General features: G+C 41.4%; 1 protein-coding gene and 1 long non-coding RNA gene across 3 annotated transcripts; both read right to left on the minus strand.

The window, feature by feature from the left end:
• Positions 1–15,407: 15,407 nt before the first annotated feature.
• Positions 15,408–19,269, minus strand: LOC122457279. The gene is made up of 3 exons (XR_006276749.1): positions 19,234–19,269; positions 18,394–18,425; positions 15,408–15,518 (listed from the first exon to the last, which is right to left on the minus strand). It is a non-coding gene; the product is annotated as an uncharacterized LOC122457279 (long non-coding RNA).
• Positions 19,270–37,859: 18,590 nt separating this feature from the next.
• On the minus strand, positions 37,860–53,990 carry LOC122457266. Of its 2 annotated transcripts, none has more exons than XM_043501295.1 (10): positions 53,899–53,990; positions 52,079–52,129; positions 50,418–50,708; positions 49,391–49,435; positions 48,097–48,198; positions 46,981–47,005; positions 44,842–44,894; positions 44,114–44,145; positions 41,565–41,676; positions 37,860–38,510 (listed from the first exon to the last, which is right to left on the minus strand). In XM_043501295.1, the coding sequence occupies exons 1-10, from the start codon at positions 53,942–53,944 to the stop codon at positions 38,494–38,496; spliced, it is 774 nt and encodes a 257-aa protein (XP_043357230.1). In that variant the 5' UTR covers positions 53,945–53,990; the 3' UTR covers positions 37,860–38,493. The 2 variants fall into 2 exon arrangements, with proteins under 2 accessions (XP_043357230.1, XP_043357231.1); XM_043501296.1 differs by having other exon boundaries at positions 53,839–53,983.
• Between the last annotated feature and the right edge of the window lie 12,451 nt (positions 53,991–66,441).

The following is a 66,441-nucleotide window of genomic DNA, read 5'->3' on the forward strand; positions in this document are numbered from 1 at the left end:
AGGAGTATCAGCATGTGGGCCAAGGCCACTTTAAACAGTGGAGAACCTAAAAAAAGTCCTTTACGCATTGAGCAGTGCTGCATGGTGCAACTGACACTGCAAAGGGGCCCAGCTGCATGGCTAACTTTAAAACATTGCTAGCTCAGTCACTTGGGGTTCTTTTTAGAACTTTATTGGATTAAAAACAAAGGCCTGTAAATATTGTTTGAAAGGTCAGAGCCATTAAAATGTGGATTGCAGGATAAGGGCCCTAGGGCCAGATGTTCACAAGAGCTCAGAGCCAGATTTTCAAGGGCTCAGCACCCAACATGCCCTCAGGGTGCTGAGTCCTCTGGCCATTCATGTGGGAACTGAGCTACTTTGAACAGTCTGGCTGCCACGTCTTTTTAGACTCAAGCTACTGTGACCCAGGCCTGCTTGTGCGGTGCTCTGTCCCCATCTAGTGGCACCTAGACTATCTAAATTGACGAGTCTGACGCAGCCTTAGCTCAGAGCCACGTGGCTTTTTATCTCACGCAGTAGAGGCTCATAAACTAAACTTCAGAGGTCCCAGGTTCAATCCCGCCCACCAACGACCAGGGTCTGTCAGCGTAACACCATAATTACTCCAGTGGCTGTCCCAGCCCTACGAGCCATTGACCTCTTCCTGGTAATTGCTAAGTGCCTCCCAGGCCCACTCGTCATCCATAGGAGCTGAGGATGCTCATGAGATGTTCAGCCTCCTGCATATTTAGGGCTAATCTCTATTTAAGATAAGAGCAAAGGGCCTGAATCTGCTGCCTTGCCTCAGGCAAAGCTCCCACTGAATCAAGCGTCAATCCCAGAATTTTTTCTTTTGGTTCTAAAAGTGATCCTTTCTATGTATACGAAGGCATTCTTGCCCACTAAGAGCAATTCAGCTGGGCCTGACCCAAGACCCACTGCAGCACTGGGTTTTGGATCAAGCCCTTGGCGCATTGCTGTTTGGTGAATGGAGTCAGATAAGCCCATTAGTGGATGTGCTACCGGACAAATAAATTATTGGCCAGATACTCGTCTATGGTGTTCAGCCAGCTCTAGATGGCAAATAAATCCATCTCCCAGTTTAGCAAAATTCATCTCATAATCCATGAAGTCCTTTCTCTGCTCTTCCAGCCCCTCTGCAAAGCACCATATTTATTTCTATTCCCAACACTCAGAACTCAAATTCTCCTGCTGTATCTCTGTATTTCTGCTCTAGGTACATGGGGTAAATACTTACCTGGAGAACTGCAGTGTTGTTGGCTTGTGAAACCAATACCTTCAAAATAAACACACGATAGATTTTAGTGCCAGTTACAGGCAGAGGCCCAGATTCTGATCCCAGTTACCCCTCGCTAAATGCAGAGTCACCCATTGACTGCATTGACCCTAGGATAAATCCATGGTCACTAATTGACTGCAGTGGAGTTCAGGTTGGATTCAGATCAAAGTTACATTGATGTAAATCCAAAATAACTCTAGTAGAATTTGGTTGAGCTTGCTTAAAAATTAAATTAATTTAAAAATGGTTATGTTTCTAATTAAATACATATAAAATACATGATTGCATTGTCAGAACAATAGCTTAATATCCACGGCAAGCTGTGGATTTCTTTTTCTAAAAAGAAATATCATGAAATGAAAAGAGCATTGATTGGCATCTTACAGCTTTTGTTTGAAGCAAATTCATCTCCAATTATTTACGTGGTGAATTTTTGATCATTTTTATTCAAATTATTTTAAACCAATAACTATTCAACCTGCTCTGTTCATCTCTCACACACTCAACTAGTCATATGAATTTTATGTGCTCTGATTAGATTTGTCTAAGCCAGATTTCACTTGTATCTTCCCAATGGAATTCTGCCATCAGTTCCAGAATTAAGAAAATATTAAATGACAAAACGGATATAAATATATGCATTAAAGGTTCAATAATGTTGGATTCCAGCTCTGTTTATTTAATATCATTTTGATGGATAATATCAATTTTTAAAGCATTTAATTTTTAAATTGATTTGAATTTTCACAGTTGTGGGAATTCTGGCTGGTGGATCAGACAATGGGAGGGATTAGACAATAATTACTAAATGACAGTAGATGTTGAGATTCAAAGGAAGCTTTATAGCTGTTATAACATAAATTGTCAACATCACATTCCAAAATATGCAAAATAGATATCCTTAAATCAAACTCTAATTAAAGTTCACAAGCAGTTCTTACAAGTGTCTGCAAATTTCAATTATTATTGATGGAAATATTTTTTTCATTAGTTTGTGAGTGTACAGTGAAATTGAGGTTTAACAATAAAATTTCAATCCCTCCAAGCCTAAATATACTGCACAATTGTATTTTGTTTTCTAAACAAAGGGTGGGGTTTTCAGAAGTGCCCATAGGCCAGATTATCAGGGGCATTTATGCATATGAAGATACAGATATGTGAATGGGATTGTCAAATGTACCCTGGTACCTAGCTAGGTGCTTTTGTGAATCCCACTTTCACTTATCTACATCTTTAGGCACCTAAATACCTTCAAAACATGGCCCTGGGGGATTTAGGAGCACAATATCTACCAACTTTCCATGGGGTTTGTGCTCTTAAATCAGTTAGTTACTTTTGGAAATCCCTCTCCTAATGTCTAATCTTGACCCTTCCTTAAAGCCTTGCTGATTAGTTAAGGGAACAATTTTCTAGTCTTTTGTCCTCAGTCTCTTCTTAGAAATAAAGAACGTTCTTCACATACTCACAGCAAAGCCAGAGTCCTAGTGGAAGGATCATTGGGAGAATTGCTGGCAACTAACCAGTCAGGAAATTTCTTCAGTGGCTTCTGCCATTTGGGGTGCAGATTAAGAGACAAGTCCAGAGTCTCGTTTCTGAGCCTCCTTCTGCCCCAGGGGATTCACAGAAGATCAGATACAGTCCCTCTGATGTGGTTTGCCTTGCAATCTTTGGGCTGCAGGTACAAGGCAAGCAACTTATACTTGGCTGTGAGTCTTCTGCTCCTCAGGGTTGCAGACTGGTGTCACACTCTCCTCTTGGGCGGCTGGTCCCCTGATATCTGTCACCACTTACCATGTTCAAGCATTCATACTATTCTGCACTATCTCACCCCTGAGCCCAAACTTGATGCACGAAAAGCTAAGAAGATATCCCTATCGGTGAACCTTGCTCTGTGCTGCAAGCGATGGAGGAGGATGGCCCAGCTTTAATTGTTTCCGCTAAACAGCCATAAAAAGAACACTGTGCCCCCAGCCAAAAGACGTGTTTAGAGCAGAGAGCATGTGGTCATTTTATGTTTATCCCAAGACAAAAGAGAAGCCACCAGAAAAATATCAAGTCTCTTGTGTTAGATAGGAAAGTATCGCAGCTGCTTGAAAAGCACCAATTATGTTTTCATGGGATATTTAGAAAAAGTGACATTTTTTCCTAAATGTCCTCCAAAATTTTGTTGGCCTTTGAATGAAAAGCCAAAGCCAAAGCTGCTTATTTATTTATTTGTTTGTTTATTCATTGGCTTTTGAAAAACATTTTCAGTTTTTGGTTAAAACAATAGTTTGTTTTTAGAAAATTGAAAATAATAATTAAAAAATCTTGAAACCTGAAAACTTACTGAAAATCAATCAAGCGATCAATCAATCAATAACCAAATATTATTTGGTTTCTGTTTTTTTGTCAAAAAAGGGAAATTTTTGATCAAAATGAAAATTTTCCATTTATATTTTGGTTTCAAAGGTATTTTTCCTCAAAAAATATGTTTCAATAAAAATATCTGAACAGACTAGAAAATAGGTTTGCAGGATTTCTCACCACAGCTGTAAGAAGGAGTTGGGAAGGAAACATGAGTAGCTGGGAAATACGGCTGGGATATTGGATAACCGATCTATATAAGACAAGTCCAGGATTGTCAATCTGTCTGGGTGTTGCTCTGAACATCTGTTGTGTCAGTGTGACGCAATGGGAACAGCTACAAGCATGGCGGTGGGCTCCTTCTGTTCCGAATATCACCAGGTTCAATCATCACAGGAATTCGCATCTGTTCCTGTCTGGTTTTTTTAAGTTGTCAGCCATTTTTGATTTTACAAGTTACAGCCATGTAACAGTACAGGTTTTCACCCAGTAGATGAATGAACAGGCTAACACCCAGAGCTTCTCTGAAAACCAAAGTGTTAGGAAATGCAATATTCCCTACAAACTATTGCATCCATATGACTCCCCCCCCACCACTGTTGTCACATCTGTGTGACCATGTACATTGGTCAAACTGGACAGTCTCTACGTAAAAGAATAAATGGACACAAATCAGATGTCAAGAATAATAACATTCAAAAACTAGTCGGAGAACACTTCAATCTCTCCGATCAATCGATTACAGACCTGAGAGTGGCTATCCTTCAACAAAAAAAACTTCAAAAACAGACTCCAGCGAGAGACTGCTGAATTGGAATTAATTTGCAAACTGGATATAATTAACTTAGGCTTGAATAGAGACTGGGAGTGGATGGGTCATTACACAGAGTAAAATTATTTCCACATGTTATTTCTCCCCCCCACACCACCCCTCACTGTTCCTCAGATGTTCTTGTTAACTGCTGGAAATGGCCCACCTTGATTATCACCATAAAAGGTTTTCCTCCCCCCTCTTTCTGCTGGTAATAGCTCATCTTAAGTGATCACTCTCCTTACAGTAAAAAGAAAAGGAGTACTTGTGGCACCTTAGAGACTAACAAATTTATTTGAGCATAAGCTTACGTGAGCTACAGCTCACTTCATCGGATGCACATCCGATGAAGTGAGATGTAGCTCACGAAAGCTTATGCTCAAATAAATTTGTTAGTCTCTAAGGTGCCACAAGTCCTCCTTTTCTTTTTGCGAATACAGACTAACACGGCTGCTACTCTGAAACCTCTCCTTACAGTGTATATGATAAAACCCATTTTTTCATGTTCTCTGTGTGTGTGTGTATATATAAATCTCCCCACTGTATTTTCCACCGAATGCATCCGATGAAGTGAGCTGTAGCTCACGAAAGCTTATGCTCAAATAAATTTGTTAGTCTCTAAGGTGCCACAAGTACTCCTTTTCTTTTTGCGAATGTTTAAAAAGCTAGTTTTAGCAAGATAGTCAGAGCCCCACAAACCGCAGTCTGTCAGCCCAGTTTGGAGGCTCACAGGCTGCCACTTCCTCTGTGGATGTACCCTAAGTGACATGCTCAAGGTCATACAGGGAGCCTATGGTGGGGCATGAACCCAGGACTCCCAAGTACTTGGCTATTCCCCTAAGCACCGGGTTGTCCTTCCGACACATATTTCTAGCAATTGGGCAGATGCTCCAAGCTCCAGGATGAAAATGTCCAGGCTGCAATGATTATTAGTAGCTGTGAGTGCTCAATCAGTCTGAGGATCAGGCCCCTAGGGGTCCTACTGTAGCTGACCTCCTCTTCAGATACTTAGTTAAGGGGCTGGATGTTTGCCTGTCTATCTGATGTCTCCTGTCTGATGGTTAGGTTGTAAACTCTTTGGGGCAGGGATCGTCTTTTTGTTCTGTGTTTGTACAATGCTGGGTGCAGTGGGCTCCTGGGCCATGACTGGGGCTCCTAGGCATTACCGTAATACATCTAATAAATAATGTACAGCACCTAGCACAATGATGCACTCAGCCATGACTGTGGCTCCTAATGCAACCATAGATTCATAGATACTAAGGTCAGAAGGGACCATTCTGATCATCTAGTCCGACCTGCACAGCACAGGCCACAGAATCTCACCCACCCACTCCTACAAAAAAACCTCATCTATGTCTGAGCTATTGAAGTCCTTAAATCATGGTTTAAAGACTTCAAGGAGCAGAGAAGCCTCCCTCAAGTCACCCATGCCCCATGCTACAGAGGAAGGCGAAAAACCTCCAGGGCCTCTCCAATCTGCCCTGGAGGAAAATTCCTTCCCGACCCCAAATACGGCAATCAGCTAAACCCTGAGCATATGGGCAAGATTCACCAGCCAGATACGCAGGAAAAAAATTTCTGTAGTAACTCAGATCCCATCCATCTAATATCCCATCTCAGGGGATTAGGCCTATTTACCCTGAATATTTAAAGATCAATTACTTACCAAAATCCCATTATCCCATCATACCATCTCCTCCATAAACTTATCGAGTAGAATCTTAAAACCAGATAGATCTTTTGCCCTCACTGCTTCCCTTGGAAGGCTATTCCAAAACTTCACTCCTCTGATGGTTAGAAACCTTCGTCTAATTTCAAGTCTAAACTTCCTGGTGGCCAGTTTATACCCATTTGTTCTTGTGTCCACATTGGTGCTGAGCTGAAATAATTCCTCTCCCTCTCCTGTATTTATCCCTCTGATATATTTATAGAGAGCAATCATATCTCCCCTCAACCTTCTTTTAGTTAGGCTAAACAAGTCAAGCTCCTTAAGTCTCCTTTCATAAGACAAGTTTTCCATTCCTCGGATCATCCTAGTAGCCCTTCTCTGTACCTGCTCCAGTTTGAATTCATCCTTTTTAAACATGGGAGACCAGAACTGCACACAGTATTCTAGGTGCGGTCTCACCAGTGCCTTGTATAATGGTACTAAAACCTCCTTATCCCTACTGGAAATGCCTCTCCTGATGCATCCCAAAACCACATTAGCTTTTTTCACAGCCATATCACATTGGCAGCTCATAGTCATCCTATGATCAACCAATACTCCAAGGTCCTTCTCCTCTTCCGTTACTTCTAATTGATGCGTCCCCAACTTATAACTAAAATTCTTGTTATTAATCCCTAAATGCATAACCTTACACTTCTCACTATTAAATTTTATCCTATTACTATTACTCCAGTTTTCAAGGTCATCCAGATCCTCCTGTATAATATCCCGATCCTTCTCTGAATTGGCAATACCTCCCAGCTTTGTATTTTCTGCAAACTTTATTAGCACACTCCCACTTTTTGTGCCAAGGTCAGTAATACTAATAAATAACTTTCAGCACCTAGCACAATGGGGTCCTGGGCCATGACTGGGGATCCTAGGCCGTACTGTAATACACGTAATAAATAATGTACAGTGCCTGGGCCCTGTAGTAGTAGAAATCATAATAATGAGTACAGAACATTTCTGAAAATCTGAGCCTGATTTAGGTGCTTAAATGGGTGCTGAGTATGTGAAAATCTAGACATGCACATGATGAAAATCTGTCCTCATGTTCCAGAAGTTGGGTGCCCAAAATCAATGGACCCTTGTGAAAGTGCTGAGCTGATCGGTCTCTGTGCTTCCGTTCCCCCTCTCTACAGTGGGGGTAACAGTACTTCCTCACAGGGGAGCTGGGAAGGTAAATACACGAGTGTGTGCCTCTGTTTTGCATGTCTCTGCAATGTGCCCAGACAGGATGGTTTTGATGGTCACATAAACAGTTTGTGCCTTACCCCAAAGATGCCCAGGGAGTTTGGGGCAGGGCCAGAAACAGAATCCAGAACTCATGACTCCCGGCCACAAGCAAACCTGTCCTCCCTTATGAGCCTACCAAGTTCCATCAAACTCTTTCATTCAGTATCTTCAGCCATCAACAACAACAACAAATATTTGTACTGAAAATAGGGGTTTTTTTTAAAGAAACCCAAACATTTTTGCCTACAAATTTTCAGTCTCAATCATTTTGCTGTAAAACCAGAAAATTTAGACAAGAATGAAAATTTTCTCGAAAAAGGATTGTTATTCTGGTCAAAATGCATTTTTCAATTTTAAAAAAAAGCCTTGGCAAAATAATTTAATCATCCTACTGATTATGCTGCTTATACCTCACTGAAAAACACAGGGCTGCACTGGAATTTTCCATGATTGGGTTCAAGCCAAAAGATGCTTTTTCTTTATCCTTTGTTTTGTTAGGACGTTCCTAGCAAAATCTCTTCAGCTGTTTTTATGTTCCACAATGCGGAAAAAAATAAATTTCCTAATTGTGAACAATGATGGCCCCTCTTTTTGGTTTTTATATAGAGGAGTAAAAAATGTCCGTGATCAAGTTTGAAACAAAAATGTGGTGGAAATAACAGGAACCCCAGAACAGATCTGAGCTGAGCGGTGGTTTTGAAGAGTTGATGTAACTGTACAGAAGACATAAGCTAATTGCACAATAACTCATGCTCAGAAACCGAGCCACAGGATATGGTTAGAGGAAAATAAAAGTAGACGAGAGTCAGCGAAGGAACTTATTGCCTCTGGAAATAGCTGCGCTCTCCCCAAGATACGACTCTCATCAAATTCCCCTCCCCCCACAGACAGATTTGTCCGTATTGAACAGTACTTTATGCTCATGGACATTGTCTAAGGTTTCTCTACACATGAAAGTGATTCCGGAATAAGGTAAAGTGTGAATTTACAGTGGATTTGCTATTTTGGAAAAAACGGCACGTGTAGACCCTTTTCTTCCAAAAGAAGATTTCCTTTTTCTGTACTAGCTTAATCCAGACATTTTGCTAATTTGGAAAAAGGCATTCATTCTAGAATAAGAGTGTCCACACATGGAGTTATTCTGCAACAGTTACAGTCCCTGTGTGGACAAGCCCTTTCTTCCATACTATAGAGAAGCCACTTTTTCTTCAAATCCCTCCTTAAACACACCTCTGCCAGAACCCTTTAAAATGTTGACTCCTATCAAGAGCAGGTTGAATTAAATAGCCACTAGAGGATATATACAGAACCACTCCTCCCCCAGACAAGCAAACTTCACTTCCCCATCACTCTGGTATTTGTGCCAATCACCCATCCCTGACCCTTCGCCTCTCCACAGGAGTCCAGATCCTTAGCTAGTGCAAATGGCTGTAGCTCCACTGAAGTCCACAGAGCTAACCTGGATTTACACCAACTAAATCTCCTCTCTGCTTAGTCTCCAATCTGGCAAACGTGCTTCATTTGATTTCAGTGGAAATATTTGCAGTGGTAAATCTAAGCATGAACTGGTTAGGTGGTGTGTTTGCAGGATCAGGGCCTTACATCTTAACTGCAAACCTTTTTCTTTTATTTACTTTTGAATTGAAAGTTTGTTTTTGTTTCAGTTTTGGAAAGCAGAACAATTTTTGAAATTTCAGAGTTTAGAATTTTTTTCCTTCTCCCTTTTTAGCAACGGAATAAAAAACCAAATGATGTCTTGTTCCTCCCCCGCTCCCCACAGTTTCCCCTTTTTTTCACCATTCCAACTTTTCAATATTTCTCTAACTTTGGAAAAGTTAAGAAGTGGTAGAGTCAGAGTTTCATTTCCTCCTTTGCTTCTGTAACTTTTCAAAAGTTGGAGATATTCTGAAAACCTAAGAGTGGAAGAAGGAAAAAAAGGGAGAAAAGATAACTGTGGAAAGATTTCATTTTATTGCATTTTGTTGGGGTAAAATGGAGAGAGAGGAAAAAATAAAAATTTAAAAATTTGAAAACTTTCCAGGGTTTGGAGACCGAAATGAAATTTTTGATTTAAAACAAATTTTAAAAATATTCAAAATGAATTGAAACAAGTATTTCTGTTTGACTTGAAATGAAAATTTTATTTTGTTTAATTTTGAAAATTTCCCATGAAATATTTCAAATTAAAAATTTCAGATGATAATTTTTTGTTTGAATTTTTTTTGTGGTGGAAAAAAACAGGTTTTTCTACCATTTCTGACCCCTGGTCTGATATGGTCTGGCAATTCCTTTTAGTCTCTGAAGCAAAGACATTTGTAACATTAACATGTAGATTACATATGTTTTACATATTGGATTAACATATTATTTCAAATGAACTGAGAGCGTCCTTCATGTATGCTACAGTCCTTATATACATACCATAGATTTTTTTTTGGAACTTACATTATCTATGCATATGAACCAACATGTCCTTTCCACATGGGTCTGGAATCTCACTGCCATTTAAGAAATCAGACAGGTTAAATCTGTGTCACTCTTTATTTCTCCATTCAATCAACAAATGGACAAAGTCTGTTGTTCTGTATTTTTCAAGTTTCTGAAACATTTCTCCATTATCTCTGTGTCTTCTTTCCTATGGTTCAGGGGCCCACATACTTACCTCAATCTCTAAAACACTTTTTCTCCAAACTCTTCATTTAAGCACAGGTTGATCTGTGGGAAAATGAGAGGGAATCAGCCAACCCAATGCCAGTTGCCTTTAGCATCTCATAATGAAGCCTATACAGATATCTCAGGCAATTTATTATTAAAAATGGGGCATGAATTTGAGGGACACTGGCTAGACTTTCAGATCCCAGGCTTAGTTTGCTAGGTTGGAAGAGAAATTAAAACAAAGGAATGACCTGCTCACAGACTTCAGATACTTGACATGTCAGCTGGGTTGGTTCATGTTGATTGGACACATAGTATACGAGTAATCCCATTCACTTTAATGGGACTATCCATGTGCTTTAATCCAAGCACATGCTTAAGAGTTTTGCTAATCCAAGGCCTAAATAAATGGTATTTTTTAAATCAAGTTTCTGGTTCAAATACTTGCATTGATTCCAAAATTTGTTTTCTTTGCCATTCCCTGATAGTAGCTGAAAATTCTCCAGTTTTGCAAACAGGAAGGTTGGGATTTTCAAAAGAGTTTAAAGAAGTTAAGTGCCCAAATCCCACTGAATTTCACTGCAGATCTCCCCTAAAGTCCTTTGAATGTCTCACCCTAAATGCATTCTCTCTAATGTTAGCGAAAGGGCACTCAGGCACTGGCACTGTGACGAAGTGGGAATTTTCTGTTATATTTTTTAAGAATTCTATTTATGCCTCAGTTTCCTTTGTATTTTACATTGTTATCCAGTGTGGAATAAAGGATTAAGTCTGCCCTTGGGGCAATGCAGGAGACATGAGATGTGTTTGTCACCCTGCTGTGTGGGGCAGAATGAATGGATAGTGAAGGAACTGGTTGGAACCTGCTTTAACCCGACCCATATCTGTGAAGAATCTGAAAAGGACAATGGGAACCCCGCAATGACCAGAACATTCACACCTAGTGATCCAGAGGAAGGCAGTTTTCTCCCCATCTCTTGGCAGGGAAACAAAGCAATGACCCAGGCTTGGAAACAAAGAGAAAAGTGTCCAGCCACGAGTTAAGTGCTGCTCATGGGAGAGAGACAGGGCTCTCACCTTGGATTCAAAAAGGAAAAGAGACAGAGCCTGAAATGGAGTCCATAGCAGCTTGACCGGCGGATGGCACTTGTTTGGCCAGGTGGACTATATCTTAACTTGGGTTGCTGTGTGCTAACCTAAAGACTTCCAATGTGATGATCCAGCTGAGTAATAAACACTGCTCTGCAAACACTGCTGAGGTGCATTAGTCCCCAGGAGAGTATATAAGGGCCAGGAATCTATCTCAGTTGGACTCACTGGGCAGAGCTCATGGTGTGAAACAGAAGTACTACAGCCCAAGGGCTCAGGCTCACAGGCAATGAGGCTGTGTGGCCTATCCTGAAGGAAAAGTGGGACCGTTTGAGGGTCTGGAACACTGAAGGGATTCCTCCAAGGAACTGTTTAAAAGCAGGGGTGTAACACAGAGCCTGTGGATCTGTAAACAGGCATAAATTAGAGTAGCCTTAGGGCTGCTCTAACTTACACTTGACTGTCACATAGTGCTGGCTGGGAAATGTTTCTTTTTCTTCTCTGCAGAACAATGTTGGTTATAACCGAAAACCAGAAAACTGAAAAATGACTCGATTTTGAACAATATCCCCAAAATTTGTCATAAAAAAGAAGAAAATTTCCATGAGTTTTTTCCCTCCGTTTTTTGACACAAACATTTTGTAGCAAAACAGTATTGAGTGGCTGCAGTATCCTGCACCCAGAAGATGCCCTGGCCCACATCCCCTTTTCACTGGGAATGTTTCTCTACAACTTACGTCCACTTTGCACTGGCTGTAAGTGATTAGACAAGGTGCCAGGCAGGGACTAGTATGGTTACAACCAGGTATACTCAGGAATGTTAGACACTAACCCGAATGTGCAGCTGCTCTCTGGAAGGAGACTTTCTGGAGAGTAGGAGAATTGGTCAGGGAGTGCAACAGAGTTGAATGCAACTGAAATGATCCCCATTCCTCAAATGCCCACCTTGCTCCTGCCTACCATCCCTGCCCTGACCCCTGACTCAGTTACTGAAGCCTTGGCTAGGAGGGGGAAATTCAGCCCAGAGAAAGCTCTAGCATCAGTAGGATTTGCTGAGAAAGCTTCTTTCCAGAGGGGAGTGACTCACTTACCAAGCTCAGAAGGGGATAAGATAGCAGCATCTCACTGTTTGCGATGAAATGTAGAATAAAGCACATTCTGCACTGACTCAGGGTTTAACATTTCGTACCCCTCACCTGCTACTTCTTTGTCTGCTGGTTCCTTTAAACAGAACAGGTACGTGTTAACAGAAAGCAACTGGGGCTGATCTCCTTCTGAGAACCGATTTGAAAGCTGATGGTTAGAGACACAGCCAAGCAGCCCTCTGGAAATTGACAAGTAATACAAGCCGTAGGTGAATGCCATACATTGGAATAACACTTGCAGCCTATGTATAGCTAAGGATCCCAGAGCACTATGCACATTATAGTTCATGCAGCTTCCACAGACTTGTCATTAATAGAGACACTTTAACACCAGTGGTACGTCCCAGGCTATGCAGCAAGTTAATCCCCAAGATCTTAATTTCTGTTCTAACAATATCACTTTCCTGAGCTGAGATTAGAACCAGGAATCCTGACCCCCATTCACCTTTTGCTAACCCCAAGATCACAGCCACCAATCAGAGCAAGAGAGAGAATTCAGAAGTCCTGATTCTGAGACCACCTTGTTTAAGCCCCTGGTCTGCACTCCCCTCCCTGAGCCAGGAACAGACCCCTGGAGTCCTGACTCCCAGTCCCCTGTGACTCCGGATAGTAAGTGTAGGAAAGTCCCTATTCCAAAGAGCTCACACTGCAAAGTCACACATTGTGTCATGTAGTGCTAGGCGCTGTATAAACACAGAACAGAAAAGACAGTCTCTGTCTCCAAAGACATTCTAAACAAAGTACAATCAGGGGCTATTTTTTTACAATAATATTTTATGACTAAGCTGTCATAGGTAGGGGTGAAGTGGGTGCTGGAGCTATGTTAGGTTTGAAACTTCTCAAAGTTCTACGATATGGGGAGAGCTATTGGTGGAGGACTATTAATAAACTGGATTTTAATCTTTACATAAACACAAATATTCCCAGTAATATCCTCCCAAAATTAGAAATGCTCTAAATTAGGGATGAGACAGACAACACATGGAGGGAGGGACTTTAACAGGCACTGAAAGGGTTAAGGCCCAGGTCATCAAAAGTATTTTCAAAGATTCATAGATTCCAAGGCCCAAGACCATTGTGCTCAGTCTGGCCTCCGATATAACGCAGGCCAGAGAACTGCCCCAAACTAATTCCCAGAGCAGATCTTCCCACTGATCTGAGTGGAAATTAGGAACCTAAATACCTTTGAGGATTAGGATAAGGGCCGTAGCCAGTCCACTCCCCTTGAAATTGACTCCTGAAGGGAGCAGTGTGTCTAATTCATACAGCCAAGGGCCTGACTGTGTTGTGTAGAAGCACAGCCTTCTTTTGCAGTAATTAAGGGCCAGTTTCTCTGATACCCTCACCCACGCTGAGTTGTTCTTTACACCACGAATCATCTCTTTGAAATCAAGGGGCTAGCTGCGGATCACAGTACTGCTCAGTATGAGCAAGGGGACGGGAATCTGTTCCTAAGATTCTGGCAGCTGCCTTCAGGGTTGTGATGTTCGCATTTGTGTGGTATTGTCAACCCTTTCTCCATCCTTTTCCTTGCAGACTTGCATTTCCCGGAGCAGCTTGGGAGAGTGATGTATTATTAACGTCACTTATTGGAACTGGCAAAGGGACAGAGAAGGGCAATGAAAATGATGAAGGGTCTGGAACAGGAGAAATTTAAAAAATTGGTACTGTTCAGCTTAGGATGGGATCTATAAAATCATGAATGGCACAGAGACAGTGAATGGGGATATGTTATTTACCTTTCACATAACACAAGAACTAGGGATCATATGCTGAAATTAATGGGCAGCAGGTTTAAAACAAACAAAAGGAAGTATTTCCTCACACAGCACACAGTCAACCTGTGGAACTCTTTGCCAGAGGATGTTGTGAAGGCCAAACATGTAAATGGGTTCAGAAAAGAATTAGATAAGTTCCTGGAGGATAGGTCCATAAATGGCTATTAGCCGAGATGGTTATGGATGTAACCCCATATTCCAGATATTTCTAAACCTCCAACTGTCCTGTTCTGTTCATTTCCTCTGAAGCATCTGGCATTGGCCACTGTCAGAAGACATAACTTTGGGCTAGATGGACAATTAGTTTGACCTAACGTTGCCATTCTTATATACTTACCATCTCATGGAAACATCCAATAGTTGAAGCATCTGGAAAATGAATACTGTATTTGTAAACAATTTTAGTAGCTATGACACCTATAATTTAAAACTTGTCACAGCTTTACAAGTTTATTTAGTCCCAACTGTTGGGTATGGGCCACATCCACCATGACTAAATTGGCCTCATTAGCACTACAAAAAGTAATTTTCCCTCTGTTGATATTCATCCCTTCTTGTCAACTGTTGGGAATGGGCCACACCCACCCTAATTGAATTGGCCTTGTTAGCACTGACCACCCCCCCTTGGTAAGGCAACTCCCATCTTTTCACGTGCTGTAATATAAATACTGTTTACTGTATTTTTCACTCCATGCATCTGATGAATAGGGTTATAGCCCACAAAAGCTTATGCCCAAATAAATTTGTTAGTCTCTAAGGTGCCACAAGGACTCCTCATTGTTTTTGCTGATACAGACTAACATGGCTACCACTCTGAAAGGGCCCAATCCCCAGCTAGTATAAATCGGTGTCAGTCCATTTGAATCAATGGGCCAGATCCCTAGATGTTGTAAATCGGAGTCACTCAATTGGAATCAATGGGACAGATCCCCAGCTGGTGTAAATCAGCCCCACTGCCCTGGAATCAATGGCGCTATGCTGATTCACCCTCTCTGACAATCTGTACCACGGTGTCCATTTGACAGGAAGAAATAGATATGCTCCAGTGTCACCAATGACTGGACAAGGTTAGTGATGCTGGGAGATGAGACTATTCTGAGTGTAAGTGACATGCCTGGAATTTGTAAAGAATCTTTGGGAGTTAGATCCCCTGTCAATGGAATTTAGACTCTTCAGGGTCTGAATCCCTTGTGAAGATGAGACGTAGGCTGTGAAATCAGTTGGGCATTGTGACACTGAGCACAGCAATGCCTCAATAGCTTTAAAAACCGTCCCTTACATTCCTTTGATAATCCCAGCCTAAATTTCAGTGCAGAGAGCCGTAGATCTTACTGAGCCGAGATGCAGAGACGGCAGGTTCACTCTTCTGTTGCAGATGAAGTGTAGAATAAGGAGAGATCTCCAGGGCTCTGGTGTTCAGAGATTCATAGTTCTCTGTATCCTTGTCTTTCCCTTGGGGACCCTGGAAATAAAACGTGTGCATATTAACATGAAGCAAAGGGGCTGGTGTCTTTCTGAGAAAGCTGAGATTTAATGGCAGAACTCAGCTGTTCTACGGAGAAACCAATAATTCGTCATTAATAAACACAACAGGTGACTTTCCAAACTGCCCTAATAAATAACGAGCACACTAATTGTACAGCCAGTACATTTTTGGCTTTTCTTTCTGCGCTTACCAGAGTGATCACAAACTATTCCTGTCATTTACAAATTGACTCAATTATCCAAAACATTAAGGAGATTTTGCAGGTGAGTCAAGGGCAGTCTTTGGGGTGCTGACAGGAGCTGTCCAGGGTTGGGCTTTGGCCTTCAAGCTTCACAACTGGTCACCCACATCACTGCTAGGTTGAATGCACAGACTTCCTCTGTGACCCGGGTCTGCCCTTGGTGTCTCTAAGCATCTGACTGCCAGATGTTGGAACTGGAGGACAGGAGATGGATCACTTGGAAATTGCCCTATTCTGTTCATTTCCTCTAAAGCATCTGGCATTGGCCAGTGTCAGGAGACAGGATATTGGGCTAGATGGACCTTTGGTCTGACCCCGTGTGACCATTCTTATGTTCTAATGATCTTGGGCAAGTTGCTTAGTGTCTCCGCATTTCAGGTGCCCATTTATACAATGGAGATATCAGCATTGCTCTACCTCACAGGGGGGTTTATCAGGACAAACCCATCAAAGACTGTGAAGCGCATTGAGAGCTACTGGGGAAAAGTGCAATATAAGAGCTACAAATTGTTATTATTGTTATAATCCACATTCAGCATCCAACATGAGTATTCAACATCGAACATGTGTATTTGTGACTTTATCCACAGTCTGAGAGACTTATGCAGGCCAGCATCAGAGCTGTGGGATTCAGGGATACAAAATGACATGAACATAGTGAAAATGAACCAAACCCCTGACACATTCATCTATTTTTTTAAGTATTTGTCCAGCTCTACTGTTTATTGCAATTTCTGTCTGATAATTTTGCAGCTTTATCCAAACCAGAATTAATTGAGTCCAGATATCCCTGTGGTTATTATCAGATGCTGTAGTGTATTATTATACATACTATAAAATGAACTGAGACATAGAAAGGTGACATGTCCCATATCACACAGCAATTTAATCACAGAGCCATAAATAGGACATATCCCCAATCCCTGTAGTAGCTGTGTGACTAAATTTCCATGCAGAATCCTGCCCTTCTTGATCTAATCGCTAGATCCCATGAGTCCTGAATCCCTGCTCCTCCCCACTAGACCCCACTCCCTTCCCAGAGGTGGGGATAGAACCCTACCCTTCATGCTCTAACCATTAGACACCACTCCTCTCCCAGAGCTAGAAACAGATGCCAGGAGGAGAGTTGGGTGAATAATGGATTTTTCACTTCATTGGTAATTCTGAAAAACAAAAAAGACAAGTAGTTTTGAGTGGAACCAAAACCATCATTTTTGCGGGACTGTTTTTTTGGCAAATTTAAAGTTGAAAAAATTTCCATGTCAAAACATTTTGTTCATATCTACCTTGCTCTGACTATTAGAGCCCACTCCCTTCTCAGAGCTGGGCAGAGAACCCAGGAGTTCTGTCTCTCTGGCTCCACCCCTGCTGTAGCCCCTAGACCCCAATCTAGTGAACCTACGGGACATGGACTTCTTATGTAAAGCCCTGGTCAATAGCCCATTGAGGTAAATGGAAGTCTTTCCATTGACTCCAATGGACTTTGGATCAGACCTAAGTCACAAATGATACAATAAAGCGCCAATTTAAATATTTTTCTTTTACTAGCACTAAGGGAGTGTAAGCAGAGCGTCGGGTGTTGGACATTTGCTAGGTCTCCCCAAGTTTGTAATATGTGGGAACAGATATTGGGCGAGGACTTTTAATAAACAAAAATTTACTCAGTAACTCCCCTCCCAATTTTTTTTTCATAATCACTGATACTAAAGCCCCCTCTAAATTAGCTGGACAAAACATTTAGGTCCTGATTCTGCAACTCTAATGCAGGAGTTGGAGTTTTACCATGAATTTCAATGGGAGCAGGATTACTTTAGCCAGGTATATTTTTGCAGGGTTGTTGTAGCTGTATTAGCTCACCCACCTAGTCTCTCTTAGGCAGGTAAAATCATTGAACTGTGAATGCACAGTTTGTATAGTGATCATGAGCCTGTGTGAGGAGAAAATGCCTGTGAAATCCCCCACATTATTCTTTTTTTAAAAATTTTATTTTTTGTTAGTTAGTTTGTTTGTTTCTTTTGCGGTATGTTACCCACTGACAAAATGAGCTCCAGACCCAACCCAAAATCCTGAAGATTCCTACCTGGGACCAGAGGCCATTATGGGAGAAGAACATAAGTACTGCCGTCCAGGATCAGACCAAGGGTCCATCTAGCCCAGTATCCTGTCTTGGATGGTAGCCAGTACCAGAGCTTCAAGGGGAGTGTACAGAACAGGGCAATTTTTGATAGTTCCTTCTCTGTCATCCCCTCCTGGTTTCTGGCAGAGGTTTAGTGTCGACCCAACCATGGGTTTAAATCTTTGATCATATTGACAAATAGCCATTGATGGGCCTATCCTCCATGGACTTATCAAGTTCATTTTTGAACCTGGTTATATTTTTGGCGATCACAACATCCCATGGCAATGAGTTCCATGGGTAAATTGTGCGTTGTGTGGAAAAATACTTCCTGCTTGTATTAAACCTGCTGCCTATTAATTTCATCAGGTGATCTCTGGTTTTTGTATTGTGGGGAAGGGTGAATAACAGTTCCCTATTCTCTTTTGCCACCTCATTCATTAATTTATAGATCTCTATCCTATTCCCCCTCTTAGTCGTCTCTTTTTACTTACTGTGTAATGGGAACATCCAGTAGATGAGGCATCTGAAAAATAAATACTGCATTTATAGCCATTTTATTAATAATTTTTCAGGTCAAATAGCATCTGAATTTTAAACATTTCTTCAATCCCCATTATATGTGTGAGTAGTGCTGAAGGATTCAGACATCATGGGGATGATATCTCTAAAAACTGCTTTTCAATACTTAAGCGATGAGAGGAATAAATAGCAATTTAAACAATAAATCTACCATTTGAAGCATACATATGGGAGAGGTGATTTGGGGTCACTTTGGGATCTTTACTAGAAGGGCATCCAGTTCATGAAAAATGGAACCTAGGATCATGGATTTGGATTTGGGTCATGGTGGATTCTCCATCACCGACAATTTTAAAATCAAGATTGGAAGTTTTTTCCTAAATGAGCCACTCTAGGAATTACTTCAGGGCAGTTCTCTGGCTTGTGTTATGCAGGAGGTCAGACTAGATAGTCACAATGGTCCCTTCTGGCTTTGGAATCTATGAATCTATGACTCATTGCAATGGAACAGAATTGGCCTAGGTAATGAGCACCCACACCATTTGCTTTTCAGGAGAAATCCCAGCCTCCAGCCCTGGCTCCTACAATTGCATCATACCATGACTCACAGAATATATTCATCCTCCAATCAGTGGTTAGAAATTTATTGATGATGAGAAAAACAGTTTATACTGCAGGCTGATATTACAGGGTCCTGGGCCAGTGAATTAATTAACAAACTATTCATTTTCTAAATGCTTTGCCTTGACATCCAAATATACCAGATGAATGGGTAGATCAAAGGAGTAAGTTACTATGTTGGAACTTCATACCAATAAGCTTCCCTGCTGCAGTTTTGTCTGTGTTCTTATATGGATTTTGCTCCCTGTAGAAAGTGAGACAAAGGCTATATGAGTGAATGTGGAAAGTCACTTGTATTTACTGAGTTAAAACAAGAGAGGCCTGAGGTAAAGTCCCAGCTACCAATGTGATGCTTTGGCTTAGCAAATGTGATTGTGTCTTCCTCTACTGGCTGCTCCCAGCAGCTGGCTACTTAAGATAATGGTTTTTCCTTTAGCTCAACTGGACAGAATTATTCCACTGGCATTGCAGGGTGCAAACCTCACTGGTGGCCCTGGTATGTCTATTTGTATCTACAGTAGGTTACACAAATGCCTCTGATCTTTGGTAGAGGATGGACCTAGAATCCAAACCCAGGGCTGGACCTCAGTTTCACAAATGGCTCATATATTTTTAATAGATCTAAGCAAAACCCTGGATTCAAACACATCCAGAACTTGGGGAGATCCAGATCTGAATTTTGAGGGCTGGATCTGTTTTGCTTTAAAATCTTCAAAATTAGATTTAAGAACATGCCAAAAAAATTAACTGACTGGGCCAAGTTTGTGGCCACATATGGTAATTCTAACCTAGTTGTCCCTTTTAGCAGCTGGATCATGACACAAGTTGTGAGGCCTTATTCTCCCCCAATTACCAGTGGGACTGAAAAGGAACTGCCTTGGACAGTCAATTTTGGGGCTCATTTACCTCCTGGAAACCCTGGAAATTTTAGAGCCAGCTTCCCAAACAGGTAATAACACCTAGTGCTTATAAAGTGCTTTTCTTCAGTAGATCTCAAAGTGCTTTACAAAGAAAGACAGCATCTTTAGTCTCATTGTATAGATAGGGAAACTGAGGCACAGAGAGGGGAAATGACTCACCCATGGTCACCCAGCAACAGAACCAGGAACAGACCCTACAGCGTCTAAGTCCCAGGCTAGTGTGCTATCCACTAGGCAACACTGCTTCTCACTAGCACAGAGCTACATAAGCAAAGACCACTATACCTGAGGGTGCTCTAACTGAGAAAGGATCTTCACAGAGGGATTCATTTGTCCTGGTCACCAGATTTCTAGTGGGGTTAATTCCTGACTTGAGTCATAATCTATCTTCTTTGTTTTTCAGTTGTAATCAGTGTTTGCATGAAACAGCACATTCAACTTTAGGGCAGGGTAATTCTAAATCAAATACTATATTCCTGTAGCTACTATGGGATGTGTTAAGAGATAGTGTCCTCTTACCTTTGGTTTTTACATTGACATGCAGCTGAAAAGACAGAAAATGTTAGTGAAATGGCCTAAATGACTCGCTACGACATTAGTAAAGAAAAAGGGGAATAAAAAGCAAACTAGGTATGGGGTAAAGAGGCAGGGTCTAGAGTTCTGACCTCATCTAGATTTAGGCTAGGACCGTTTGTGCAAGTTTCAGGCCATGGCAGATACTGATGTGAGTTTCACCAGCTGTTCTCATAAGAATCTGGTCCAAAATATCACAAATTTCACAAGAGCAATTGGGCTTGTGAAATTTCTGATTTCTCAGGCCAAATCAGAGGCAGATCCCCCTTCTGGGTTAGGTTCTTTCCACAAATCAAAACTGAAGGGACAGATTCCAAACTGGCAATTTGCGATCAAGTTACTTCACCTCAAAGCTACAGTTTATGCTGATTGCAGTTGGCCAGAATGCAACCCCTTCCTGGCATTCATCTTTATTCATAAATTATAAACAAAATCCAACCCAAGCCTCCTCCCTGAGCTTTTTTGCTCCCCAGGCCTCCTCCGGAAGGACCACTCAGTTCACGCCCTAGGTCATCCCTTTCTAGAGCCAGTCCCACTTCTGTTCCATCTAGATGGGGTAAAAACAGTGAATCAGAAAGATGCATTAATGTTTTCTAGAAGAATCACCACCTGCTAACAGGTGGAATTTTCAGGCCAATGCTGCCAGAATGTTACAGGATTCAAATACTAAACCCCTGAATTTGGGCTGTATTCACATTTGAAGTTCTGACATTGGCCTATCTCAAAAAGAAACGTACTGCAAACATCTAATAGTGATTCTATCCTGGCTCCCTGAACCTGTTTGAGAGCATTATGGAACCTGGAGATTTCTTCTGAAGTTTGTCTTATCTACCTTCTAACAGGTGTAGGTGTTTACATACCTTTCGTTATTACTAGATACATAACCAAGCACAGACCCAGGGTGGTAGGAATTGCAATTCCAAGTATTATTTGCAGTCCTAGAAAACCAAAGTAACATGAATATTTACAGAAAACAAATAACATTAGGCTAGAAATAAAGGAAAAGAGAAACGAGAATATGTTGAAGATAGCTGGCCCCTCAACAGCCAGACCAAAAATAAGTATCTAATATATAAAGATGTCTGTCACAGCCCACTCAGTGAATGATAGAATGAATTTTTAGAGCGGCTCAGACACCAGAATTTCTGTTCTGTGGGAAATTCTAACATTTCAAAATTTGTTTTCATTCCAGATTGGAACAAAAAGCCCCAAATTTTAAAATTCCTGCAAAAAGAAAATTGCTAAAAAAATTGACCCTAAACTACAGAAATATTTTGTTTTGATAATGTTAAATAATTTTGTTTTTGTTAAGGTAAAAGATAGGTTGAATCATTGTAATATATTCAATATAATATTAAATACAAATCATATAAATAAAATATGCTAAAATCAATATTTATTTATATTTATACTATAATGTTTATAACATTATTATAATGTGAAAGTCAAAATGATTCATTTGGACATTTCATCTGTTTCATCTGTACAAACTCTTTGAAATGGGCCACCCTGATTACCACTACAAAAGTGATTCTTCCTCCTGTTGATAATAGCCCACTTTAATTGAATTGTCTCATTAGAATTGGTAAGGCAATTCCCATCTTTTCATGTACTATGTATATATATCTTCCTACTTTATTTTCCACTCCATGCATCTGATGAAGTGGGTTCTAGCCCACAAAAGCTTATGCCCAAATAAATTTGTTAGTCTCTAGGTGCCACAAGTACTCCTCGTTGTTTTTGCTGATACAGACTAACGTGGCTATCACTCTGAAACCAGAACCAATTCAGTAGCAGTGTTGTCCAGGTTGGAAGATTATCTGTACATATTCTAGGACCAGTTCTGTCCCAGACCAAATCTGGCTGGAGGTTCTAGCACTGGAAACTCTGCTTGGGACAGAGGCTGTGGCAGCATAAATTGGCCACAAGGTCCTTTCTTCTGGTTCAGAGTGATCCAGGAAGGCTCTAACTCAGCCCTCCCCTTAGAGCTCCCACTGGCAGAGATACCATGGAGCACCCTGGTAGAAGCTGGGGTTGGGGAAATATCATCTGCCCTCCCTTGAGGTGAAACCTGCTGGGAAACAAACAGCCTCACTCTGGGAATGACAGTGATGGTGATTTATACCACATTGCACCAGTCTAACTGAATGCAGCCCATTCAATGGATGTTCTGTGTGTATACTCTTCAAGAAGAAGGGCGGAGAGTGAGAGCACAAGATAACAGCTCCTACAGGAAGGAGCTCTGCTTTTCTGGAATTCACATCCTACTGGGCACTGGAGAAGTTTCCTAAATCATGAGTGAATGAGATGATTTACCATTGGAAGAGGTCGTCTCTGGATCACGGCTGCTGGAATTGGTGGTTTTGTCTGTGCAAAAATTACAAGAGCAGAAAGTGTTAAAGCAAAAGCCGGAAACCCTCTTAGATATGCTAACACTGAGGCAGTCGCTTGTTTCCCATATTGGGGAAGAGGGTAACAAATCATTGTTTTGAAATGTAAAGCAACGCTCATAGCTAGGCTTGGCAGAATCTGATTTTTATAATTTCATCCAACAATATTAATATTTACTTTGAAACATTTTATACTTATTAATTTACATTTTCACAGTTGCACAAATTATGGATGTTAAGCATTTGTTTGTATTTTTACCAATTTAAATTTTCACTGTGAGAAGGAAGTATGGGGGAGGGTCAAACAATTATTGAATGACATAAATACTGATATTCAAAAAGTTAAAACTTGATACCATTAAAACACAAATTGTCAGCATCACATGTCAAAATGTAAACAGTAAATATCCTTACATCAAATTCTAAGAAGTTCTGAAGGAGCATTTTTCTTATTTTATCTATCTGTAAATTTTGATATTATCTATGAAAATATTTGTTTCATCAATTTGTCTGTGTGTACGGTGAAATCAATGTTTATTGACATTTACTGATAAAAATCTAATCCTTCCATCCTAATCTAATACTACTCATACAGTGCACTGAAACTCCGAATTACCTACTCATGGGATTTGACATTTTGAAATTTCTTTTTTGTTCCTATGTGGAAATTTTTTTTAAAATTCCCATAAACTGGAAATTCTGAAAATTTTGAATTTGAGAAAGGCTTGTGTGGGAATTTTGAAAATTTGTTTCAGATTTTTGAAATTTTGAAATTTCATTTTGGAGTAACACAACTGTGTTTTGGAATTTATTTTGTTTTGTTTCATTTTATATTATCTTTACATAATTTCATGACATTTTGCACTACTCCTATTACTACTGACAAGACAATAGTTGAAAAATTCTATTATTTTTATTTTACTTTACAATCATTAAGGGCAGCTGCTACTTAGTACTGACTGGAACAGCTTATCTTCTTTTCTAAATAAAATGTCTCCTGTCTGTGTCACAATGAAACAGTTTAAATGAAATTCCAAAAATCTGAAATGAAATTATGATTTTTTTTTATTCAAATGGGTAAGAAAAAGACATTTCAGAATGTTGAAATCCCATGAACCGGTAATTCTGAGTTTCAATCAGCTCCATAGGGGAATCTTTACATTTCAAAACAAACAAAACTCATTTCAATTTTTTTTCCTACAGGAATTTTCATCAAATTTGACACATTTTGAAATGTTTCAATTTAGATGGAAATGTAATTTTTCTGTCAAAAAAGCATTTCAATGAAAAATCTTTGACCAGCTCAGTTGCCTCAGCACTAGAATTCACCGGGGCACGTCTGGTGTAAATCTGGCCCTGCTCAGCACTAGATGTCATAGCCACTCAAGGCCAACGAACTGGAAGTGGTGAGTTCCAGGGATTACCAGACCTGGATTCCAACCTTAGCTTTGCCACTGATCTGATTTATGATCTTGAGCAACTCCCTTCCCCTCTCTGTGCCTCAGTTTCCCACTAACACTCACTGTCCTGTTTGAAGTGCTACAAGATCTACAGATGGGAAGTACTGTACTACAGCTGAGTGTGATTAAAAATATATCCAAATTCAGCGTACGACTCTGTGGTCCTAAATCTGCCATCAGTGATGGCCTTTGAAATAATGCACAAAGGTGGGCAAACAAGAGGATTTGTTATTCATTGAATATTTCATAGAAAATATTTCACAAAAATTGTTAATTAAATAATTGAATGATTATATCTGACCTGCCCTATCCACAGTTGGAACATCTCCCATCATTAGAGTATCTAAGTAATTTTAAATTTAGCCTGATGACACATCTCTGGCAGAGCAAAGGGAAATATTATTTCTCCCTTTTATGGATTGAGACATTGTGACAGATTTCTGTTACCAATCTGCCTAAGATCTCGGGTGATCAGTCTGAGACCGCAGGACCGTTCGGGGGGGGAGATACAGGAATACACCATGTGACTAAATTTTAAAGCTTTATTGGTAAAATAATAAAAGAACAGCGGTGAGTGCTGGAATCGCATCCACGTCACTCGGAGGAAGGAAAAAGTGTTCTAACCCACTTCCATACTCACACTCTTAGCTACCCCAGGCTGGCCAGGCCTGAGGTGTACCATCAGAAGAGGGGAGGGGTTGGACGGGAGTCTGTCCTGTGCACAGGTCATTCGGGGTTCCGCTGAAAAGTCTCCAACTTGCTTCCTCTCTTGGGAGGGTTTTTAAGCCCTGGGGTCTTTTGGGGGCATCCCCTTCAGAGACCTTTGTTCCGCATGCTCGGTGTACCAGACCAGACTGGCCTTCTGTGGCGTCTTCAGCTTCCCCCAAAACACACTGGCTCCAGGGTCACAAAGGCAGACGGTTGAGTCTCACTGGGCAGCCAACCTTCTCAAATGTCTCAAATCTAATCTCAGTCCTGCAACTTGCTTTGCTTTTGTTTTGCTTCTGTCTTTATTTCTCACAGCCAGCTGTGTTTTTTGGTGCTTGGCATGCAGAGCAAGACAGACTCTTGATTCTTGACAGTGAACACAGAGCAGCTTTCTCTTTATCTCTAGGCCAAGCTGAATTGTCAAATTAACCTGTTCCTTTCCCCCCCTCAGCCGCCTGAGACCCGCAAAGGAACCTTTCATTCTACTCTCATACCTTTAACCCTTCCCAGAACACCTTGCAATGCTTGCAACAGTGTTAGCAACATGCAATACTGATCTGTTTCCCCAGGGGACTTGAGGGAGGGGGCCATTTGGGTTTGACAACATCAGATGGATTAAAAAATTTCCATTGTGGGATTTGAACCCACCTGGCTTGAAGATATAGCCACGGCTTTAAGCACAGAGCCATCCTTTGCCCCGCAAAAATCCTAGTGAATATTTTTCAAATAATAGATTGTTGAATGATGTTTCCAGTTACTTTTGTGACATTTTGCCAAATATTATTTAATCAGCTCTGTAGTTTTCAGCCCTCCCAGCACCCAGCATTGGCCATTGTTGAAGAGGATATCCCAGAGTACATGGACATTTCAGACCTAGTCCTGCAAAACAGCTGAGTGCTAAATGAGAAATATTCGTCGTCTGAAACTCCCATTCACTCTCATGGCAATTAAGGGTTCTCTGCACTGCACCAGCCACACTGAGCTCCTCTGAGGAACAGATACTCATTGCATTCCAGTTCTGAAACCAACAATGCAATGCTGAGTGTCCCCATTGAAAGAGTTGCTTGCTGGAGCAAGGGATGCAGGAATGGGCCCTGTGTTACCACAATATGCTACTAAACAAAATACTAAACAATGGGAGCATTTTTATCCTCTGCACAGTGGATGCCTCCTCACCTGTGACACTCAGGTAGCGGGCGATGCTGAGGTGAGAACTCTGCACTTGGTTATGGAGGCCCTTGTGCTGATACACACAGGAATAGTTGCCCGAACTCTGCCCAGACACATGATGGGGAAAGTCAAAGGACAATTTTCCTGGCACAGCTGGTTTCCTGGTCATTTCCTTGCCATCCTTGCAAAGGAAAGCGAAGCTCACGGGGGCATCTGAGGGGGTGAGACACCGATAAAGAACAGTGTCGCCCACATAAGCCGATGACTTGTCCAGGAATAGTTCAGGAGCAGGGAGATCCCCTGGAAAAACAGAGACCATAAAACATGCACCTAATCCAGTTCCTGTGGAAGAGAAAGGGCCCAACCCAATTTGGGGCCTAGATTGGGTCTGTAGAGTCCTGATTTTCAAAAGGTTCTGGGCACTCCGGACTTGAAATGAAATCCTTAGGATCTGCAGGGGCTCAGTGCTAGACCTGAATGAATAATTGATTTTTGGTTTTGAGGGGAAAACTGAAAAATCTGTGGGGGGAAATAGTTAAGTTTGAACCGAAGCTGAATTTTCTTTTTGCTTTTTTCGCTCTTAAACAAACAAACAAACAAACAAACAAACAAACAAACAAAGAAACAAACAAACACATTTCTTTTTGGTCAAACCAAGATTTTTTTTTTCATTTTTTTCATTTTGAGTTATTTTTTGGTATTTTTCAACTCCTTTTTTTTTCTTAAACTAGCTAACTTTTGAAACAAAATGCCATTTCAAAATAAAAAGATGACATGAACCATTTCAACTTTTTATTTTTATTTTTCAGTTTTTTGGGGCTAAAACTATTCACTGAGTTTGACCCAAATTTGCAGACATATTCCGTGTCCCAGTGAATTTGCTGTTCACTGAAGAAAATTCACCCAATTCTATTCAGCACCTTGGACAATGTGCCTCTGCAGATCTCAGGGACTTCATTTAGAGTTGTGGATATTCAGCACTTTTGAAAAACAATTTCATTAGTGTGATTATCGAAAAAGGGGCTTACACACTGTGGTGATGAGAATGGTATAATAACCTATAAAGACTAAACTAGACTAGAATAGCTGGTCAAGATTGCACAATTATTGTGGTGAAATTTACAAAATCTGAGATTCTTTTTTTGTGATTTTCAGGGATATCCCAGTTATATTATTTAAATCTGCCATAGCTTAGCTGAAGTAAGTTCTCCATTTCCAGGTCTCTTATATAGCTATTCACACAAGTACAATGCAGGTATGAAGCTCTATCAGAAAGGCAGCATTTTACAATCACTTTTCTCAGGGTTAAACTATGACACAAGATGCCAGGTAGTGGAGAAGCAGGGCCAGTGGGTGTCATTGGCCACTCTACAATTTCACAGATATAGCTGTGGTCAGAAAAGGATGGCATTAAAACAAGAGGCAGCCCTGTTTTCATAGTCAACTCAAGTCAGTGCTCACCTGATGAGGAAATGCAGTTGGAGGCTGGCTGCTGCTGGAATGTAAAATTCAAAGCTTTGGGAGAAAAAATAAAGCTACTTTAGGGAAAAACATCATCATTTTTCCTTTAATCTGAAAATGATTCACAGCTGCAGAATTTCCATAAGGTGCCAATTCAGTTAGGGTTGTGGATGAGGCTGGAGAATCCTTTGCTGGGGCATTCTAGGAACTGTCTCCCTGGGGACAACACTTAGATGCGATGGGAAAGCTTGTGTGTCCTGTTTCATGGCACACAAACAGAGAAATTAAATAAAGGCATAATACTCTTGTTGGAACATTGCAACATTATACCATTTATTTATTAGAATCCAGAACCTTAATACATAAGAACCAAAAACAGAGAGAGAAAAAGCAGGCTGCTCCCTGAGACAGAAAGGTGTAACTCACCCCACCTTGGTCTAGGCTGCCTCTTTGCAGACTGATTGCTGCTGGACCCAGATTGCACATTTTCCTACAGATCCCCCTACCTGCAATCAGGACCAGGAAAACCCCCTGACATTTTAAATGACAGTCACAATTTTAGCAGAATTTTCAATATGTCACACAAGGAACCAGTAGTGCACTGGTCCTCCATCTTGGTGGTTGAGCAAGAAGCCAAACTATCTTCATAAAAGAGTTAAGCTATAGAAACACAAGGGAGCCGTTCCAGCACACAGAACAACAGATAAGGAGAGTATGGCCCTGCTCGTGCCTTAACAGCACAGAACAGTTTCTGAGGCAAGCTCTCAGCTCTGCAATAGCGTATAACAGCTCTGTCTATGACAGGACAATTTTACTCATAGTTTTCTTAAGGGGGAAACAAAGCCCAGTACTCACAAACAAGCCACAAAAAGAAAAGGAGTACTTGTGGCACCTTAGAGACTAACAAATTTATTAGAGCATAAGCTTTCGTGAGCTACAGCTCACTTCATCGGAAATGCATCCGATGAAGTGAGCTGTAGCTCACGAAAGCTTATGCTCTAATAAATTTGTTAGTCTCTAAGGTGCCACAAGTACTCCTTTTCTTTTTGCGAATACAGACTAACACGGCTGCTACTCTGAAACAAGCCACAGACACAGCGCGAGAATCATTGGTGGAATCAGCATTCATTCAACTGCCTTCAAATTCTGCAGTGGCTTCTGTTCCCCAAGCACAAAGGGAACTGCTCTGAATCTCCTCCAAGTCCTTGGGTCTCAGACAAAGGAAAAGCTCTGTTCTGCAGTCTCCACTCTGTCTGATGCTCCTCACAGCCTAGGAGCTGCAGTCTCGGTGCCGTGGGTCACCTTCTTCTCTGCAGGATTCAGGCCAATGGGAAGCCACAGCTGGTCGCTGCTGCGTTCTGCTTTGCTCCTTGAGGTTTAGATGCTTTCTCCAGTGACCTGTCTCTTCTGATTCTCGGGTTTAGATAGGGGACGAGCTGCAGTGGCTCTCTGGGTCTGAATCATTGATGCCCTGCACCTGGCGCTGTGTTTGCATCAGGGCAAAGAGCTACAAAAAGAGGATGGAAATGTTTCACATTCACTTTGTACTGGTGCAAATGATGGCACAAGGATCACAATATCAGAAAATCAGGCTTCCTGTTCCCAGGTCATCTCTGTTCATTCTGGTCTAGGTAAAGGGGAGGCTGCAGTCCCCAGCTGCTCTCCCTGTTCTCTTGCTATGGTCAAGCCAGCAAATAAGTGGCGGCTGCTCTCAGCTGAGTGGTTGTTTCTGTTCCTTTGCGCTAAAATAGACAGAAAGCCACAGCCGCTCTGTGCTCTAGCGTCTCCGCTTCTCTGCTGTCTGTGTGAGCCAGAAAGGGACGCCGCTGTCTTGGGATGAGAATAGAAACAGCTTTTCACCATCGAGACTGAGACAGGGGCTCCATTCATTAGGGGTCAAATTCCCCCAACCTCAGGCCCAGGCACCACTTAGATGCCGTGCCCATGACCTGCCAGCCTGGGCACATCTGTCACGGTGGGAGCATCTCATTGGTTCGTAGAGTGACACTCTAATATTCTCACCATTCTTTTCTAGCAACTTATTTACACAGAGTAACATTTGCTTCTGTTTTGTGAATGCACGTTGAACAGGGGCTTCGTTGAGCTGTGCCCAGTGATGCCCAGGGCTCTGGTTACAGCTAATTTAGCTCCCTGCAAGGGTATAAGTGGGTCTAGCTATTCCTTCCAATGAGCACTGCCTTGTTTCCCCTCAAGCATTGCCAGGCATGACCTCAACATGGAATTTATTTCCTATTGAGCCACCCATTCCCTCAGCTCTGACAGGCCCTTCTGAAGTTCCACACAATCTTCTCTGGGCTTGGCTATTCTGAGAAGAGTCACAGAGGTTCATGCCAAAAGGAGCCACTAGATTATCCAGTTTGACCTCCTGTATATCACAGGCCACCAGCACCACCCAGCACCAGCACACTAAACCCAACAAACAAAATCAGATGAAAGTATTACAGTCTGCAAGAGACTTAGGAAATTGTGTGCCACAGGCAGAGAATAGGAAGGATAGTGGTGCATCTGTGCCCAAGACTGCTGCAATGGCTTGGAACTGATTATGTGAGAAATACCCAGATAATCCCAGCAAGTAACCCTCACCCCACACTGCAGAGGAATGCAAAAAACAAAAACCAACCAACCTTCACCCTCCCCCGAAATTCCTGACAATCTGAGCTGGGAAAAATTCCTTACTGACCCCATACATGGCAACCTGCTAGACCCTGAGCATATTGTGCCATCTGCAGATTTTGCTACTTCACTGTTCACTCCCCTTTCCAGATAATTAATAAACATATTAAACAACAGAGGGCCTAGTACAGATCCTTTAGGCACCCTCTATTCTCCTTAGTTGATCATTTATTCCTATTCTTTCTATCTTTGATCCAGTTTCTGTGCCATGACAGAATTTTGCCTCTCATCCAATGATTACTTAGTTTTAGGGCTATCAAGTGATTAAAAAGAATAATCAAGATTAATCGCAGGATTAAAAAAATGTAATTGAGATTAAGTGCGCAATTAATCACACTGTTAAGCAACAATAGAATACCATTTATTTAAATATTTTAGGATGTTTTCTACATTTTCAAATATATTGATTTCAGTTACAACACAGAATAAAAAAGAGTACAGTACTCACTTTATATTTATTGTTGATTATAAGTATTTGCACTGTAAAAAAACAAAAGAAATAGCATTTTTCAATTCACCTAATACAAGTACTGTAGTGCAATCTCTTTATCATGAAAGTTGAACTTACAAATGTAGAATTATGTACAAAAATGCATTAAAAAATAAAACAATGTAAAATTTTAGAGCCTGCAAGTCCACTCAGTCCTACTTCTTATTCAACCAATCGCTAAGACAAACAAGTTTGTTTACATTTGCAGGAGATAATGCTGCCTGCTTCTTGTTTACAATATTACCTGAAAGTGGGAACAGGTGTTCACATGGCACTGTTGTAGCCGGCATCGCAAGATATTTATGTGCTAGATGTGCTAAAGATTCATATGTCCCTTCATGCTTCAATCACCATTCCAGATGACATGTGTCCATGCTGATGACGAGTTCTGCTCAATAACAACCAAAGCAGTACAGACCACTGAATTTTCATTTTCATCATCTGAGTCAGATCCCATCAGCAGAAGGTTGATTTTCTTTTTTCGTGGTTCAGGTTCTGTAGATTCCGCATCGGAGTGTTGCTCTTTTAAGACTTCTGAAGGCATGCTCCACACCTTGTCCCTCTCAGATTTTGGAAGGCACTTCAGATTCTTACACCTTGGGTCAGTTAGAAATCTCACATTGGTACCTTCTTTACATTTTGTGAAATCTACAGTGAAAGTGTTCTTGAAACGAATATGTTCTGGGTCACCATCCGAGACTGCTATAATATGAAATATATGGCAGAATGCGGGTAAAACAGAGCAATTCTCCCCCAAGGAGTTCAGTCACAAATTTAATTAAAACATTATTTTTTTAATGAGCATCATCAGAATGGAAGCATGTCCTCCAGAATGGTGGGCCGAAGCATGAAGGTCCATATGATTGTTTATCATACCTGACAAGTAAATACCTTTTAATGCCAGCTACAAAAGTGCCATGCAAATGCCTGTTCTCACTTTCTGGTGAAATTGTAAATAAGAAGAGGGCCACACTATCATCTGTAATTGTAAACAAATTTGTTTGTCTAAGAGATTGTCTGAACAAGAAGTAGGACTGAGGGGACTTGTTGGCTCTGAAGTTTTACGTTGTTTTGTTTTTGAGTGCAGTTATGTAACAAAAAAAATCTACATTTGTAAGTTGCATTTTCACAACAAAGAGATTGCACTACAGTATTTGTATGAGGTGAATTGAAAAATACTATTTGTTTTATCATTTTTACTGTGAAAATATTTGTAATAAAAATAATATACACCTTGATTTCAATTACAACACAGCATACAATGTATATGAAAATCATCCAAAATATTTAATACATTTCAATTGGTATTCTACAGTGCAATTAAAACTGTGATTAATTTTTTAAATCGCAATTACATTTTTTGAGTTAATCACGTGAGTTAACTGCAATTAATTGATAGCCCTACTTAGTTTCTTTACTAACCACCTAAAAGGGACTTTGTCAAAGGCTATTGAAAGGCCAAATAAATTATATTAATTAGTTCTCCTTTATCCACTATCTAGTGGATTAGAAAGACGTGCTTTTCCATTGCAGAAGCCATGCTGGCTAGTCCCTACCATGTCATGATCATGAAGGTGGCCTATAATTCTATTTCTAATAATCATTTCCATTCCAAGTAAGGCTCACTGGTCTATTACACCCGGATCATCTAAATGCAAATGTATACATCTAGGAACAAAGAATGTTGGTCATACTTGTAGGATGTGGGGGCTCTTTCCTGGGAAGCAGAGACTGAAAAAGATTTCGGGAGCATGGCCGATAATCATAGAATCATGGAAGATTAAGGTTGGAAGAGACCTCAGGAGGTCATCTAGTCCAACCCCTGCTCAAGGCAGGACCAACACCAACTAAATCATCCCAGCCAGGGCTTTGTCAAACCAGGCCTTAAAAACCTCTAAGGATGGAGAGTCCACCACCTCCCTAAGTAACCCATTCCAGTGCTTCACCACGCTCCTAGTGAAATAGTGTTTCCTAATATCCAACCTAGGTTAGTCCCGGGAGAGAGACTTTTGGGTGGGACCAGGCGGAGGACCCCAGATATGATAACTCCAGGAAAGAGGTGATCGAGATTGATGGGATACCCGTGGATGGGAAGGTCCGGGGTCCCGGACCTTACTTTATAGTGAAGAAAGATCTCCTGTACCGCGTGGTGCAAATGCAGGAGCAAGAGATACAACAACTTCTGGTGCCACAAAAACATCAAAAAGCCATATTGAGGCTCGCCCACAGTCACCTGTTTGGAGGACACCCAGGGGTAGAGAAAACCCAGGCACGGATCCTGCGGAGGTTCTTCTGGCCAGGAGTACATGAAGATGTCCAGCGATACTGCACCTCTTGTCCGGAGTGTTAGTTACATAGCCCTCGCCCGCACTTGCGGGCTCCTTTGATACCTCTTCCAATAATAGATGTTCCTTTTGAACAGATAGCCATTGATCTGGTAGGGCCCCTAGAGAAAACAGCTCAGGGCCACCAACATGTGCTTGTTGTACTGGATTATGCAACTCGGTACCCGGAAGCTGTTCCCCTGCACAACACAGCTTCCAAGACAATAGCTAAGGAGTTAGTACAGATCTTTGCCTGGGTTGGGCTACCCAAGAAGATATTGACTGATCAAGGGACACCTTTCATGTCCAAGTTGATGAAAGATCTCTGTTCATTGCTCCATGTACAAGCCCTATGGACCTCTGTATACCACCCGCAAACAGATAGCCTTGTTGAAAGTTTCAATAGGACCCTCAAGGCCATGATCAGGAAAGTGGTGAGCCAGGATGGGAAAGATTGGGATACTCTTTTGCCTTACCTCATGTTCGCCATCCGGGAGGTTCCCCAAGCCTCCACGGGTTTCTCTCCATTCGAACTACTATATGGGCGCCACCCTTGGGGCATATTGGATATAACCAGAGAAGCCTGGGAAGAGGAGCCAAATCCTGGAAGAAACATAGTTGAGCATGTACTGCAGATTAGAGATACGATAGCCCGAGTTACGCCCATTGTACGGGAACACTTGGAGAGAGCACAGGAGACCCAACGAACCCATTATAACCACCAAGCAAAGCTTCAACTGTTCCAACCAGGGGATCGGGTGACGGTACTGGTGCCCACAGCAGAAAGTAAACTGTTGGCCCAAATTATTTTGGCCTACAAAATAATTGAAGCCGTGGGAGAGGTGAACTATAAGGTGTGGCAGCCAGGCCGCCGGAAATCGGAGCAAATTTACCACATCAATCTTCTAAAACCTTGGCATGATAGAGAGACATGCTTAGTCATGCAGGAGACCCTTCCCCAGGAGGATAATTTACACGAGCAAGTGAGGATATCATCCGACTTGACGCCGATCCAAAAGATCAAGGCAGCCGACATGATTAATCGCAACAGAGATGTGTTCTCTACAAAACCAGGGCGGATGACTGAGACCTATCACCATATCCGCATGATCCCTGGAGCCAAGGTAACATTGAGACCCTACCGAATCCCAGCAGCCAAAAGAGAGGAAATCAAGGCCAAAGTAAAGAAAATGTTAGAATTAGGGGTTACTGAAGAATCTTACAGTCAGTGGTCCAGTCCAATTGTTCTAGTGCCTAAACCTGATGGTACCATGAGATTCTGTAATGACTTTCACCGACAGTTTGATGCATACCCCATACCACGCATCGATGAACTGGTTGACAGACTGGGTAGTGCCTGATTCTTGACTATACTGGATCTGAAAAAAAGGGTACTGGCAGATTCCTCTGACCAAAGAAGCTAAAGAAAAGACAGCATTCTCCACCCCGGATGGGCTATTCCAGTACACCGTCCTCCCTTTTGGGCTACATGGGGCCCCAGCCACGTTCCAGCACTTCATGGATAAGCTGCTGGGCCCCCCCCCCATACTAGTTATGCAGCTGCATACCTAGATGATGTCATCATCCATATGCCAGACTGGGGAACCCACTTGGAGAAAGTTGAGGCAGTACTGCGCACCTTAAGATGGGCTGGCCTCACTGCTAATCCCGCTAAATGCGCCATAGGGCTAGCAGAGGCTAGGTACCTGGGATATATTGTGGGAAGGGGCATAGTGAAGCCCCAAACGAATAAGCTAGAGGCAATTCAAAACTGGCCCCGGCCGACCTGAAAGAAACAGGTCCGTGCGTTCCTAGGCGTGGTAGGCTACTACCGACAGTTTATTCCCCACTTTGCTACTAGGGCAAGTCCCCTAATGGACCTGGTGAAGGCCCGCGGTCCAGACATGGTAAAGTGGACCGATGCAGCAGAGGGGGCATTTACAGACCTTTGGACGGCCCTCTGTAATGACCCCGTACTCATAGCTCCGGACTTTAACAGGGAATTTGTTTTACAAACAGACGCTTCCGAGGTGGGGTTGGGAGCAGTTCTGTCACAAATGGGGGAGAAGAGGAACACCCAATCCTCTACCTAAGCAGAAATCTTCTCCCAAGAGAACGGAAATATGCAGTGGTCGAGAGAGAATGCCTTGCTGTCAAATGGGCTTCGGAGACACTGTTATTACCTCTTAGGCTGACAATTTACTCTTGTGACGGACCATGCACCCCTCCAGTGGATGCAGTGGAATAAGGAAAAGAATGGAATGGTCACCAGGTGGTTCTTATCCCTCCAACCATTTCAGTTCTGCATACGGCACAGGGCTGGATGCCATCATGGCAACGCTGATGGTCTGTCACGAGCATACTGCCTGGCGTTCCAAGTTGCCCAACTCTATGGTGTTGAGCGGGGGGAGGGGGGGCGGGATATGTGACAGGGCAAGGTCAGATGGCTATGGAAGAGTAGTAGATATATTAGCTCCAGGCTAAACAAATCCCTGGTACCAGGATAAGTGAAATGGCAACTGCTCCAGGACAATTAAGACACCTGGGGCCAATTAAGAACTTTCCAGCAGGCAGGGAGAAGGTTAGGTTGATTGGGACATCTGATGCCAATCAGGGGCTGGCTGAAACTAGTTAAAAGCCTCCCAGTCAGTCAGGTGGGAGTGCATGTCAGGAGCTGTGGGAAGAAATTGCGCGGTCGGAAAGGCTGAGTAGTACACACCATATCAGGCACAAGGAAGGAGGCCCTGAGGTAAGGGTGAAGTGGAGCTTGAGGAAGTGAGGGCTGCTGTGGGGGAAGTAGCCCAGGGAATTGTACATGTCATGTTTCTAAAAGGTCAGCTACCATAGCTGATACTATTAGGGTCCCTGGGCTGGAGCCAGGAGTAGAGGGTGGGCCTGGCCCCCCCCACCTTTGCCCCCTGATTAATCACTGAGACTGGGAGACAACAGAGACTGTGCAAGGAAGGATAACTTCTCCTCACCTCCCTTGCTGGCTTATGATGAAAATGGCTCAGTAGACTGTGACCCTTGTCTCTAGAGAAAGAAGGGTTATGTGGAGGGTCACAGTGAGCCTGTGAGGCTAGAGAAATCCGCCAGGAAATGCGGGACCCACAGAGGCAAGGACAGAGCTTTGTCACAATATATAAAGAATTCCTATAGTGTGAGTGTTGCACCTGTGCACATCGGGGTTCCCAAATTACATGATAATTTTACAATAATCTTATTGGGCCTGATCTTGGCACAAGAACCTGTTAATCCTCAATTTACAATTATATATACCCAATTTTGGGTCAGGCTACAGAAGAGTCCTGAGAATTAGGAAACATGCCTGATAGTGAGAGACTCAAGGAGCTCAATCTCTTTAGTTTAACAAAGAGAAGATTAAGGGGTGACTTGATTATAGTCAATAAGTAACTGCATGGGGAACAAATATTTACTAATGGGCTCTTCAATCAAGCAGAGAATGGTCTAACATAATCCAATGGCTGGGAGTTAAAGCTCAACTAATTCAGACTGGAAATAAGGTATAAATGTTTAACGGTGAGAGTAATTAATCTTTGAAACAATTTACCGAGGTTTGTGGTTGATTCTCCATCACTAACAATTTTAAAATCCAGATTGGATGTTTTTCTGAAAGATCTGCTCTCAGAGTTATTGTGTCAAAGTTCTCTGTCCTGTGTTCTACAGGAGGTCACACTAGATGAACACAGTGGCCCCTTCAGGCCTTGGAATTTATGAATCTATGATCACAATGGTCCTTTCAGGTCTCTGTTGTGTCCTGCCCAGAGGCAGTAATTTGCTGCTCTTTGAGGACCTGATCCTGAACCCATTGAAGGCAGTTGAGTCTTTCCATTGATTTCAGTAAGCTTTAGATAAGGCCCTAATTTATCAGCTTACTCCAGAAACTCCTCTTTTGACCCTTCCAGGTCTGATGCTGCCTCTGTGGTACCTGAAAAGAGTGGGTGTCTTCCCAATGTTGAGCAATATAACTCCCCAGCAACAGGGTGCACGTTTTGTCACAGCAGAAGGGAGTACAATCCAAGAATTAACCTAGTGTTTTACCCTCTATGGGCCAAATGCTCAAATGGAAGAAATTGGTGAAGGGGAAAATACTCAAAAGGACAAAAGTGGTGAAGCGCCAATGAAATCAATAGAGATATGTTTTTTTACATAGCAGAGGAACTATGAATATGCTCATGTGTTCAGAGCTGGGTGAAAGTTTTTTGGGGGAATAGTACAGAAGCTGAAAAAATGCATTGGGGGGCACTGAAACTATTAATGAATTTGGATTGAATGCGGCACATACTTTTGCCTGAAAAAATGGATTTTTTTTTAAAAGTCAAACCAGTTTGTTTCAACCATTTCAAAATGAAACATTGTGTCTTTTCATTTTAAAATGACATTTTAATTTTGAACTTTAGGTATATTTATGTTTTAAGGGGTGGAAAAACACTTGAAAACTAAATTAAATAAAAAAAAAGTTTAATCTCCAATAAAAAACCACCTCAGAATTAAAACAAAAAACAAAAAAACAAAAATAAACCTCATCCCAATTAGTTTAGTTTCAGTTTTTTCATTTTGTATAGTTTTGGATGTTTTCTATCCAAAATGGAAAACAAACAAACAAACCCAACAATAGCTTCTTCTTCTTCTTTTTTTTTGCTTTGGTGAAAAAAACAAAAAAAAAATCAGTTCTGGTTCAAAATAACTACATTTTTAGTTTGGTTCCTGAGATGAAAAAAATCATATATTTGCTCAATTCTGTACACAATACTGCACAATACTTGTTTTTCTTTTTTAAATTTTATTTTATTTTGCATATATCGAAAAAAAAGAAATTAAAATTAATTATTGTATAGAGATAAAGATAACAAAAAGAAAATTCTGACTCATATGATCAAATAATAAAGTGAGCCCTCTCATACATTACAGTCCAGCATACATGTAAGAGAAATAAAATTATGATTTATAATACAGCATCATCTATTTACATCAAACTCACATTCTCCCTTTGCACAGGAGGAACTAGTCTGAAATTAACACACATCTTCATCCCCAGTTAAGAAATCAGGTAGGTTAAATTCATGTTGCTCTTTATTTCTCTCTTCAAAAACCAAAAATTTTGCATATTTCCAAATTTCTGAAATGTTCCTTCACTGCTTGAGTGTCTTCTTCTTTCCTCTTCTGCTGGCTCTGACAAATTGAAATCAATCTTTGAAAAAACTAAACTGAGATGCTTATCTTCCAACATCCTGCACCTCTCATGGTCTGTACAAGTCTACAGGAAAATGAGAAGGAAACATGGAAAACATATTAGCTACCTGCAGATCTCACACCATTGATCCCCAGAAAATTTCACCCTATCCCAAACAAAACACACCGTTGATTTAAGTGAAGGTTGCTGAGAGAGATATGATTTGTACAGCCTGTATTCCAGAGACAGAATGTAAATATTACAGGCTAAATTGTAACTTGGACTGGACACTGGAATAGGGGACGAGATGGACTCTCAGACCCCTGCAATGGCTGTCTGGACACTGGTTCCAGGCATGCAAAAATGGGAAAGAGAGAGATGGTGCCACCCACCTGCCTCAATGGGTGGAAAACTTGATGGGGTCAGGGGTGATTGCGACAGCCCCAGTAGAAAGAGGGAGGAGAGCACTTGCTTCAGAGGTTCTATCCACCTCTTAGCCAGTGGGGACAGAGATTGTGGGGACAGTGGGGAGATTGTGGGGACAGTGATTGGTCCCTTGCTGTCGCCTTTGGTTAATTTAAGCCCTAGCCTGGGCCATGTGGAGCCTCTTTTTACTCCATTTCAGCAGCCCCAGCCCCACCCCTGTAATGGTAGTTTCAGAGTTGTGTCTTGCCAGTGCTGTGGGTCTGACCGATGGCCCGTTTGGGGATCAGGAAGGAATTTGGAATGAATGGACGATATAGCAGATAGTGCCTCTCCCCTGTGTTAAGTTTAATGAAGTTGCAGCCTGCCATGCAAAATCCATCCCCGTGTCTGCCCTTATTTATCCCATGTGCACATCAAATCAGCCACCTCTGCAATAAATTCTGGTCTAGGACCAAACCCCAGTTTTTGCAAATATTAGTGTGGCAATTGGTTTATAATTATTTGGAGGTGAATGTAAAATTGGTGCATTGTGCAGTCCCTCAAGAACGAAATCCTCTCTCTGCATAAGAAATACAGAAGCAAATCAATTTCCTGTTCAAACCCACTATCTATCAATCTGTCCATTTATCTTCAACCTTCCCACAGAGAGGCCACCAGATGGAATGTTACAGCAAAGAAGATAGAGATTAAATCTCAGGAACAACTTCCTAATGGTAAGAACAGTAGGAAAATGGAACAGACTGCCTAGGGAAGTTGTGGAATCTCCTTCACTGGAGGTTTTCAGAAAGAGGCTGGATAGCCGTCTGTCTTGGATGTTTGGACACAACAAATCCTGCATGTTGGCAGGGGTTAGATTAGGTGGCCCTTGCAGTCCCTTCTGACCCCATGGTTCTATGATTTTCTGAGATTGCAGGCCTGGTTCTGCCACTCTTAGTCACTTTGAAAAGTACCTTGCTCTACTAGGCATTTATGCGCATAGCACATGAGTGCTCCCTATAAGTAAAAGGGCAGAATCTAGCCCTGTTTCAGTGCATTTGCCTGTTCTAAGTGTGAACTCTCTGTTGAGACTGCAAACGATCATGCCGAATGTGGAGGTGGGACTCCTGATTTATGGCTAAATCTGGGGCAGATATTTATAGAACTTTGGGCCTAAATTTTCAAAAGTGACGAGCGATTTTAGGAGCACATATTAAGACACCTTAAAAGGGCCTGATTTTGTGAAAATTGGGTTTTTCTAAGATGCATCAGTGTAGATGCTCAAAATCGTGTTCCACTTTTAAAAAATTAGTTTTAACTTGTTAGACAATTTTTTTCTCTTTACAAATTGGCTGAACAGATTGTGATTATCTCAAATCTATTAATAATATGAATTTATTAATTAAACAATTTCAACAAAATATTCTTGGTGCGTAGCCCATTTACATTAAGTTCATTGCATTTTAAAATATAACACAGTCAGGTTTGCAGTGTGAACACTCATGGCTGAATTAGAAATTCTCTCTCTCTGACTTTTGATCTAACATTTACTTCTGATTTTCTGACTCCATGACCAAACTGAAGCAAACTCATCAATGGAGTGGTGCAGGAAGCAAATGTATTAAGGATGAGAACGCCATCAAGGAAAATCCAGAGTTTCTTTCTGAGCAAATATTTGGGAAAAAACCCCCAACCAACACCACCATTTTCAGATATTTGCTCAGGTCTTATTTTGCCACTTACCTGCCCCTAAAAAGACATGGGAGTCCCAGCCAATTTCACAAAGGCAATAGAATAAACTTTATGATATTATAGTAATTGCAGATTCATATCTGTGATTTGGAGGCTGGCTTTTGTATTATGAAATTCCAGGGTATCCATAATTCAACTTAATATGAAATTGCAACTCTTCTAGTGGTTATGGGCCTGACCCAGGACTCATTCAAATTATTGCTAGGCTTTCCATTGATCAGGACCAAAAGACTCCAAGTGCCAGGAAGCAAAACCCATTGAGTCTGATATTTATAGTCTATCTTCTCTTTCTTGGGTCAAAGTTTCCTTGATTCATAGAGTTTAAGAACAGAAGGGACCATTAGATCATCTAATCTGATCTCCTGTATAGCACAGACCTGTGAATTTCACCCATTTACTTCTCAGTTGAGCCCAATAATTTTTGTTTGGCTAAAGCATCTTCCACAGAGGCGTCCAGTCTTGACCTGAAGATATCAAGTGATGGAGAATCCACCACTTCCCTTGTTCTAAGGGTGAGTCACCCTCATTGTTAAAATGAGAGCCTTATTTCCAGTTTGCATTTAATCAGAGATTTCAAAATCTCTGACTGGTGGGAGCCAGCCTACAGGAAATAATTTTCCCCACTAGTTTACCCTTCTGAATGTTAGGATGCAATGAATTCAGGCTGTTCCTCCATGGGTCAGGGAGAAAGACCTGGATCTGCCTTTGATTGTTCTCATTCTATTTCTGGCCCCACTTCTATGGAAAATCAGATTCCTCAAGCTTAGGGCAGAAGGGGTCAGTTTCACCCTAGTTCTCCTGGTGGAGAAAGCTCTACATCAGTATGAATAAGTGACACGGATCCAGGCCCTGGTAAATAAACACATGTGCATAATTTGAAGCACATGGACAATCCCACTAATTATATACCTGGTGAAATGTATACGAGTGTTTAAGACCCTTGCTGAGTCCGGGCTGAGGCTGTGAGTGGAGTGGATCACTTACCATTAACATATAGCGGAAAGGCAGATTCATACTTCTGTTTGGAGTGACGTGTAGAACGAGGCACATCCTCTAGATCAAAATTCTGATAGATTGGCTCCGGGGCTTCTTTGCCCTTTAAATCAATGGGAGCATGTTAAACGGGGTGCAAAGGTGCTATTTTCTGACTGAAATGCTGTCAGAAAGCTGAGATTTAAAGGCATACCCAAAGAAGCTTCTTAGAGAGTGATCAAACATACCCATTATTAAATGGGAAGGGGGAATTTTGTTAATTGATCATAACTAAATAATGAACATACTGGGTGAAATACTGGTTCCACTGAAGTCAATGGCAAAACTGCATTGTGACTTTCACTTGAGGATCTCAGAATACTGTACAAATAGCCCCAACAAATCCATGTATACTTTATAACTAGTCAAATCTGACGCTGGGAGCAGATGCTTCGGGGGAAATGGATATTACACAGACCAACAGTCCTCAGAGATGAATGTATTGTTTTACTTTACACATTGCAAGCATCTCCATTGACTTCAATAGGACTGTAAACACAGCATCAAGTTAAGCATGTGCATAAGAATTTGCAGGATGGAGGCCTTAGATTGTAAGCTCCTCAGCTCAGTGGCCATCTGTTTGTTGTATGTGTGTACAGAGCGTAGTTTGATGGGATGCTGATCAATGCCCAGAGCTTCAAGGCATTACTGCATCATTGAACTGGCCAGAAAACTGAATTTTTGGTCCTTGGGAAATCGAGACATTTTGAAATTTCTTTTTGTTCAAAACTGGAATGAAAAGTCAAAATGGGAAAATTGACCAAGACACTAAATATCTGAAGTTTTTCATTCCAGAAATATTGAAATAGCCTTATCAAAATGTTTCATTTCTGAAAGGCTGGAATGATTCATTGTGACTTTATCATTTTGACTCTTATATATAATATAAAATATAATATAATATAATGTCTAAATGCCTAGACTATTATTCTATTCTATTCGAACATAAAAGTTGAAACCATAAAGTTGAAACACATTTTTGACTGTATTGCAATTAAATGTTTTGATAACTTTCTCTCAAAAATTTCAACATTTTCATGAAATATTTTGATTTTGTTGAATCAGCATTTTCTGATGGAAACCTATTCTGTCACAAAATTTTCAAACAGCTATAATAATAATAAAAATGAAATCCTGCAAGAGGCAGCTAGGAAATAATTTTCCCATAGGGAAAGTCTCCTCTAACCCCCAGTTGTTCCAGGATGGTTGATGGTTGACAGAACAAGGATTAATGGTCTCAAGTTGCAGTGGGGTAGGTTTAGGTTGGATATTAGGAAAAACTTTTTCACTAGGAGGGTGGTGAAACACTGGAATGCGTTACCTAGGGAGGTGGTGGAATCTCCTTCCTTAGAAGTTTTTAAGGTCAGGCTTGACAAAGCCCTAGGTGGGATGATTTAGTTGGGGATTGGTCCTGATTTGAGCAGGGGGTTGGACTAGATGACCTCCTGAGGTCCCTTCCAACCGTGATATTCTATGATTCTATGATATGCTCTGAAGCAGGCAGCTATATTTCTTCCAAAAGTCTTGGTGATTTGTAAACCCTGAGTTCTGTAATTCTAGGTGTCCTCGTTAACCAGATAAATAGCCAATCCTTTGGTGAATCCAGCTGAATTCAGCACAGAAGGAGATTCTTCTCTATACAGATTTTATCTTTCTGGCTTGAAAAGTGAAATAAGAATATATAGTCTTGCCATGGAATGTAAGTGAAAAAATCTCTGTGGATAAGTACTATTTATTGGAGAGGTGGGAATTCAATCTCACCTAACCTGTTGTCTTCATACATGTTTGAAAATGCCACCACTAAGATCACCCTATAGATGTATTCATTAGTAAATTAACATTTCCATCTATGAAGCATTGGCCACAAAATGGATATCAATGTTAATAATTTTTGTATTAGTCACGGAAACCCTGGTAATATACTAATACATGTTTTGGTAGCTTGAGGAATTATAGCAGGATGCTATTTTCTTGTTATTACAGTAGGATCATTTTTACATATCTAAATAGCAAGAGATATAACTCTAAACTGCTTAATTTCCCTGAACACATGATATCCCAATGGAAAACAGGTTTTCTGTCATATGGAAAATTTTGAGAGTTCAATTTTTTTTCATCCAGAATCAAGGTGAAAAAAAAAAATTTTGCAGATTTTTTGTGACACACAATTCTAGGGAAACATTGTTTTGGGGCAAACAAAATATTCTCTTTCAATAAATCTGAAACACTTTGTTTCAATTTTGACCATTCTTTATATTTTTAATTTTGTGTATAATTTCTCAAACAAAAAAGCTGTTTCACAAACTTACTGTCTCTAATTATATATCTGTACAGTGCCTAATTGCTCTGATCACAGCTGGGAGCGCGAAGCACTATCATAATAGAAATTATAATTTATTATAAATTTTTTAAGAAAAATACATGGAAACAGGAAATCATTGCTGTATATGTCAGACTTCCAGAGTATCATTATGGCTTAACAGCACAGCATAATCACTTACCATGCCATGGCAATATGCAACCCCATTGTTATCTGTAAAAAAAGGTCACATTTATAATAATTTTCGTTATAACACAGTTTCTGGTAATATTTTGCTGTAAGGAGCTTTAAAAAGTGAATTTGTTCCCTTACAATACATTTAATTGGTTTCTCAGCAAATGTAATAGGCACAACACAGTTCCCAAAAATGTTTTTTTTAAATATTTAAACTCAGAGCTGATTATTGAAATCAACCTGTTGAGCTATACATCCGAAAGAGGTAATTTGGGATGGATTTGTGCTCCAGACCTGATTTGTGCCAGATGCACATTCATATAGAGCTGCTTCTGAAATCAGTTATAATCAACATAGCTTTAAAATGGCAATGTGACCCAGAGAAATGGTCCCTACAGTTAAAATCAAGAGACCTGGGATTATTCCTAGTTCTTCCACTCAGCTGCTAATAGAGAGCAAAATAGGATGTTATGTTTTCTAATCAGTGAGGAAAGCATTAGTTACCATGCTGATAAATTAAGTACCGAGGTAGACAGAACTATTGATAGTTAAAAATTGCTGCTGGTGGAAATAATTTCCACTTATTCCAATATGTGCTCTTAACTGACTTGTCAGAGATCCTCGCCCCTGAATTACTACATAAACTTCACCAAACTCCCCATTCCTTCAAAAACCAAACAGCAAATGCATCTGTAGCTCAGAGCAATAAGTGATTAATGTGTCTGATTTTCATACCCGTGTACTGATCTTCAGTGGGATTATCGTTCCTCTCACGGAGGCTTTGCAACCTAATAAAAACAAGAGAAAAGTTGCACAAGTGAACAGGAGACATGAGTCATATTTAAAGTCTAAAATAAGAGATGGACCTGGCTCAAAATCCTGAAATTCATGCAGACTGAACATAGAGGCTGTGGAGAGTTAGAATCCAAATCTGCATCTACATCTGAACTGCACAAGTAGTCCCTGTCTCATCAGGATGCTAAATGAAACCTTGCATCTAAGCAGTCCAAGCACCACAGTCTCAAACTATGGAGTGAATTTTGAAATTAAGGGTCATCTCTCTTTAAGAAGTATATGCAAGAAAAGTGGCACAGAGGCTACTATGGAGCCACACACAGCCATAACAATTAGTTGGTTGGAAAATTCATTTATGTTGAACTAGAAAGGGTTTCATGGGGACATGTGGATTTGACAAAATTTTTGACTGGAGGAAGTCAAAATGAATTACTCCAACTTTCTCATTTTATTTCAATACTGTTAAAACTTTTTGTTTCAATAACTTTAACAGTTTCACTTCAATAAGGTGAACATGTTTCATTTCAACTTTGTTTTGATTCATTTCATTGTGACTTTTATAACGTTAAAATATTAATTTTAATTATTTATAATATATACTATATTTATGAACCATACAGTTAATATGTCATAGTATAGTATAATGTTTCAATGTTATGAAAACAAAACCTTTTAATGTTTCCAAAACTATTTTGTGGGAATTTTGGTGTTGCAGAAAATGTCAACGTTTTGATTTTTCATTTCTATTTGGCATGAAAACAAATGTTGAAATATTGGAATTTCCTGTGCAATGGAAATTCTGTTTTTTGAAGAGTGGTTTGCAACCCAGTATTGTTGGAATAGGAGAAAGCATCTTATCTTGTTCCCTCTTACCAGAAGCGGGCTTGTAGTGGGAAGCAGCTCATAGCCACATCATCCTGGGGCCATGCCTCTGCTGGAAACTGTGAAATTTTAACCCTGCCCTGACAACCTGCATGGAACAACTAGTGCAGAACTGCATGAGCAAAGCTTACCACTTGTTAGTGGATTTTGCCCCAGGCAAGCTGGAGTTTTCTTGGTGGGGAAGGACTCTCACAGATGGACATGGCCACCAGATCACTAATGAAAGGTTTCAGAGTAGCAGCTGTGTTATAGCCTATATCTGCAAAAAGAACAGGAGTACTTGTGGCACCTTAGAGACTAACAAATTTATTTGAGCATAAGCTTTTGTGGGCTACAGCCCACGTCATTGGATGCATTCAGTGGAAAATACAATAGGACGATTTTATATACACAGAGAACATGAAACAATGGTTGTTACCATGCACACTATAATAAGAGTGATCAGGTATTATTCCTGCTAGTAATAGCTCACCTTAACTGATCACTCTCATTATAGTGTGCATGGTAACACCTGTTGTTTCATGTTCTCTGTGTATATAAAATTGTCCTACTGTATTTTCCACTGCATGCATCCAATGAAGTGAGCTGTAGCCCATGAAAGCTTATGTTTAAATAAATTTGTTAGTCTCTAAGGTGCCACAAGTACTCCTGTTCTTTTTGCAGATCACAAACGGAGCTAATCTCTGTCTTTGTTCACACCCCTTTTAAACTGCAACTCTTAGAGTTGGGGACTGACATACTCTGTGTTTGTACAGCACCAAGCACAATGAGGCCCAGCCTGTTTGAGGCCTCTAGACATTGTTGCAATAGCAATGATTAATCATAACAATAGCAAGAACAACCATATAATTAATGATTAATAATAATATGTAGACTTTAAACTGTCTGGAGCAGGGACAGTCTTCTCTGTTACCTGTGTGTTCAGTGACCAACACAAAGGGACCCTGATTTCATGAATGAAGTCATGAGCTATCAAGCATTATCATTACCTCAGATACTATAGTGATGGTGGGGAGCCATAACATAATCCAGGTAAGCAGCTGAAGTACCATATATATCCCACAACAGCAACACCATTTAGAGGGAGCTGCTGTAAGTACCAAACACTCTGACTTGGACACAAGTTGATATATTACGTGGGAGTAATCTCTTTCTGTCTGTAACATGAGAGGTTTGATGGAATTACCCCATTCTTACCTTTCCTTTCTTCTTTTAGTTACAACTGAAAAAAAACAAATTAGAAAGGTTTAGAGAAAAATTCTTTGCCTCTCCCCAGAATATCAATGAGAGGGAGAGGAAGTTGAACAAACTACTTAAGGGATAAGGAGACAGGGGTTTGTTTCTGGAATTCTGTTAAGATTTAGGTTAGGGTTAGGGCTAGGTGAAGAGATCATCAGAGCTTATCACAAAAAAGTGGAGAAGAATTCACAAAGTCTTTTAGATTTTTTCCTGATTTTTTGAAATATAAAATTTTGAAATTCATATACTTTCATATGGCCTTAGAGTTCATAGAAAAAAATGAAGAGAAAAGTTTTGTGAATGTTTTTCTAGTTTATGTGGATTTTCATCCAATTTTTGAAATTTGAAAAATATTGACCAGCTCCCAAGTTCAGACTCAGTCAGTCCAGGGCTAGTGTCTAGGCTCAGGGTGAGTGGTGAAATCTGACAAGCTATGGGTTAATTTTGGTCTCAATCATGCAAGTCTCACAAAATCAGTTGTTCTTGCAAGATTTCTTCCATGTCAAGCTAAATCCAAATCACATCCAGAAAATATATCTGAAGCCAAAACTGTAGGTGCAAGTTATGAAGAGGAGGTGATAAATTGTTCTCCATGTCTATTAAGTAAAACATGAATAATGCTCTTAATCTGCAGAAAGGATGGTCTAAGGTTAGGTTTTAGGAAAACTTTCTAACTCTAAGGATAGTCAAGCACTGGAATAGGTTACCTAGGTAAGTAGTGGAAGCCCCTTCATTGGAGGATTTAAAGAAGAGGTTAGATAAACATCTGCCAGGGATCATCTAGGTTTATGTGGTCCTGCATGGATGGACTAGATGACCTTTTGAGGTCCTTTACAGACCTATGATTTTAAGTTCAGAGCTGGGGTTTAACCCCCATTTTGCTCTCTTTACCCTCAATGTCTGAAAGGGTTCACATTTCAGGTTCATATTTTCTATATGTCAATTATTTAAATGTTATTGTCTTCAGGTTTCCCATGTCTGAGAACACCATGTGGGAATCTCTTTTTTAGGTCTTTTGTTTGCCTCATATACCTGTTCATTTGTGAATAATGTGAAGTTTCCATGTTTACATACCTTTCTTCTTCTTAAGGTAATACATCAGGGGCAGAACAAGAGCCAAAATCACACCCACCAAAACAGGAATTGTAATTGTCAATATTGTATCATTTTCCAGTCCTAGAAAATGAAAAGAACATGGATACTCACATTGCATTAGACAACAAGGGAGGGGAAGGGCAGGAAAAACTTGATCAAGAGGTGCACATTTTTAACAGTCAGAGTAATAAACCACTGGAATAATTTGCCAAGGATTGTGGTGGATTGTCCATCAGTGGCAGTTTTTAGGTCAGGATTGAACACTTCCCTAAAAGAAGTGTGAAACAGGAATGACTTCAGGGAGGTCCTATGGCCTGTGTTACACAGGAGGTCAGATGAGATGATCAAAATGGTCCTTTCTGGCATTCTATAATTTATAAGAGGTGGGGAAGGTTGGTTTTGTAGAACCAGTGGATGGGGCAAAGGTTTCTATGTGACCCTGAGTAAGTCATGTAATGTACGCTGGGCCTCAGATCCCTACCTTCTCTAAAATGGGGACAATATTTCCCTACTTCACAGGGATGATGTTCTGATACAGCTCTTTTAGAGTCCCTAGGAATCAACCATGAGGGAGAGCAGCAATAGAAACAACATCTGCTCTGGCTTAGGGTGACTACCCACCATGCACCAAACAGTCTAAATGGTGCTTATTAAGTGGCATGCAGGGAAAACCATCCTTTTAATATTCAAGAAAATGAGAGGCGAGTAAAGAGAAAGGAACATGACACTCAGGGCTTCTCTGCATTACAGAGCCATGGCCAGTGTAGCTATGCCAGCAGCACGCCCAGTGGAGACACAGAGTGAGCTACTAGAAGGACAAGGTGAGTGAGATAATATGTTTTATTGGACCAGCTTCTGTTGGTGAGAGACATGCTTTCGAGACACAAAGAGCTCTTCTTTAGGTCTCTCTACCCAACAGAAGTTGGTCCAATAAAAGATATTACCTCGCCCACCTTGTCTTTCTAATATCCTGGGTCCAACATGGCTACAACTGCACTGAATGCTGACAGAAGTCATTCTTTGGCTGCTATAGCTACACCACTTCCCCGAATGACAGGCTGACAGAAGCACACTTTTGTTGGAGTAGTTGCGTCTACACCAGGATTTTGCCAGCATAACTAGGTTGACTGGGGTGTGTGAATTTTTACTTTCCTAGCTGAGATGGCTGTGCCGGCAGACCTTTGTAATGTAGACTAAGCCCCAGAATGGGCTCCAGCCTCTTAGCCCACAATAGAAATTACCAACTGTGTCAGAGTAAATTCAAATCAGTTACCTTGATAAAGCAGATTCTCAGTCGTGCTGCTCCTGGAACTGGCACCTGCACAGATAGTGCAAAAGCAGAAAATAGTTGGCATGAGAACAAATGGGGATGAAGTGGCCAGGAACAAATTCAGGCTGGAAATGTGAAGAAGGTTTCTAACCATCAAAGGAGGGAGCCTCCCAATGAGAAGTGTGGGGGGCAAACACGGTCACTAGTTCAAAGACAGAGCTTGGTAAATTTATGAAGAGGATGATAAGATGGGGTTACCTGCAATAGCAGGAGCTAGATTTGCTGTGGAAGGAGGCCCCTTTTAGTCCTGTGCCCCATGTTCCTATGAGTGATCCTCCTGGGAAATGCTGAGACAGCCCCTTAATCCTCTCCTTATCTTAATGGGGCAGAGGAACTGAAGAAATGTTTTGTAGCTTCAGGCCATATTAACTTTATGCTGGATTTCCCACAGGGCTCAGGGCAACAGGGGAACTGCCCCCTCAGCTTAGGAAAGTCCGGGTTGCCGGAATGGGCTAGATTTTCAAAACAGCACAGTTCCCTTTTAGGCACGATAATAAGTGGCCTGTTTACCAAAAGACTGAAGCTTATTGGGAGCACATTGGGTGCTCACCTGTCCCCAGGTGACCAAAGTATGTCCCTAAACATCCACATTTACAACATGTTAGAGTTGCTCTAATGTTTTCCCCTGAAAATGTTTTTCTTCACAAAAAATGCCTTTGTGACCAAAGTGAACATTTTGAAAGTGAATTATTTCCTTGTTTTCCAATGAAAATTTAATTATGTTTGAGTTTTGGTGGAAACTGTCATTATTTTGTAAAAAAAAAAAAAGATAACTGAAACCAAAAAACATTACTAACAAAATCTTTGATTTCTGTTTTTTCATAAAAAAACTGGAAAAGTTTCACAGGGAATTTTGAAAGAACTGAAAAGTATTCAAAACTATCTGTAAAAAAATAGTTCACAGTAATTTTAATTTCTGATAATAAACAAGTGCAATGTTTTATCCTTTAAGTAATTAGCACTGTCTTACCTGTGACCTTCAGATACCGAGCGACGCTTAGCAGAGAATTTAACACCTGGTTATTGTCATTTCTGGACATGTATCCACAGGAAATATTGCCTGAGCTTCCAGCCACGCTATAAGCTAAATCATAAGAGAATTTTCCTCTCTTGGCTTGCAGTCTTGAAATTTCCATCCCATCCTTACAAAAGAAAACAATGTAGACAGGGGTTCCTGCAGGGATTAAACATCTGCCATTGACAGTGTCCCCCTCATTAGCAGAGATTGTCCCCAAGAACATCTCAGCAGCAGGAAGTGTGCCTGGAAAAATAAAAACTCAGTGACTCATCGTCCTTAAATAGTTCATTTTCACATAATCAAGGGTCCATTGACATGAGTGAGTGCAGGATCACACTCTGCTAGAATTACTGGACCAATTGTCAAAGAGAAAATCTTTAGACTGAGATTTTAAAAGTAGCCTAAAGGACTTAGGTCCTCAAATTGCCTTCAAACGGATTGGAAATTGGGGGCCTAACCCCCCGGTCTCTTTAACGGGGTTTCCTTTGATAGCAGGGGATTGGAGGCCATGACCCCGGAGTATCTTTCCAGTCATATGTCCAGTGTTACTAAATACCTTTGCTGATTGGGCCTGTCATAAATATAAAGGGAAAGGTAAACATCTTTAACATCCCTCCTGGCCAGAGAAAAAACCCTTTCACCTGTAAAGGGTAAAGAAGCTAAGATAACCTCGCTGGCACCTGACCAAAATGACCAATGAGGAGACAAGATACTTTCAAAAGCTGGAGGGAGGGAGAAACAAAGCCTCTCTCTCTGTCTGTGTGATGCTTTTGCCGGGAACAGAACAAGAATGGAGTCTTAGAATTTAGTAAGTAATCTAGCTAGATATGCGTTAGATTCTGATTTCTTTAAATGGCTGAAAAAATAAGCTGTGCTGAATGGAATGGATATTCCTGTTTTTGTGTCTTTTTGTAACTTAAGGTTTTGCCTAGAGGGATTCTCTATGTTTTGAATCTAATTACCCTGTAAGGTATTTACCATCCTGATTTTACAGAGGTGATTCTTTTTTACTTTTTCTTCTATTAAAATTCTTCTTTTAAGAAACTGAATGCTTTTTCATTGTTCTTAAGATCCAAAGGTTTGGGTCTGTGGTCACCTATGTAAATTGGTGAGGATTTTTATCAAACCTTCCCTAGAAGGGGGGGTAACGTTTGGGAGGATTTTGGGGGGAAAGATGTTTCCAAACGGACTCTTTCCTAATAATAATACCGGTTAGATGTTTGGTGGTGGCAGTGAAAGTCCAAGGGAAAAAGATAAAATCGTTTGTACCTTGGGGAAGTTTTAACCTAAGCTGGTAAAAGTCCCCACATCTGTACCCTAGAGTTCAGAGTGGGGAAGGAACCTTGATAGGGCCCTTAGGTTCTTTGGGAAATGCAATATTCTACTTTAGTTTTATGTCCCGATCTTGCAATGAGCTGCAGGGGCAGCCTTCTGCACCTATGTGGAGTCCATTGACATTAATGGGACCCCATGAACTTCACAGAGTTCACATTGGGATCTGGAGCTTATCTGGCACTTGGTCAAATTTTACTCACACTGGATAAACCTCACTGAAGTTAACTGAGTTTCATTAGTTGGTTTTACTTCTGCAGCTACTTTGAGCAAGCACTCACCAGAAGAAATGCAGCTGGAATCCTGCCATTGCTGTGAGGCAAAGCTCAGAGCTTGGGAAAGAAAAGCAAATGTATTTTAGGGAAAGGAAACAAAACAAAAGAAGAAACATTTTCTTTTATTTTCAAGGTAGAACTTCACTGAAGTGCAAATGAAATGAAGTTTATGACTAAAACTAAGATTCATTAAGATATTTCACCCCCACTGTCTGTTCTTTAGAAAGTGTAGCTATTAAACTACATCTAGAATTTGTCACATTTTATACATGTTGATGTTTAAAATTAAATGTTCAGTTTTGTTTTTTACAAAGAGAAATACGTTTCTCGTCATCCTTTTCAACAGAAAATTTCTCATTATAATGTCCAGTAAGTTAATCATATCATCAGTTAAACTAAAAAGACTTTAACTAGATAAAAAGAAAGATAAAAATGATACAACATCTATGTAGCTACTTAGGGCTGGTTGAAAAATTTCCATCAAAACTGTTCAATGGAAAATTGGGATTTTAGCTCAATGCAATTTTTGCAGAAAATGTGTTCTTTCAACAGAAAATTTTGACTTTCGTGAAAAATCCAAAAAGCTGAAAATCCAAACTTTTTCAGATAAATCTTTTTGGTGTTGGTGTTTTGTTTTTCAATGAAAAGGTGACATTTTACATGGAAACTTTTGACAAACATTCTCTCTATATATTGTTTCATTTTGTGTGGAATTTTCCACCACACCCACCCTGCAAAAAGCCAAACAACCCCCAGCCCTTGTCACCATGGCACTAATCACCGTGGTACTTGATTGCTTCATGTACATCAAAAACACCCCTTTAAGGAAGGGAAGAACTGTTTTGTAGCCTCTGCTCTTTTCCCTTCCCTTGTTCTAGGGAGCTCTGCTGGGCGTATAAGATATTTTCTCCTTAATTTTGTTTATGGCGGGAACATTTACCAAAGAGGAGGGGCCCAAAGGTGAAGAGACTCCGTATTTCTCTGATCTCATCCCACAGAGTCCCATTGCCAGACAATGCCATGTCTCCAGCTCTACCACACTCTGCCCTGGGCTAGTTGTTCCCAGGAAGCATAGCTCCCTTAGAGGGTGGTGGATGGAGAAGCAGCTGAGGATATAGCTGGGACCTGCTCCATTAGTGGTTTTGAAGACAAGCCTGTGGCAGGCACTGAATGCAGGTTGGGAGCCGGGGTGGGACTGGAGTGGAGGTGATGTGCTCAGGACAGCCCATCCCACACAGGAGGCAGATGCTCTATTCTGCCCATGCTGGAGCCTTTGCATTTGGCTTGAGGGTCAATGGAACAAATAGACTGAGCCAGGCCCATGTGAGCAGCTGTATCCAGCCTGTTCAAGCTTCACCTCACCCTGTTTCTAACCGGTGACTTTTTAAACTCTGCATCACAGAGCGTCCCAGTCCATTGTGCAGGGTCAGCCTCTCGTTTACACTGTGGCCCTCTAGCAGGCCCCAGGGGCCCCAGAGAGATGCACCTACTCCCGCTTCACAGGCTCTTTGCACTCCAGAGCAGTGTAAAGGGGCATTAGTGTAAAGCAGAATCCAGGCTATGGCAACCTGTAAAAGGGCCTGAGTCTGCTTTCACTCACAGCAGTTCTGTTCTAGTTTAATTCCACTGGGCCCGATCCTTCATCACCCTGCATCTGGCAGACTTCCCATCCCGATTCAGTGTACATAATCCCACAAAGGGGTGAGGCAGCTGCAGCTCCTGGCTATCGGCGGGGTAAAGGAGAGGGGAACCAGGCTGAAACTCACCATGCATCATTTCTCAGAGCTCCACACGCACACAACACAGCCAAGTGTCACGATACTCACAGAGAAGCCAAAGCCACTGTGAGAGAAGCCCTGTGAGATTCGCCATCAGTTGTGCAGCCCGAGAACTCTGGAGTGGTCTCTGCTCCCCACGGCAGGGCCAACTCCTCCAAAGCATCAAAATGTGGAGAAAGTGCAGCTGCTCTGAGCCCTGCTCTAACCAGCATCTGCTCTTCCGGTCGTGGGTGGATAAGGTGCACGTCAGCTCTCTGCTCTGCACTTCCCTCTTCTCCTGGAGGCTTGTGTAGCTCAGCAGCAGCCTCTCCACCCTGCTCCCTTGAGTAGGTGCAAGAAAACCCACGCTGGCCTCTCTTCTTCTCGTTGGGGTGAGGCAGCAGGGATGCTGCTGCAGGCCTGAGCTCTGAGTCTGCTCTTGCTTATAACAGTTTGGAAGGAGAATGTGCAGTCTCTCTCTCAATCTCTTTCAGGATGGTTGCGGTGGAGAGCTCTCCACATACAGGCTATTTCTACTCCTTTAGGTTATCATGAGAAAAGAGCTGAGTTGCTCTGTGCTCAGGTGAGTCCACTTCTGCTGCCGGCCTATATTGTCTGTTGCCTACGTCCCCCACTCAGACTAAGAATAGAAAGGCGCTTACTGCCTTTCACTCCATGATACTCACATGGACTTTCTCACACCTGAATCCTTTGCACATACTGAGCTTGGGTCTCCTTTTGTTCTCCCTTATATAAATCAGAAGTAGCTTGAAATCAAGATTGGATGTTTTGCTAAAAGAGATGCTCTAGATCAAATAGGAATTAAATTCAGGGAAGTTCTATGGCTTGTGTTATACAGGAGGCCAGACTAGATGACTGGACTCTATCCTGGGAGGCAGTGACTCTGAAAAGAACTGAGGTAGGGGAGAAAGAGGGTGGATAATCATCTGAACATGCCCTCCCACTGAGATATTATGTTCAAAAGAGCCAATGTGTTCCTGGGATGCATAAACAGGGGAATTCTGAATAGCAGTAGAGAGGTTATTTTACCTCTTTATTTGGCACTGATGACACTGCTGCTGTGTCCAGTTCTGATGCCCACAATTCAAGAAGGACGTTGATAAATTGGAGAGGATTCAGAAGAGAGCCAGGAGAATGATTAATGGATTATAAAACCTGCCTTATATTGATGCACTCAAGGAGCTCAATCGATTTAGCATAACATGGAGGAGGTTGAGGGGTAACGATCCCAGTCGTTAAGTAGCTACATGGGAAACAAATATTTAATAATTGGGTCTTCAATCTAGCAGAGAAAGAGATAATCTTGATCTAATGGCAGGAAGCTGAAACTAGACAAATTCAGCCTGGAGATAAAGCGTACATTTTTAAAAGTGAGGGTAATTAACCAATGGAACAATTTACCATGGACAGTGGTGGATTCTCCATCACTGACCATTTTAAAATTAAGATTGGATGTTTTTCTGAAATATCTTCTCTGGAAATTCAGGGAAATTCTCTGGCCTGCGTTATACAGGAGGTCAGATGATTACACTAGATCCTTTTGGCCTTAGAATCTACAAATCTAGGGTCACAATGTTCTCATCATGCATCCGATGAAGCGAGCTGTAGCTCACGAAAGCTTATGCTTAAATAAATTTGTTAGTCTCTAAGGTGCCACAAGTACTCCTTTTCTTTTTTGCGAATGTTCTCTTTGGATCTTATAATCTATGCACTTTTATGTCACCATTTACCGCAGTGGAAAGTGAGCTGAGAATGCTTCCAAACCACTCTGCATGCTCTGTGCACAGAGGTAAATGGTGTGTAGGACTGGTCGAAATGTTTCTAATGAAACATGTTTCCCAAGAGAAAATGTGATTTTTGGCAAAATCAAAAAATTCTGCAGGAAAAGATCAATATTGGTGGAGTTTTTTGTCATTAGGAGTGAAGTTGACAATAATCTCTGTGTCCACCTGAGCCACTGCACTGCCTCACGGTTAGTGGACTAGCAGCACACTGCTGTATAAGACTTCTTGTTCCCGCCCTCCCCCTTTTCCGAGCAACTACCTGCGAGGCCTTCAACTAACTGCTACCTAGCCCCCTTTGGGACCCAGTCCCTGCTTTCTTGCTTGGGTCTTACTCATTGTTTCTGGTACTACAGCTTGTTACTGCTCCTGAAACAATGATCCATGCTCTGCTCCTTGCTTCTGCCTCCTTGCCCTAACCCCCACTGCTGAATCCATCGTTGTCACTTGGTTTGACGTCTGACTCTGGTTTAATCCTTGGCGTGGCTTTGGATTCTTACTCTGGATTTGATCTTTGGCATGGTGTGATGGAATAGACCCCATGTATTCACACCTTACACACTATTGTAATAATTATTGTACCAAGTATGCCTTGTAAGTTATCACCTGAAAACTCAGAATTTGCCAGTCACTATTGTCCTGGTAAAATATGTGTGGCAACATTGTATATGAAGTGATAAAATTCCCCTGTATGGTGTAATTCTAAAACATGTTCCAGACCCCATAGCCCTGCCCAAACAGAAGTCGGCAAACAGATCTATCCTAAACAAAGGAATGTGTACTTGCCTTAATTTGCACGTAAGCAGTAAACAGTCATAAAGCAGGAAGGGAAAACAAAGGAAGTTCAAACAGGTGAAAAAACCAGCAGGGAACATCCTTCTACATAAACTCTTTGTCTCCTGCTGGTCAGATGGAAATGTTTTTTCAAGCGAGACGGACAAACACCCCAAGGCATCCCTTTCTCTCTCTCTGCCCATCACATTCTCCGCACCTGAGAGACAAAAGAAAACAGCCATTGGACTTTTGGGGGAAGAGGTCCTGATCTGAGAGTTTGGTCAGTAATCTGGTAAAGCATGTGGTGAGAAACTTTGCTTGAATCTAATAAAGTTTGTTAAGTTAGAACTAGTAAACATTTTATCTTTATTTTTCTAGTAACCATTTCTAACTTTATGCCTCATTACTTGTAATCACTTGAAATCTGTCTCGTTTTACTGTTTTATCTAATCTAGTGTGTTTAAATTGAAGTGTCTGGGTAACTCCATTTCAGGTAAATAAATTCCTTAAAGGAATAATAGATTTTATATATTTGTACTGTCCAGGAAAAGGCTGGGAAGTACAGGACATATAATTCTGGGGGAAGATCTGGTCAGGGGCTGTGTTGGAGTCACTCTGCAGAATAATCAAGGCTCCTGAGAGCCATGGTGTAGCTGTCAGGCTGCAGTTACACAGACACTCAGGGTGTGGCTTGCATGCTGGAAGGCTGTTTGTGAGCAGCCCAGATAGGAGCTACTACAGCAAGGCATTGTAAGCCATCCAAGGGTGCAGGGCAGGGGGTGACATAGCCCTCCACTAGTCTGGATTGTACCCCAGTATGTCATACATGGTTCTGGCTCTCAACACTAGATCAGATGGCCTTGACAATGGCTGCACTACATCTCCCATAATTCACCTTAGTCTCTCCCTGTGGAATCCTATGGGGCTGAGGGTTGTTGCCTTCCTTGGAATGAGTACTTGGCTTGATCTCCTAAACCTGCAGACCTCAGGCCATCCTCCAGAGGCCAGAGCTGCCCTTGCAAAATCCCTGAGCTTCTGTCTATCTCTGAGGCCATTGTTCTGTCCGATCAGCTCCACTGTAAGTACTGCCTGGGATTCCCTAGCTGGAGTTTTCCCCGCTGCCCAGCACTGGGGCTTGCAAATCACCAAGACAGTCTGCACTTTCAAGCTGACTCTGCAGGGTAGATAGGTCAATGTGAGTTCCCGAGGCCAGCCCTGGCACTCACACATCCTTGGCTCTGGATGACAAAACAGCACAGAAGAACCAATCAGTTGTACATCCCCAAAGCTTTTATCCCCTCCCCCTCCTTGTGCAGAGGGGACAATCTGGCTAAAAGAGCCCGAGTTTTAAATGTGGCCCTAAGTGTGTACTGTGGGAACTGAAACCTTTGCATTTTCTGGTGGCTGAGTGCTTATAGCTGTTGCAGTAACATGGCTGCTAGTTCTTTATTTGGCTGATCAGGCTTTTCAGATTCAATCTAACCCCTTTTCCTGTAATCTTGCTGGGCTCCACCAGCTGTTTCACTGTGGCTTCCACTGTAAGAGGCTACCCTGGGAGAGGCCCCCTGAATGTCTCTCTCCTAAGAGGCAGAGCTGGGTTTCCTGAAAGCAGCAGTTGTTCAGAGCTCTGCAATCAGCTCAGCTCAGGATAGACAGCAAGTGTGAAAAATCAGGACAAAGGCTGGGGGAGAATAGGGTCCTATGTAAGACAAAGTCACTAATATCAGGACAGTACCTATAAAATCGGGACACCTGGTCACCCTAGTTTAGGAAGAATTTATCAGAGAGAAGGGACAGTTTTATTGTCTGCCTAATATAAACCCAGGGAAGGTGTTTTTAGCGATCTCGAGGACAGCTGAACAAAACTTTTACATTAAAATATTTTATAATGGCTTCTTGACCAAATTTGGGTAGAGATTTTCCCTTTTTTGGATAGAAAAATGTAAAAGTGAAAACTTTTTGGTATAAAATAAAAGTGTTGTTTTCAAGCACAGCATTTTCCCAAGAAACTAAACATTTCTTTCCTGAATGTGTGTGTGTATTTGAAAACTGGAACCTTTGTGAGTTTCAGTATTGCCACTGAAGCTCTGAAAAATATTTGAGGGGAAAAAATCATAATTTCTCATAAAATAATTTGAGTGTTTTTTTCTAGATCTTGTTTATAAAGCATCTTTTGCCTTGTCACTCAGGGCTGGGTCCTCAAAGCTGTTTAGGTATTTAATGCCCATTAAAATCTGGGGCTAGATGCTGGCTCAATGGGTGCCACTATGCTGCACCCATGACCACATTACTCCTCCCTAACAATAGGAATAAGGACTAATGGAGCCTACACAGCTAATTCCCTTTGGTGAGATTTCCAGTGAAGTGCAGGGGTTTGCTCTTTGGTTTCAAGGGAGCTTAAAGAAGTTTGATGTATATGGGAAATTTTGATAAATCCTTTTTTAATTGAAATCAAAATGTGTATGTGAAAATAGTGTTGGAACTATAGGCAGTGACTTTTAGTGGTAGAGGGTTTCCTGGTCCTTCTTGCAGGCAGGAGACTCTGTAAGAAATAATTTGATCAGGGTAAGTTTGGAGAAAACAAGCCTATAGAAAAATCGGTGAGTTGTGCTTCAATGCCTTAGGGAGCAGCCTGCTTTGTGTCTCTCTGTTTTTGGTTCTTGCATGTTATTGTTCTGAATTCTACTAAATAAAGGCATGCTACTTTGAAACCTTCCAGAATTAAGATTTGTATTTGTAATCTAACCTCTCTGTGTGTGTGCTGTTAACATAACACAAAACTATTCGTGAAACAGGTTCTGACAACAGGAGTTGACAAATCTCCCAATTAAAAAAAAAACTGTTTTGGTGGTGCACTTTTGAAATTGTTAAAATATTTCATTTTGATATTTTCAAAATGAAAGATTCTGGTTTTCTGATCCAAAGTGACTTTGTGTTTTGAAATTTAAGCTAATTAGACTAAAGATATGGTTAGAAAAAATTTCAAAACTGAAACATTTTGAAAATACTGAAACAAAATGTTAGATTGACTGGAACAAAAAAAATGTTTTCAAATATTTTCAAGATTTCAACCTTTTTTCTCAATTCAAGTCGGAAAAGAATTGTGAACTCTTGAAAATATTTGAGGAATAGCTCTAGTTCAGTGAGCAAATCCTTTCCAATTTCAGTGCCTAACTCCTACATGCTCCTTTGAAACTCCTAACATTCCCCCAGAACTGCAATGTCAGAGTTGTGGTTACATCCCCAGCATTGCACTTAAGACCTCAAACACAGATGACAGCACTTAAGGCCCTGTCTCCACAGACACACACGTTATCCCTCCACCCCTCTCTTTTATAGATTCTAAGGCCAGCCGAGACCCTGTGATAATCTAGTCTGACCTCCTGTATCACACAGGCCAACTATTGACTTGGATGCATATGTCACTGGTTGCCAATAATCCTGAAGTTTCTGTAAAATTGTAATAGGCCTGCCTGGTGCATAGAAATTCAACACTGGCTCTGGTATGAGTTGTTGTTTTCAGCCTTCTCATGATTCCTCCTGTTCTGCACCCCAGTGCCATTCACTTTTATTCTCTAGCAATTGCCTCAAAGTAGCTGCATCTGTAGATAGAGAAGGTATGAATTTTCCAAGACAATTAACCATTCCCAGGAACTATTAGATACTTTTCTTTGACTGGGGACATGCCATCATTTCAATGGCTGAAACCTTCCTCTTATCAAGTTTTACACCTTTGTTGGAAATAATATCTCCAACAAAAGTCCGTTCTATAACTCCTTAAAACACATTTCTCCCTATTTAGTTTCAAGTTTGTAATACGGTTGCAGCCCAGACTTCCCAGAGTCTACAGCCATGGTCCTTTTTAGTTGTGCTCCAGATGATGATATCATCCATTGAGGTGTCAACACCATTAATTTGTTCATAGATCATACATATGGCTCTGTGGTAAATTTCTGGTGCTGAAGCTATACTGAAGGGTAGGCATAAGAATATGTATCTTCCAAATAGGGTATTAAATATGCATAGTTTTGAGCATTCTTCAGTTAATTTTACCTGCCAAAATCCTGAGGAGCATCTAATTTACTGAAATATTATGCATTTGCAAATTGAGCCATAATCACTTCTCTGGTTGGCAGTTTGAAATGTTCTTTCTTTATAGTCGTATTGAGGTCTCTAGGGTCTAAGCATAAGCGTAGCTGGCAATTATCTATCTCTACAATGACTGGTGAACTCAGATGTTCCATTGGCTTCCTGACGCAGGGAAGAAAGGTAAGCAGCAGGATACGGACCCTGGACTTCAGGAAAGCAGACTTTGACTCCCTCAGGGAACAGATGGCCAGGATCCCCTGGGGGACTAACATGAAAGGGAAGGGAGTCCAGGAGAGCTGGCTGTATTTCAAGGAATCCCTGTTGAGGTTACAGGGACAAACCATCCCGATGAGTCGAAAGAATAGTAAATATGGCAGGCGACCAGCTTGGCTTAATGGTGAAATCTTAGCGGATCTTAAACATAAAAAAGAAGCTTACAAGAAGTGGAAGGTTGGACATATGACCAGGGAAGAGTAAAAAAATATTGCTCGGGCATGTAGGAAAGATATCAGGAGGGCCAAATCGCACCTGGAGCTGCAGCTAGCAAGAGATGTCAAGAGTAACAAGAAGGGTTTCTTCAGGTATGTTGGCAACAAGAAGAAAGCCAAGGAAAGTGTGGGCCCCTTACTGAATGAGGGAGGCAAGCTAGTGACAGAGGATGTGGAAAAAGCTAATGTACTCAATGCTTTTTTTGCCTCTGTTTTCACTAACAAGGTCAGCTCCCAGACTGCTGTGCTGGGCATCACAAAATGGGGAAGAGATGGCCAGCCCTCTGTAGAGATAGAGGTGGTTAGGGACTATTTAGAAAAGCTGGACGTGCACAAGTCCATGGGGCCGGACGAATTGCATCCGAGAGTGCTGAGGGAATTGGCGGCTGTGATTGCAGAGCCCTTGGCCATTATCTTTGAAAACTCGTGGCGAACGGGGGAAGTCCCGGATGACTGGAAAAAGGCTAATGTAGTGCCCATCTTTAAAAAAGGGAAGAAGGAGGATCCTGGGAACTACAGGCCGGTCAGCCTCACCTCAGTCCCTGGAAAAATCATGGAGCAGGTCCTCAAAGAATCAATCCTGAAGCACTTAGAGGAGAGGAAAGTGATCAGGAACAGTCAGCATGGATTCACCAAGGGAAGGTCATGCCTGACTAATCTAATCGCCTTTTATGATGAGATTACTGGTTCTGTGGATGAAGGGAAAGCAGTGGATGTATTGTTTCTTGACTTTAGCAAAGCTTTTGACACGGTCTCCCACAGCATTCTTGTCAGCAAGTTAAGGAAGTATGGGCTGGATGAATGCACTATAAGGTGGGTAGAAAGCTGGCTAGATTGTCGGGCTCAACGGGTAGTGATCAATGGCTCCATGTCTAGTTGGCAGCCGGTGTCAAGTGGAGTGCCCCAGGGGTCGGTCCTGGGGCCCGTTTTGTTCAATATCTTCATAAATGATCTGGAGGATGGTGTGGATTGCACTCTCAGCAAATTTGCGGATGATACTAAACTGGGAGGAGTGGTAGATACGCTGGAGGGGAGGGATAGGATACAGAAGGACCTAGACAAATTGGAAGATTGGGCCAAAAGAAATCTAATGAGGTTCAATAAGGATAAGTGCAGGGTCCTGCACTTAGGATGGAAGAATCCAATGCACCGCTACAGACTAGGGACCGAATGGCTCGGCAGCAGTTCTGCGGAAAAGGACCTAGGGGTGACAGTGGACGAGAAGCTGGATATGAGTCAGCAGTGTGCCCTTGTTGCCAAGAAGGCCAATGGCATTTTGGGATGTATAAGTAGGGGCATAGCGAGCAGATCGAGGGACGTGATCGTTCCCCTCTATTCGACACTGGTGAGGCCTCATCTGGAGTACTGTGTCCAGTTTTGGGCCCCACACTACAAGAAGGATGTGGATAAATTGGAAAGAGTACAGCGAAGGGCAACAAAAATGATTAGGGGTCTAGAGCACATGACTTACGAGGAGAGGCTGAGGGAGCTGGGATTGTTTAGTCTGCAGAAGAGAAGAATGAGGGGGGATTTGATAGCTGCTTTCAACTACCTGAAAGGGGGTTTCAAAGAGGATGGCTCTAGACTGTTCTCAATGGTAGCAGATGACAGAACGAGGAGTAATGGTCTCAAGTTGCAATGGGGGAGGTTTAGATTGGATATTAGGAAAAACTTTTTCACTAAGAGGGTGGTGAAACACTGGAATGCGTTACCTAGGGAGGTGGTAGAATCTCCTTCCTTAGAGGTTTTTAAGGTCAGGCTTGACAAAGCCCTGGCTAGGATGATTTAACTGGGACTTGGTCCTGCTTTGAGCAGGGGGTTGGACTAGATGACCTTCTGGGGTCCCTTCCAACCCTGATATTCTATGATTCTATGATTCTATTCCTCAATTTTCTATATTACTTGCATTGCTTCCAACCTTGTGAGCTCAACCTTGAGTTTATCATGGAGTGTAAATGGCACCTCTCTACAAGGATGGATAATGGGAGGGACCTGCTTGTTTCTCTGCATTGTATGTTCAGCCTTCAAGCAACCCAACCCTTAAAACAGATCATGGTATTCCTGAATGAGTGCCTTGTAGCCAGGTTCAGTCTGATCTTGTAGTGAAAGCACCCATCTTAGTTTTTCACAGGCAGCTAGGCCTAAAATTAGTGTCACTTAATTTGGCACTACCATAAATGGGAGCCTGTATGTGTAGTGTGTTTATAGTTGATGTTAGCAATGCATCTCCCCTTCACTGGTATATTTGTTCCAGAATAACCTGTTACTTGTATTTATTTTAGTCCAAGTTTTGGTTTTATTTTTAGTCTCTCATAATCTTGTTCAAACAGAATAGTAACCTGAGCTCCTGCATCCAGTCTGAGTAGAATAATTGTTTCATTTACTTTCATAGGCAGTATCCAGGCCCTCCCATCCAGTTTGCTTGATCCCAGCATGTCTATGTAAAACTCCTCTGTCAGGTTGTCTTCAGCTGCAGGCACTTGACTTTTCTGCATCGAGGACATTATTTTCCCAACATTTATGACACAGTGTCCCAAATGCAAAACACTAGTTTGGGCCATGTTGTTCTCCACACCTTCCACGTAATCATTTGTATGCAATCTCCCCATCAGCAGTGGTTTTCATAGGGGGTGTTTCCACTTTTTGATTTGACATTTTCTGGCTATGTTCTTTTGTACTTAGTAAGTGGATAAGCCCTTCTGGTGAATTCAGCTTTTTGGTTTGTGCTGGCACAGTTTCTGCTGCCCTGCATACTTGGAGATCTTTTCCGAAAGTGAAATCTTCTTCACAGAGCAGTCTCTCTCTCTCTTAGCACATTGTCTTTAATGCCACAAATGATTCTATCTCTGATCAGACACTGTCAGTTCACCAAAGTTACAGGTTTTACTGATTCGCCTTAATCATGTGACATATTGTTCTATGGTGGCATCAATTTTGTTCATGCATGTAAAACAAATGTCTCTCTCAAAGCTCTCATTCCTTTTTGGCATGCAATGTTCCTCAAATTTACTCAGAAGTTTTACTTAACTTCATGTTTTCACCTTCAAATTTAAAGGTGTTATAAATACCCAAGGTTTCCTACCTGAAAACATGCAAAAAATTGATGATTTCACTTTATTATTTTCTCCCTTGTGGCTGCTAAATACAATTCTAATCTCTATCAGAATTTTTTCTTGTATTCTGCAACACTGCCTGACACTCACAAACTGGATGCAGGTTGCGACACATCCAAGTTTGGCTTTCTTCCCTTCTTAAGCTAGTCAAGCTACTATTGTGATCATACAATACATAAAAAGGTATTTGTTTCTTTTCTATTTGCTGCTCTGCAGGCTCCTTTTTTCTCTGCTTTCAGTTTCAAAGGAAGGAGTTAACCTCAAACTGACCTCAGTCTCTTTCTCATTCAGACCTTCTGATACCTTAGAATGATCATAGAATCTTAGGGTTGGAAGGGACCTCAGGAGGTCATCTAGTGCAAGCCCCTGCTTAAAGCAGGACCAATCCCCAATTTTTGCCCCAGATCCCTAAATGGCCCCCTCAAGGACTGAGCTCACAATCCTGGGTTTAGCAGGCCAATGCTCAAACCAATGAGCTATCCCTCCCCCCCACAAGATCTTCTCTTGAGGTTCATTAAACAAGAACCCAGTGAATGAGAAAGGAATAAATCTTTTATTAAAACAAACCTGAGAGTGTCTGTGGTGAACTGCTGTGCACAGCTACACTGAGTTCTGCACCTCTGCTTCCAAGGGAGGGCTCAGAATTCCTACAGTCCTAATAATGACAGGTTTCATAGTAGCAGCCGTGTTAGTCTGTATTCGCAAAAAGAAAAGGAGTACTTGTGGCACCTTAGAGACTAGCAAATTTATTTGAGCATAAGCTTTCGTGAGCTACAGCTCACTTCATCGGATGCATTTGGTGGAAAAAACAGAGGGGAGATTTATATACACACTCACAGAGAACATGAAACAATGGGTTTATCATACACACTGTAAGGAGAGTGATCACTTAAGATAAGCCATAACCAGCAGCGGGGGGGGGGGAAAGGAGGAAAACCTTTCATGGTGACAAGCAAGGTAGGCTAATTCCAGCAGTTAACAAGAATATCTGAGGAACAGTGGGGGGTGGGGGAGAAATAACATGGGGAAATAGTTTTACTTTGTGTAATGACTCATCCATTCCCAGTCTCTATTCAAGCCTAAATTAATTGTATCCAGTTTGCAAATTAATTCCAATTCAGCAGTCTCTCGTTGGAGTCTGGTTTTGAAGCTTTTTTGTTGAAGTATAGCCACTCTTAGGTCTGTGATCGAGTGACCAGAGAGATTGAAGTGTTCTCCAACTGGTTTTTGAATGTTATAATTCTTGACGTCTGATTTGTGTCCATTCATTCTTTTATGTAGAGACTGTCCAGTTTGGCCAATGTACATGGCAGAGGGGCATTGCTGGCACATGATGGCATATATCACATTGGTAGATGCGCAGGTGAACGAGCCTCTGATAGTGTGGTTGATGTGATTAGGCCCTATGATGGTATCCCCTGAATAGATATCAGTCCTTGCTTACAAACAGCCCCCCAATCTGAAGCAAATACTCACCAGCAACCACACACCACACAACAGAACCACTAACCCAGGAACCTATCCTTGCAACAAAGCCCGTTGCCAACTCTGTCCACATATCTATTCAGGGGACACCATCATAGGGCCTAATCACATCAGCCACACTATCAGAGGCTCGTTCACCTGCGCATCTACCAATGTGATATATGCCATCATGTGCCAGCAATGCCCCTCTGCCATGTACATTGGCCAAACTGGACAGTCTCTACATAAAAGAATGAATGGACACAAATCAGACGTCAAGAATTATAACATTCAAAAACCAGTTGGAGAACACTTCAATCTCTCCGGTCACTCAATTACAGACCTAAGAGTGGCTATCCTTCAACAAAAAAGCTTCAAAAACAGACTCCAACGAGAGACTGCTGAATTGGAATTAATTTGCAAACTGGATACAATTAATTTAGGTTTGAATAGAGACTGGGAATGGATGAGTCATTACACAAAGTAAAATTATTTCCCCATGTTATTTCTCTCCCCCACCCCACTCCCCACTGTTCCTCAGATATTCTTGTTAACTGCTGGAATTAGCCTACCTTGCTTGTCATCATGAAAGGTTTTCCTCCTTTCCCCCCCCTGCTGCTGGTGATGGCTTATCTTAAGTGATCACTCTCCTTACAGTGTGTATGATAAAACCCATTGTTTCATGTTCTCTGTGTGTGTATATAAATCTCCCCTCTGTTTTTTCCACCAAATGCATCCGATGAAGTGAGCTGTAGCTCACGAAAGCTTATGCTCTAATAAATTTGTTAGTCTCTAAGGTGCCACAAGTACTCCTTTTCTTTTTACAGTCCTAATACAGTCACTTTTGAGCTAGCCTCTGTAAATAGAAAAGGAGTACTTGTG

The sequence above is a fragment of the Dermochelys coriacea genome, chromosome 23, assembly GCF_009764565.3.
Source record: "Dermochelys coriacea isolate rDerCor1 chromosome 23, rDerCor1.pri.v4, whole genome shotgun sequence".
NCBI classification, from domain to species: Eukaryota; Metazoa; Chordata; order Testudines; family Dermochelyidae; genus Dermochelys; species Dermochelys coriacea.

Coding starts and splice junctions, on each gene's coding strand:
- LOC122457266 (XM_043501295.1), bottom strand. CDS start 53,944: ATGGCGAATCTCACAGGGCTTCTCTCACAGTGGCTTTGGCTTCTCT. Junction 50,709..52,078: donor TTCCAGCTGCATTTCTTCTG/GTGAGTGCTTGC, acceptor TTATTTTTCCAG/GCACACTTCCTGCTGCTGAG. Junction 48,199..49,390: donor TGAGAATCTGCTTTATCAAG/GTAACTGATTTG, acceptor TTCATTTTCTAG/GACTGGAAAATGATACAATA.